Source organism: Pleurodeles waltl, chromosome 1_2, assembly GCF_031143425.1.
Source record: "Pleurodeles waltl isolate 20211129_DDA chromosome 1_2, aPleWal1.hap1.20221129, whole genome shotgun sequence".
NCBI lineage: Eukaryota > Metazoa > Chordata > Amphibia > Caudata > Salamandridae > Pleurodeles > Pleurodeles waltl.
In genome coordinates, this window is record NC_090437.1 from 160,130,024 (window position 1) to 160,202,112 (window position 72,089).

The window sequence follows — 72,089 nt, forward strand, 5'->3', positions numbered from 1 at the left end:
GCTTAAGAAAGCAGTACAGTGTGAAACTCTTGGGAAGTTCAGTTTGAAAACAGCATTGAATTCTACTTTGCAAGCTTATTGACACCGTACTTAAGCACAGCTGTGGCTTTGATGTTCAGAAGAGTAATGGCAACCAAGTTACCTCTATGGACCACCAGAAGAGATCAAAGTGAAACTATGGTTTGTACAAGGGACCTGGTTCGCAAACAGAAAATTGAAATTAATGCAGACAAGGAGGCGCCATACAAAAGATCTCTCATTCAGAAAAGGAGATCTGGTGAACGCTCTTCAGATACGCAAAAAAAAAACAGTTGCTCCTTAAGATGCTGAATCTTTCCAAGTATTGTCTGCTAACGGACATAGGGTGACTGCCCAGCACCCTGGGAGGTCTATTATCAGAGACCCTTCTCACTGCAGGCCTGTGTTTCATCGGTCCTCAATTTGAGATGGTAAAAGAAAGAGGGATACTGAAAGCTCAGCGACTGCTGCTGATTCCTTACCATCGTTAGCAATCTCTGACATTGAAGATGATAATTTACAGCTTCCAGTAACTGTATTGGGTTGATTGAGCGAATCACCAAGAAGATTAATTCAAGGGATATACTTGTACATGTTTGTTTCTATATTGTAGAAGGCTGGCCTGGTTTGTAGTGGTCTAAGGTACTTACACCTTATACCAGGTCCAGTTATCCCTTATTAGTGGAATGTAGGCAGTGTCTAGAAACCAGGCTGTCTAGAGGTAGATGTAGGCAGAGCAGCCTAGGCTGAACTAGGAGACATGCAAAGCTCTTGCAATACCACTTTAGTCACACAGTACTCACAAATAAGAAAGACAATACTCAGTGTTACCAAAAATAAAGGTACTTAATTTTAGTGACACAAGGCCAAAAATATCTTAGAGGCTAGACTCCCTTGGGAGGTAAGTATTATACACAAAATATACACTAGTAAACAAAATCAGGTAAGTACACAGTCATAAAATAGTGCAAACAGTGAAAATCACCATAGGCTAGAATGGGCCAAGGGGCAACACAAACCATATTCTAAAATACTGGAATGCGAAAGACGGTTTCCCACCTAGGCAATAGTAGTGTGTAGAGGGCGCTGGGAGTGTAAGAAAACACCAAAGGTAAGTAAAGTACCCCAGCCCAGAGCCCAGGAAAACAGGAGTAAAGTACAGCAAGTTTCCTCAGAACACACTAGGAGTTGTGATAAAACGTTATGCAAAAACCAAGTAAGACTGCAAGACACCAGCAATGGATTCCTGGACCTGAAGACCTGTGGAGAGAGGAGACTAAGTGCAAGAACAGATGAAGAGTCCAGAAAGAACAGGAGCCCCTGCTAATCCAGATGAAGGTGCAAAAGTGGATTCTCCGGTTGGAAGAAAAAGTCAGAAATGCACCAAAGAAGGCAGCTGCGGGTTCCTGCTTGGTGCAAGAGATGTCCCACATCGAGTTGTTGGAGGTATCCTGGTTTTCGTCATTGGATTCCGCCAACAAGCCTTGGCTCATGCAAATGTCACCGTTGGTGGGAAAAGGCGCTACTTGGGCCTAGGAGGGACTGAGGAGACAGAGGGGGCTCTCAGCACTTTAGAGAGCCTTCAGAAGACCAGGCAGCACCCACAGGAGTCCCAGGACATTGGGACAAAGGAGTTGCAAATCGCAGTCATCGCACCACTACACAAAGGGATCCCACGCCACCGGAGAATAACTCAGGGAGCTGAGCATCACAGGATAGAGTGCTGTGGACCTGGGCTACGCTGTGCACAAAGGATTTCTGGAAGATGCACACAGAAGCCCTAGGAGCTGCAAAGCACGCGGTGCACAGGGGTACTGTCTGGCTCAGAGAGGCAAGCCCTTACCTCCACCAAATTTGGACAGCTGGACCTTTGGACAGTCAGGATCACTTTGGTCCACCACCTGTGTTCCAGGAATCATGCTTGTTGACAGGAGAGGAGTCCCAGAGTGCCAGTTGTCGCTGCAGAGAGGTGCCTGCTGAAGCAGGGAAGTGACTCCATCACTCCATGGGAGATTCCTATGGTCCTTCTGGTGCAGGATGAAGACAGGAAGTCCTCAGAGCGTGCATAACCTGGAAACTGTTGCAGTTGCTGGCAGGAGCTGAAGTTACAGAGTTGCAGTAGCCTTCTTAGATACTCTGTTGCAGTTGTAGAGTTCCAGGAGCTGTTCTGCAGTTGATCTGATGGTAGAAGGTGAAGCAGAGGTTGCAGAGGAGTCCTGCTGGAGTCTTGCAAAACCGAATCTGAGGAAACACCCAGAGGAGAGACCCTAAATAACCCTGAGAGGGGGATTGGTCACCTAACCAGGTGAGCACCTATCAGGAGGGGTCTCTCACGTCACCTGCTGGCACTGGACAATCAGATGCTCCCAGAGTTCCCTGACCATCCTGAAAACAAGATGGCAGAACCCAGGGATGCTCTGGAGGAGCTCTGGGCACCACCCCTGGGGTGGTGATGGACAGAGGAGTGGTCACTCCCCTTTCCTTTGTCCAGTTTCGTGCCAGAGCAGGGACTGAAGGTCCCTGAACCGGTGTAGACTGGATTATGCTGGACTGGATTATGCAAGGAGGGCAACATTTGTGCCCTTCAAAGCACTTCCAGAGGCTCTTGGAGGATACCCCTCCCATGCCGGTAACACCTATTTCCAAAGGGAGAGGGTGTAACACCTATGTCACCTATGTCCCAAAGGAAATTATTTGTTCTGTCTTCCTTGGATTGAGGGCAGAAACCTGTCTGTGAGGTGGCAGCAGCTGGGGCTGCAGTGGAAGCCTCAGAGAGGTGGTTTGGCAGTACTGGGGGTCCATGGTGGAGACCCCAAGGTGCATGGAATTGCCCCCTAATACCAGAATCGGATTGGGGGTACAATTTCTCAATCTTAAACACCTCACATGGCCATATTCGGGGTTACCATTGTGAAGCTATATATATGTTTGACCTACATGTAGTGCACACTTATAATGGTGTCCCCGCACTCACGAAGTCCGGGAAATTGGTCCTGGACAATGTGGGGGCACCTCTGCTAGTGCAGGGGTGCCCACAAACAGAGTAACTATGCACCTAGCCTTCAGGAACTGAAGGTTAGACATATGGGTGACTTATACGTTACCTGGTGCAGTGGAAATGGCTGTGAAACAGTGCTTACACTATTTCACTCAGGCTGCAATGGCAGTCCTGAAGGAGTGTTTGTATGAGCTCCTTGTGGGTGGCAAAAGAAATGCTGCAGCTCATAAGGATCTCCTGGGACCCCAATGCCCTGGGTACCATATACTAGGGACTTTAAAGGGGGGTCCAGTGTGCCAATCTGGAGTGGAATATGAGGTCACTGGGCTGTAGTGACAATTTTAGAAAACAGAGAGAGCATGAGCACTGGAGTTCTGGTTAGCAGAACTCCAGTAAAACAGTCAAGCATACTGACAACACAGTAAAACATACTGACATATAGGCCACAAACTATGAGCACTGGGGTCCTGACTAGCAGGATCCCAATGAGACAGTAAAACACACTGACAAACAGGTAGAAATTGGGGTAACATGCCCAGAAAGATGGTACTTTCCTACACATATATCTAGATATTTGTGTATATCCAATGAATTTCTAAAACAAATTGTAATTTTTCATTTAACAGAGGGGGAGATGTAGGCCCAGTAGGCGCAGTTTTGCGTCAAACATTTTACCGCCGGCTAACGCCATTTCGATGCGCCATGCGGGCGTCAAATTTATACTTTGACGCACGGCGGCGCAACCAACAGGTGTGAGTCATTTTTTTTTACGCACATCGCGGCGTCAAGTCGTAAAGGAAAATGACGTTAACGCGACGTAAATGACTGTGGGTCGATTTACGACAGCGCAAACCGGAAAGCGCCGTTTTTTTTGATGCAATAGCGTCAAAAATACCCGCGAACACTGCCCTTTCAGCAGAGGAGAGCCAAAATGGATCCCAGATGCCACTACAGACCCCAGGAAGATGACAGCAGACCAGGAACCAGCCAGGATGATCCATACAGGAACCAGGACATATATAGAAAAAAAAGAAAGTGTCGCTTCAGTGCAGAGGAGCAGGAAATCCTGGTTAAAGAGGTGACGGAACACCAGCACCAACTGTTCATCACCTCTAAGTTGCCAATCAGCAGGAGAGAGGCCATATGGCAACAAATTGTTGACAAGATCAACAGTGTGGCTGAAGTATGCAGAACAGTCACCGAGTGTAAGAAACGCTGGCATGACTGCAAACGTAGGACAAAGGAAAAAATGGCCAGGAACAGGAAGGCAGCACTGCAGACTGGAGGGGGGAGTCCAGCACACCAGGAGGCCCTTGACCACATGGAGGAGATGGTCGCAGCCGTCATCCCTGAGGAGATCGTCACAGGGATTCAAGGACAGGACAGCACAGACTACCACGAGACAACGCACATGCAGGGTAAGTCGCATGGGGAATTATAATGCAATAATGTGGACTGTAAGTAGGGGGGAAATACCACTACACATTGCATGTAAGTCAGCATATATATGGAGTGGCATGGGTAAAGGGGCACGGCAGGGGGGCATGCCCTGCACAGACAGAAGCTGGGGCACGACATTACACAACACCAACAATAGTCCCATGGGGGCATCCTGTCATGACAAAAATGGAGCTAAGGGAAAGCCTCGACAGGTGGGAAGGCCACTACATCAAACTTACATCCTGGCACTCGTCAGCCAAAATATCCCCTACATCAACTAGGTCCCTATCAGTAATCCAGTAGCCAAAACAACAACTGCAATGTAACTGCAACAACAGTTGACACTAACACCTCTGATCTCTGTGCAGCTATAGTAGCCAATGGCAGTAACCTCCCCATGGAACATACATACCTAAATTAGGGGGTGAGGATGACATCTGCAACAATCTCCAGAAATAAGACAAAGGCACCAGTACACTCAAATGTCAATGCCCATAGTTGTCACATACATCAGCCAAAGTAAACAGCAATAGGAGCCACACAGCACTAAGGACACACACATGCTGCATATGTCAGGGTCCTTCACGTGCCTGGCTAACAAGGCAACATCACAAATGTGATACTGCTCAGACAACAACATTGAGGAGGGGACACATGCAACTGGTCACTGAAATACACCTGCACAGTCAGAGGACCAAATAGGACATTGATACTATAAACAGGGCAATCCAATTAAACACACATTACCCAACATCAGCTGGAAACATTTAACAATGTCTACATCCATATCACATCGTAACATTGCCATGCATAGGATATGCCACATGTCAATTACAATTAAGTCAATGTGAACAATGAGGGATTGGGGCAGGTCCTGAGAGGCAAGTGTGCTGCCAGGGCAATCACAACACCCACAGCCAGTGAATGGTCTCACCATAAGAATAGATATACACGGAGGGTCGAGTAGGACAAAAAGAGGGCTATTCCCTAATTGGTATAAAGCAACACCTAGAGGCTATTAGGCAGAAAGTCTGATAAATCTATATCATACATGTGACACACAGGTGGGCCATAGGCCTATAACAATGCCCATATGAAGAACAGCAGATACCAATACCAAACAAGATCACAAAGTAAATTCATCCAAAGGCTTGCATGTTACGGCAAAATTGTCACAACACAGACACACTAATTGTACCCTGTTTCATTGCAGAGGAACATGGATCTCCTGCTGATATGCCTGTCCCTGATTTCCCTGATGACATGGATGACGAGCCCATAAACATTCCCCAGGAGACCATCCAAAAGGTCCTTGAAACCCTCCAGACCCCACCTTCAGTCACAAGGAGGAGCACAGAACAAGCAGCCATCACAGAAGAACCACCCACCACCCCAATTGCAAGACCTGCCAGCTCCTACACAGCTGAGGACTCTGACGACACTGGCACCAGCTTTGAAAGAACTGTAGTTGGAGTACAGCGGGAGCTGGCCAAGGAGGTGCGGGTGTGGATGCAAACTATGGCAGCCAGCCTTGAGGGGGTGTGCTCGTGCATGATGTCATCTGCAGATCAGGCAGCAGCTATGCAAGCCCTAACATCCATACTGCAAGGACTACAAAAAACTATAAAGGAATTCACCACTGCAGTAAGAGAATTGCCACAACACCTCGCACCCCAAACTTTCCACTGCATGCACGAATGCAATCATGACTCCCTCAGGGCTGACCTGGCTGCCTACCATCGTGATGTAGCTGCTATTCTCAAAAACCAGCAGGCCCTCCTTGCTGCAGTTCTGCCCTTAAGAACTTCACAGGGAGCAGCCACCGGGATGTCTGACTCCATGTCTTCTAACACTGAGGTGTGTGTTGCCCCTTCACAACCAACAACAACAAGGACAAAGCAGGGCAACACACACATCAGAAGAAGAAGACATGGAACAGATCACATTCACACGGAAGAGTACCCGGAAGCACTAGTCCCTGCACCATGGCCTACTTTGACCAAGGTCCTACGTTTTGTCAATTGCCAGTCTCACTACAACTATACTCAATGACTGTTCTGCTAACCACTGTATGACTTGTCAGCATTGCCAGTGAATGTCTCTCTCCTACTAATCGGCAAATCCTGTCCCTCTGCACTGTCTGTTACATCACCCCAGCATGTCAGGAGCATCATCCACACCCCTTCTGTAGGATCACCATGTAAGAATGCACCAGAACGGACTCAGCAAACATGGACAATGTACATTTTGCACTACAGCACCTATCAATAAATAGCACTTGCACACCTAATATGTCTCTGTGTTATTTGACACATCAACTGTGCAGTAGATAACTCTAAAGTGCCTGTGTGACAACCATGTAGCTTGTCAATACAACTGTCCCGACATCATGTAGTCTGATATATCTGTGCAGTGGCCAGGATTGCATCATAGCCTGACCATCCTGAGGAGAATAACTGATGAAGGGACAAACCACACACAATTATGCTGTGTTGGACAGAATAATGCTCCTACTATAGCAATCCAAGTCAACTAATGGTGGCTGATAAATGTAGGCACCATGCAATACTAAAACATGAAATTATGCAGTATAATCTAAGCAAACACAACTAAACACAGCATCAGTCACCCTTTCTGAGTATACTTCCATGAAGGGAAGTCATGCTGAATTTTTGCACACATGATCTATGTCAGCAATGAAGACAACAAGACAAGTGTTAACAACACCTCATCTACAAAGATGTCCCTGAACATCACACTGCAGTCCGACCTAATAAATTACCCACAATACCAAGTCTGGAAGCACACTTTGTGATGTAGAACACCTACTCATCAACACAAATCCTTGGTGATCCATGTAAACTACTAATGGTGGGTCTATCAAATGGTGGATACTTACCAAGTTAGCACAGGGGTAGCTGCCATGTTAAACCTCTATTTTCTTTGGTGTGTAGCATAGGACTCAAATGTCATAGAAAAACAATCACCTACACTGTAGTCAAGGCCATGATCAAGTAGCAGTTAACACATAATGCAAAGGGTTAACTATATGTTTATTCATATGTATTCACACCAGAGGCAACTAAGGGAAAAGTCATACCTACACTAATCTAACCTGACTACTCCTAACCCACAACTGTCCCTAACTAACCTAAGCTAAACTTACTCTACACATATAATGAATCGATCTAAACATCAACCCCCCCACCCACCATTATGAGACAGGACACATGCAGGACAACACATACTAACCTACACACATACTATACTATCCTAAACAATCATATATTTTTTTGTATTTTTTTTTCTTTTTTTTTTCCTAAACAGAGAGGAATCCCAACATTGACACCCACCCACCCACCCACACAAAAATTACAAATAGAAAGAATAAGGACCCCCCACCCTCCTCCCTAACACTAACTAAGCTAACAACCTATACTAACCTAACACTAATCCCCAAAACCCAACTATCATGACAAAAAGGAAAGAGGAGAGAGGGGAGGGATAAATTTAAAATAATCAATTAAGTCCTAGAGGTTGGCCCTCCGTAGGGTCCGCCTGATGGACCTAACCCGCTTCTTAATGTACGCCACATCCTGGCTCAGCTTGTCCATTTTACGAATAAACTTGTCCATTTTCTTGTCTAAAGCCTGGAATGCCGCAGGGTCAATAGGAGGGGCTGCTGCTGTCTGTGTGCTGGCAGAGGTGCCCAGTGTGTGAGTTGTTGGTAGCCCACTGGACTGTCCTGCAGCTCTGAAATTGCTGGGTCCAGGTCATGCTGTAGAGGCAGGGTCAACTGTCCCCGCCGTTGCTGGTGCCACTTGGTGAGAACTGGTGGATGTGGTGGTGGTGGCTGTAGTGGGCAACGTTGGGCCACCCTGTGGTGAGGCCCACCATGCTCCGGAGGCACGATCCGCTTGGTATTTTCGGGCCATCCGTCGGAACCCCGACTGCACCTGCAGGATGTGCCGGTATCTCATTGCCCGCCTTTCAAAATCATGCCTCTGTGCGGCACTCATGTTTGCAGCTGTGAAGAGAAAGGGCAACTATTTACCATAGGAAATGCATTGGGTGGAATAGCACAATGGGTCAATTGGACATTACTTTTACTGTAGTTGTAACAGCTATTTTCACCACATAGATCATTGAAAGTCTCAGAGGAAGTACATGGGAAGCCTGCATACAAAAGGGCATCTCACACCTAGCATATCCATGTCTCTACATGATGGGTGACATCAGCCTAAACTTCTCATCCAAATAATTGGTAATGCAGCTGACATTATGGCTGCACCTCCTCTGCCTACTGCCTTCACTACATATGTCAGTCTATGTGATAACAATAAAAACTCTCAATAGCTGCCATTTGTAATTGTTTTTTGCTAGTATAGAACTCATGTGCCATAACCGAGTGTGTTCACTAGGTTCAAAACAAAGTTGCAAATGGTCATAAGTATGTGTAACATACTGGTTGCTACAGTCCTAGGTACCGTATTCCCAAACACATGGCAGTCTTTGAGGGTGGGGTGGGACGAACAACCAACAATCCCATATTCAATGCACACCCAGGAGTGTCTAGAAAGGTCAACAAGTATTTGCCTCCACACACAACACCAGTGAAGGCCTAGCAACAAATTGGAGTCAGCTAAACCTTGTCCTATCCAAGGTCCACACATGTCAAAATGTACTGACTTAGGCCAACATCACATACTACCAGTGAGGCATATTTTACCACACACACAGAGGAGCAAGAACACCCATGATCATGAGTAGAATGTACACCTAGGCCATTGCACTCTAGTCCCACACACTTCTAGTTCAGCTTGTGGAAGTACATGCCCCCGGAAGATCCAACCTACAGTGTACTCAGTCCATCGTTAACTAGGGAAGCAGCATATTTCAGACAAGCCTTTTGCAGAAGCTATCTGGGAGAATGTCAGTCTGAAATGCAGACTCAGTCTGAGACAAGTCCCAGAGCAACTCTTACATTAACCAGTGTATTCCACATGACTCACCCCATTCCCCATAGCGGGCCCTACTGGAATGGCCTACAGACCCAAATTCTGAGAAATGGATAAGCATAGGTCTACTCAAACTGAAGTGATATTTGAAATCCCACTAATGGAACAATACTAATGAATGGGCAGCGCATCAAACCTTGAATTCTGTTGAACACACAGTAGTCCATCATGCATCACCAGCCAACAATAAAAATAGCACACATGCAACACTCACTGTAGGTGTCGGGGTCCGCAAAATGAGCCACCTCTCCCATTGTGTACGGTGCAGGTCCACCTGCAAAGCATGGAAGGAAGAATATACTCAGAATCCGTGCACTGACAAACAATTGCAATTACAAAGACAATGTGAGAATATGACATGCGTAATGAAACACTTTCATACATGCTCATACTGCATGGAATAATTCTGAAGCAACATTTACATTGGATGAGTCTCCTGCTACAGATACACACCCTACTACACACCTGCAGTGGCCTGGACAGTCATGTGGTGTCAAAGATGCACCTCCATTAGTATGCCTCAACAATATAGGGGTGAATTCATCTCATCATGTGCATCCAAGAGAGACATCCAAAAGCTGGTTACTTGAGGACTGCATGACCCCTCAAACTCTAACAGCCTATGTGGTCATTTTTTCCACACACCAACCAGACACACATGTGACATATGTGTGGACAACATAGCTAACTTCAATTGACGTGAAGGCAGCACTCATTTATAGCATCATATTGGGTTTACAAATGTCAGTCTAGCTATGGCGTCTACATACGTAGATATGATGTTTCAACATCCATTTTTCACTGGCTATTGTGACCTGTAGAGTTCAAATTGAGTCATTAACGTGTTGCTTGTCTGACACAAAGGCAGCACTACATTACATACTGCTACAGGCAACCGGTATGTGTAGAAAACATGAGCTACCTGACTGCTAGCATTTGTCTTCCTTCACATTGTGCAACAATTACCCAGTAGGTTTCCCTAGCATTACACACAGTCAGCTACTTATCTGGCAGATTTGGTAACAATCATCACATGTCGCCACACAGCTTTCAATTGTGCACATGTAATTGATGTGTACTCACCAACATGGCCACCAATCCTGATTCCCAGGTGGTCCAGCAGATCTTGCTCCCTGGATATCAGATCAGCCCAGCGGTGCTTAAGTTTATGTTCATTCCTCAGGCTACCATAGACACGGACCAAGTGATGGCGCACCTTGCCCCACTGGACTTTACGGGCCTCCGTGTGATACCCCTGTATCACACGACCCCCAGCCTCCAGCATGAGTGGGAGGAAATGGCAAACAAGCCATATAAATCCCCCCAATTCCTCCTCACCCATCCTGGCAAGACGTGGCCTACCAGACATATCAGCACTGACAAAGTGGAAAAAGTTGCAGAAAAAGGAAAAGGGGGAAATGGGGAAAGGTAGAGTAGTGAAAAACAAAGAAAACTTAAGAAGAAGAGCACAACTAACCCCTAAATTACACTACCCACAACAGACTCCCACAGACAATAAAAGAAACACTGGACTTGACAAAATAATACAATACAGACTCAGACAGTATTCAACAACAAGACAATGATGACAAAAGCACAATTGAGAAGGTACACTGGACACAAAAGCACTAAAACACAGGACAACACTTTGCACACAGCCACACAGTCTAGAATAATCTGAGACTGCAAAGTGAAAGTGAAAGTACACCCACAGTACAGATTCTATAAACAGGATATCCTATTACATCACATCCTGCATAAAATGGCCGCCGTTTTTTCCCCGCTATGCGTCATTTTTTCATGCATACAAATTGTGCGTCATATTTTTTGACGCATAGGAGTGCACATAATGCAGAGTCAAAAAAATGTTCATCATTGTTCCCTTATATTTGTTTGAGGCTTATTTTACAGTTCTAGAGTTGAAAATTAAGCCGCTGGCAAATATGACATCCAAATATGAAAATTAATTTTGACTCTGCATTATCTGCACTCCTGTGCGTCAAAAATTATGACGCACAAGCTGTATGCGTGGAAATATGACGCATTATAGAAAAAAATGGTGGCCATGTAATGCTGTTTAGTAATATATTTATTTTAGATTTTTTTGACTCAGCATTATCTGCACTCCTGTACGTCAAAAATTATGATACACAAGCTGTATGCGTGGAAATATGACGCATTATGGATAAAAATGGAGGACATGTAATGCTGGATAGTATATCTATTTTTCGATTTTTTTTGACTCAGCATTATGTGCACTCCTATGCGTCAAAAATTATGACGCAGAAGCTGTATGCGTGGAAGTATGACTCATTATGACAAATATGTCTTTAATTTGTCAAATTGTGAAAATAATTTTGTCATGACCAAACGGTGCTAAGTGATACACATTTGGGGTTAGCTATGGCAAATGTCCCTTATAGGATGTATAGAAGGTATTCACAGTGCAATAGTAATGATTGCTCAGAATGGTTATTACTCATAATTGTACACATATGTGGGTAATTGCTGATGGCTAATTTCAAAATATGAATGGGATACCAGGATGTATTCCTTAGCAAAAATGTGTCCACATTTATCACGGTAATCAAATTTATATATAGGCCAAATAGGTAGTGCAATTGTCGCCTGCACTTTTTAAGGGGGTAACCATGTCCTAATTACGAGTTTATGTATCTTATATGTGTTTTACTTTTGACATGTAGGCCACACATGCGCCTTATGCATGTGTGTGCTTCACATGTACATATATAATGTATATTTGGGGGGCGGTAGAGGTGGACTTAGGCCCCCAGCACCCTAGGGTTTGCTCTTCCAGACTTGCTAATTTATCCAAGGGTTTCCCAAATTCATTAATGCTAAACCTGCAGCAGCAGGCTCATGGAAGCAAATAGGGTATGATTCACTGTTTGCCATTCTGTAATCCCATTTGCCCATTTGACGTTTGCCCTATTGATTCTTTGGAGAAATCTGACATACCATTTTGCATTGATATTTGTAGCTAAATCTCAACGTTCCTCATGTGCTGATGACAAATAGGTTGTTGATGTATGTGGCCCTTTATGCATTACCTGGTTTAGTGGCATGTTTCATTCTTCCTGCTAGGTTACAACTGGGACACTACTGTGATCGGCTGCTTGCAAATATTTTGTTGATTGGATGGTACATGTTTATGTGTGTGGTCCAATATTGATCCACTATCAACTGTCAGGGTGTATGTTGTCACTGTAACTTCCAGGTCTCCTCATGAGTTAGTGGTAGCTAATCTTGTTTTAATTGGGCATTGTTTGTAGCAAAAATGGAGAGAAGCCATTGAGGACATGGTCACCTACGCTTGGATGGTCCCACCCTGTCACTGAACACGTGTAATGAGACTTTCGAATGGGCAACCGTGGTGTGCTGTGTGTGAGAATGTCTCAGGTGTCTGGATCTGGCATGTGTCATTGCAACATTTCTACTCCAGTTGGCCTCTGTTGATGGTAATGTATCATGAAACATCATAGCCTCTGTGCAGAAGTAAATGGCTGGTATTCAACACACAACTCATCTTTATCATTTGAAAAAGTGTTACTCAGCGTTTTGAACAGTCAGGGTCCTCATAAGTGTAACCTTTTCATGGACATTATCTGAGGTTGCTGGCTTTGATGGAGGCCATTTACACCATCATACACTATGGACCTGGTCCACTATCACACTTTGTAGTTTAGGCATTAATGAAGGTCAGACAACGGAAGGGCCAAGATTTGGCTATTCATGGGCACTGTCACAAATCGGATGCAAATGACAGTCAGATGATGCACTACTATGTATTTGAGTATACATTGATGAGGCTAATGACAAATTAGTGTCTGAGGTACAAAAAATTTTGGACAGCACGTGTGGTCCATAGGTGGACCCCAGGTATCTGTAGAGTGACCCACGGACAGGTGCCAGTCAGGCTGACAGGATGCTGGGTCAATCAGGAGCAAGCTCTTTCAGTAATTACATGATCACGTGTTCTGACTAGGACTGGTCAGAGGGAGCATTAGACAGTTGAGATGTCACACTGCGTATGTCCTGTGTTGCTTTGAAGGTGACACATGAACCCTAATAAAGTTTTCAACGGCAACATTTGTGTCAAAGCTTAATGATGTAATAGCTCACATTCAAACATGTATGCAGTAGGAGGCATCTGCAGGGACGCGGCATGTACATTTGGGTGGTGTGCATGGAGTGGATCACAGGTGTGGCCTCCATCTGTGTCTCACTAGTCCTGTCAGATGGTATTTGCTGATAAATAGCCTACAGTACGTTTCACAGAAGAATCAATCTACAGGTGATGCCAGGCCTTATAAACTCCAAGGCAGTGTATTATATGAGCTGAGTTCCATGCAGTGAGATGGTAGTATGACAATGGTAGGCATAGTAAAGGGTGTGGCACACTGGATGACTCTTGTGAGTGTGTGTGTGTAGATAAGGGAATCTCAGTGTACACAAATCGGCATTCCAGGGACCTCTTCAGACAGGTGGGGTGTGAGCAGCTGCAAGTGTGTGTAATGTTTTTAGAAAAGGGCTGACATGTAGATGGGATGTGATGTGCTGGATGCTTGTCATAGGTGTAGCACTTGTGCTGTGTATGTTCTGCTTATGTGTAACTCTAGTGACAGATAGTCATTGCAATGATAGTAAGTAGTTGGAATTACTGTTGGCAAGAGTCTAGTACTACATTCCTGTTCCTGAAGCATTAGCATGTGAACTGCCTGATGTATGAGGCCTGTTTTCCCCTAGTTGAGTGACGGTGTTTTAGTTGTGTGCCATCTGCTGCGATGATCCATGTTTACTACATGTATGTGAGTCATATGTGTGGTCCTCAGCTATTGCCCTTCAAAGGTGAACTGTACAGGATGTCTGTCATTTACATGGTGTGTGTATTTGACCATTGTATGGTGGCCATTACATTTGTGGTGTATTTTTTAGTGTCATGATTGTTATATCATTATTGCTCAATGAGACGACATTCTTCTTCAGCTATTTCAAGCTAAAAGTGGGCAGAAAAGAATAGGCCAAACCATGATGTGGTGTTTGTTATCAGTGTTTATTTACAATAGTGCATTAAGTGGTGATAGTGATAATTATGAAAAGAAATTATTTACAATGTGTTGGCGCCTACGCACTCCAGCAGCCGTGTTTGGTTGTTCCACCTCCTGTTGCAGGCCAGCATCCTCCTCTTCGTCGTCTTCAGGCATGTATGGGTCTGGTTCCAGGAGGGGAATGTTCCTTTTTACACAAATGTTGTGCAATATGGCACAAGTGAGTATGATCCTACAGACCATCTCAGGGGAATATAGTAGGCTACCGCCAGTGATGTCAAGGCAGCGGAACCTTGACTTTAGGATCCCAAAGGTGCGCTCGACAATGCTGCGTGTCCCCTTATGGGCATCGTTGTATGCCCGCTCTGCAGCAGTAGTCGGGTTCCCAAATGGTGTCATTAGCCATGGCTGGATGCCATACCCCTGATCAGCTGAAAGAAAAACACAGAATGGGATCATGTAGATGTAGCTGGCACTGTTGAAAAGACCTTTAATGGCAGTAGTTGTCTTGTGTTGTCTGTGACTCTTTTGTGTACTAATGTGACATCCTATACTTGTAGGCTATACCATCTGCATTGTGTTTTTTCCTTGGCTGAGCAAGAGTTTGTCTGCTAACCGTTTGTCAGCAGTATGTTTTGGGATTTGCAGTAGAGTGTTCCCTCCCTAGCATTGTGACTTGTGATACAGGTGTCCGTGTGTCTTCACTGAGGGTGAGATGATAGTTCCATGCAGATTTAAATTTGGAAGTGTTGTTAACACGTTCATATCAAAGTACCCTGTACATCCCATCCCTTGAAACTTATGCAATGTATTAATGTAAAGGTTATTGTGACACTTACAATTTGCAAGGTGACATTTAGGCAACCACACTCATTAATGTCTTCACATTAGGCTGTACAGTAAATTCCAATGTGTGACAGGTTCAATGGTGACTTAAGAAACATGGCTAGTGATGTAAGGACCTCAGTGTGTTACTATCTAGATGTTGCTGTTGTGGTGTATGTGATGTGTGTCCTAGAGGGTTGCTGTGAAGTGTGTATATAAGTAGGTTTTTGTACTTACCAACAAGTAGTCCATTGCCATACCGTCCATCCTGGAAGTGTTGGTTGATGGTGCAGTGACGGAAGATGAATGAGTCATGTACACTCCCAGGATATTTAGCCACGATGTTGGTGATCAATCCCTGGCGATCGACTATGGCCTGCACGTTGATTGAATGTGTGTGCTTCCTGTTGCGGTAGAGGTGTTCAGTTGCAGCAGGTGGCACAAGGCGTACGTGTGTGCAGTCGATTGCACCAAGGACGTGTGGGAAGCCACTGATGGCATAGAACCCCTGTTTTGTTTCCTGCTGCTTCTGCAGTGCGTTAGGGAAGCAGATGTGGAGGGGTGTCAGGCGAATGATGGCATCCAGTACTTTTGGCAGAAATGCGGAGAATGATGGTTGTGATATTCCGCCAACCAGGGCACCAGTTGTTTCAAACGAGCCACTTGCCAGCAGGTGAAGTACGGCAAGCAGCTTTGTTTCTGTTGGGATAGTGCGGGGTGTCACTAAAGTGGGGGCCAACTGCGGTTCAATGTTTCGCAGCAGTTGCTGAATGGCCTGCCAGTTCAACCGGTACCTCTGGATGATGTTGTGTTCCCTGAGGACATGCAGGGTTGTTCTTGGGTGGAATATCCTCTCCTGCCTTCTGCGCTGCCTTTGGGGTCCCTGCTGGTGTTGTTTTAGCTGCTGTTGTTGCTGCTGGGCTCTGCGTCTACGTGCACGCTGGATAAAGATCACCTCCATGTCTCCCTGTTGCGGCTCTGCTGCTCTGCTGTTTATTCTGTGTGTTCTGATTAAATACAGGTGTGTTTTCCCCATTTTAACGCCTGCCCTGACCCAGGCGTTAAATTTTGACGCGAATCGGGCTTTGCGTAATTTTTTTGCTCCGCCTCCCGGCCGAGAGTCATTTTTGCCCGGAAGCATAAATACGACGCACGGCCGTGTGCGTCGTTTTTTGGACGGGAACGCCTACCCTGCATATCATTAACGCAGGGCGGGTTGCCGCATCCAGAAAATGACGCACACAGCGGATTTTTGTCGTCCGCGGACTCAGGCATCAGAGTTTAAATATGGGGCAACGTTTGCGCTGATTGTGCGTCAAATTTTTTGACGCACAATCGGCGCAAACGGAGTATAAATATGCCCCGTAGTGTCTTAAATGATTTAGAACTGAACCTTTCTAGCTCCCCAGGAACTATGTATCAGTGTGATAGTCACTGGAATAGAATGCAATGAAAGCTTAGCTTAGAATGTTGGAGTTCTCAGGTACTCGCAGAGGAATAAAGACATGTTTGTGTGACCTAGTAGATTTTCTACTGGAGCGGTAGCCTTCTGACTGCACATTGTTGCAACCTCCTGTGACTGCCCACCTTTGAGAAATCTTGCCGGGTGCCCTCCCAGCAACCGAAAATCGTGCAAGGAGATGCCAAATCTTGCTCACAGTTGCCAACTTACAGTTGGCAAGCCGCACGCAAGAAGAAAACTCTCGAACAAGGGGGGGGCAGAATTCGGCCAGAACTCTGTGTTACAAGCATAACGAGGAGTGGCCAAAACTCTGCCAACTCCACCAATGGAGCAGAGTATACCTTTCACCTCTAATCTCTAACATATATATGAATCTGAAGGATGATTTAGTGCACATTATAAATAGACTGCCATGTCTAGGGAAAAAGAGGATGTTGCCACTTTTCTTGGTTTGGTTGAATTATTTTCTAGATTCATTGTAGAGATTTTCCTAGTAAGACAGTTTGTATCCATGGTCTTCTTAAAAAGGGAGTGAAATTTGTCTGGTCTGTGCAGAGTGAGGATGAGTTTCTACACATAAAAATGTATTGACAATACTTCCACTTTACAAAACTTCACTCTACGTTTGAGATGTAGTGTGGTTACTGATGTGAGCATAACGGTGCTAGGAGCGGTTCTAAAACAGAGAAAGAAAGACAAATTGTGAGAATATTGTAACATTTGCTCTCAGCCCTTTAAGATACAGAAAAAGCACAATTCCATGACTGAAATGAGGCTTTTGCATTTTTTTGGTCTGTGAGGAAGTTTATAAAAATTAAATGAGTTGCTGACTTTCATATTCTTACTTATCATAGACCTGTAAGGGAGACTTTCTTGAAGACATTCTTTGATGTTACATCTTTCATGATATGTAAATGGATGGTTGCTTTGCAAGGGCATGTGTTTGACATCAAGAATAGCCCAGGCACAGGCCACAAAGATGTAGATTGTCTATCAAGACTAATTGAAGAGAAAATTAGAAGTAGGGAGGAGATAGATGACTTCTTTTCTGATGGGAAATTAAACATATTAATTGAAGTAATCCTCTTTGGCAGTTTAATACATTAATGGCTTTCTGATTACTACAATGAAGACACTTTTGTGAGCTCTGTGCAAGGTTAAATGCTGCGCGTATAACTATTTTGCAAAAAAGAAATTGAATTATCCTGCTGGTCCTTCATAAGATATTTAAGAAAAAAACTTTCTTGTTGGGAATAAGAGTTTCTGATGACTTTCTCATAGGATTTATAGGTAATGCTTTTCATGCTGAGATCAAGTTGTTTTCCCCTGATAGATGAACTAGAACAAAGTCTTAAATAGTGTTTTTTACAAAAGAGTTACCTATAACACAAGTTTGAGCTGGTTGGCTGCATGAAGTAGCCACACTACTCTCGGGAAGAGAAAATAGAAAGAGCCATCATCTTGATCTACTCAGAACAATCCTGATCGCTCCTGGGAAAGGGTTTGGTAAAGTACAACAACCTTTTAACAGTATCATATGCATACACACTACCTCCATTTATAGATCAATATGGTTATCAATAATGCATTGTAATGCTAAACATGTGGCCTACACATCTTTTAGAAATGGGTTCTCTAGTTGGCTGTGGTTTGTACTCTGACCAAGTAGGGATCCTCACTAAAGTCAAGGCAAGGGAGTCACATAGCTAAGGTAACCCCTGCTTGATATCTTGGCACGAGCAGTCAGGTTTATCTCAGAGTCAATGTGTAAAGTATTTGTACACACACACACACTCACAGTAACACAGTGAATACACCACAAAAGTACTCCACACCAGTTTAGAAAAATAGTCAATATTTATCTGAGTTAAACAAGACCACTACAACAAAAATCAAACATACACAAGCAATAATACGAATATTAAAAGATTGCATTTTAGTATAGGGCTAAAAAACACAATAGCTCCAACTGGGACTATCCCAATGTCTTGATGGAGCCCTTCCCAACAGGCTGACACCACTTGTGATGGAGTGTGAGCCGGTCACGAGGTCGCATGGATCCCAGGTACAGTACCTTGGAAAACGATGAGGAAACAAAGATGTTGCACGGAGTCAGGGCGGTGGGGCATTGCTTGAGCCAGTCCTGCATCAGTTCCTTACTGCTCCCGGGGAGGCAAACGTTTCTTACTACTAGGCAGGGGAGGTGAGGTGTCGGTTCCTTACAACTGAAGGGGAGGTGATGCGGCATCGGTGGTGAGGCGTTGGTTCCTTATGACAAGGCGGAATCGATGAATCCAGCAGGTCAGGACATGAGATGTTGACTTTGCGGTGTTGCGATCACACCACGAGCCCACAGGTGCTGCAGTAGAATCGGAGTCAGGTGTCATGGATGTCAGTGACACAGCACTCTGGACTTACACTGTGGCGGGACTTTGGAGACGTTGTGGTGGTGTTGGACCTGCAGTGTTAGTCACTGTCGTTGCACTCAAAGGGGATCAAGGCTCTGGTGCAGGCAGCTGCGTGGGGTCAGACAGTGGCATCAGTTCCAAAGTTGCTCTGGAGCTGATGTACTTGTTTCTTCTTGGGTATACCAGAACTCACTCCCAAGGGCCCAGGAACTGACTTTGGTACCACTTGGCAAGTCAGGACTCTCAGCAAGAGAACCCAGGTGCTGGCAGATGAAGTCTTTGATGTCCCTGAAACTTCTTAGCGGGAGGCAAGCTCAGTCAAGCCCTTGGAGAACTTTTGGAAGCAGAATGTAGTAAACAAAGTCCAGTCCTTTCGCTCTCAGGACAGAAGTAGCAAGCAGCAGGCCAGCACAGCAAAGCAACAGGCAGAGTGGCAGTCCCTCCTACAGCATCCAGCTCTTCTTCCTGGCAGAATGTCCTCCGTCCAAAAGGATTCCAACTCTGTGGTGTCAGAGGTCCAGTACGTATACCCCTTTCTGCCTTTGAAGCAGGCAAACTTCAAAGAGAAGTCTTTGTAATGCACAAGACCTTGCCTTTCCTGCCTTGGCCCCAGATACACTCCAGGGGGTTGGAGACTGCTTTGTGTAAGGACAGGCACAGCCCTATTCAGGTGTCAGCTTCTCCCAACACTCTAGCTCAGGAAGACCCATCAGGATATGAGTGGCACACCTCAGCTCCCTTTGTGTGACTGTCTGGAGTAAATTCACAAACATCCCAACTGTCATCCTGACCCAGACGTGTATTCCACAGGCAGGCAGAGGCACAGAATGGTTAGGCAAAAAAATGCCCACTTTCTAAAAGTGGTATTTTCAAGTTTACAATTTAAAAAACAACTTTACCAAAATATGTATTTTACATTGTGTGTTCAGAGACCCCAAACTCCAGATCTCTATTTGCTCCCAATGGGAAATTACACTTAAAAGATATCTGAAGGCACTCACCATGTTAAACCTATGGGAGGGACAGGCTTTGCAATAGTGAAAAACACATTTAGCAGTATTTCACTATCAGGACATGTATAACCACCAGTACATGTCCTGCCTTTTACATACACTGCGCCCTGATCATTGGGCTGCCTTGGGCCTACATTAGGAGTGACTTACGTTCAGTAAAAGGGGAGTTTTGGTCGTGGCAAGTGGGTGCACTTGCCAGGTCGAAATGGCACACACAGGCACTGCAATGGCAGACCTGAGACGCAATTGCAGGGCCACTAGTAGCATTTGATTTACACATATGGTGCACTATACTAGAGTCTTACTGGTAAATCAAATATGCCAATCATGGATAACCCAATGACCAATAATATTTAGACAGAGAGGACTAACACTTTAGCACTGGTCAGCAGTAGTAAAGTGCCCAGAGTTCTAAAGCCAGCAAAAATGAAATTGCGCACAGGATCAGAAACAGGAGGTCAGAAGCCAAAAGACAGGGTAAACCATGCTAAGAGCTGACAGGTCTAATAACATCTATTTCACAAACAGTCAACGTTTTAATAAAAACACACTAAGTACAAAAATAAATCAACATTGTCCTGATAAACAACTCCTCCTGGAGCCCATATGCACTTTAATACTGAAAAGGCACAGACATTTATTCATGCTTACTAATGTGCTGATCTACTATATGTTTAATTAAACATGTACACACAATATTTTTGCTTGGATTCAGGAAAGTGAGTGATTTGCATGATTTACACATGATTTATACTTGAGTTTTTTGCCCTTCCCATATGTTATTCTACATTATTTCATACATTGTTTGGTATATATATATATATATATATATATATATATATATATATATATATATTTAGCAAATTAAAGAAATCACATGTTTGGATTTAACTTTAGTTAGCCAAAGTACTTTTAAAGTTGACATGAGTGGGCCTAGATGCCTCACTTCATTTTGAAATAAATCTTCTTTATTTTTGCTCGTTGCTTATTCTGTTTCAGGCACAAGAGTCCCATTTAGAAATGTTATTCTTTGTTAGCTTACATTTTGAAGGCCGTAGTGTAGTCACTGACTGGTTTAGATTAGGGTCCCCAGCACCTACAAGTTGTAAGGAGAGGAGGTGAATACTCCTTTGTGAGATATTTTAAATGTCACAACAATGAAAGAAGCTGAAATTGTATTATCAGTGAGAAGGAGATTGATACCAACTACTAAGAGAATATTGGGTTTTGATTGGTTACCACCTGGTGGACAACCTGAAGACTGTATTATTTGAACGAAATGTTATGTTTTAACTGTGTGAAACTTGTTAGTTTAATAGATCATTTGCCCTGTCCACCTTTGCAGGTGGAGTCCTCTCTTGAGACCAATGCTCTTTATTTCCCTGTTTGTAGAGATATTCTTGAGAGTGAGTACATTGTAACCCATTCTAATTGGAACCTTTATCTGGTTCTTGTTTTGGTTTCATATTGGCTGACACCTGCTGCTTCTGAATTTCTCTAACCTGCCCACAAGCTTTTCTTTATGGACATGATATACCTGCATTACTAATGGAAATGCTTGGATTATATTCATTTATGCTGTATTCAGATGAATATAAACTTTTGTCTAATTGAATGTAACTTTACTAATCTGTTAATTAACCTGTATGGTTTCGAAATCTACTCCTCTCTGTCATGACCATGGGCCAAAATCTGCTTCACTGTCAATGAAAATGTAATTTATTGTGTTTTCAGCCTCAGTTCTAGATAAAGATCCCATCTTTGCTGAACGTAGAGGAGCTCCCAGATTATGTGGCATCGCACCATCCTTATCTAATCGGCTATCAATACAGATCGATGCAATTTCAAAGTTGCTGACAATTCAGTTCTGGATGTAACACTGTAAAACTTTCCAAGGAACTGAGGAACTCCACATTTTCCTGGGTATGTCACCTTAGGAAAACACTTTGTTTAGCTCGCAAGCGACCTCACTAGGTCTCTGCAGTTCACTCCTCTCCCTGAAAATTTCCTCTCACATTTGAGTCTGAAAAATATTTATCGTAAAAATGAATAGCCTTTGAGCCACATAGTAAACTGACAAGGGGTTCCACCTATACCAGTAATGGAAAAAAAGCTTCCCAAGAAAAGCGAAGATGGACATTTATGCCCTATCCCAAGAGCTTCTTGCATCAATCACTAGGCCAAATCATTATCGGAAATAGAAGCATGTGCGTAATTGAGCTCATGAGGGAGTTTCTATATGGACTTCACAATTAACAACAGTGTACATGGTTTTGGCTGAGCAAGCTAGATTTTCAAAATTCAGACTCCAGGTGTCAAGGAACATCGGGCCAGATGTAGCAAAGTTTTGCGAGTCGCAAATGGCCCGAATCGCTATTTGCAACTGTGCAAAATCGGAAATGGGATGCAAAAACCCCATTTCCGACTTGCAAAAAGCGATGTGAGCCGTTTGCGACTCGCAAAATTTGCGACCCCATTTTGCGACCCGCAACCCATATGCAATTGCAACTCGCAAATTTCGACTAGTCGCAAAAAGCCCAGTTTGCACTTGCAATTTACCACTAACTCAGAGCAGGTGGTAACCAGTACCAAAGTATAAAAGGAGACCCAGAAGCCATCTGGGTTACTCAAGATGGCAGAGATATACCTGATAGCAGTGAGGAGGAGAGTCCACGCGGCGCAGCAGAGGAGGAGGAGGGGCCACAGACAGGAGAAGATTTATAGAACAAGGCAGACTCTTTTTCAGCAAACTGAGGATGAGATCTATGACAAATATCGCCTTAGCAGCGCTGCCATACTAGAATTAATTGATTTACTTAAACCACAGCTAGAACACCAGACTCTGCGTGGCTGCGCCATCCCTACGCATGTGCAAGTGCTATGCTCACTTCACCTCTTGGCCTCAGGGAGCTGTCAGGGAGTCATTGCTGTGGCAGGTGGGGTATCTCAAAGTGCAGTGTCAAGGTTCCTCAGGGCCTTCCTAGATGCCTTACTCACACACATGTCTCACTTCATATACCTACCAACGAATGAGGCAGAAATAAATAGCACCAAGCTGGACTTTTACTGCATTGCCAACTTTCCCCATGTCATTGGATGTGTAGATGGGACACATATTCAAATATGCCCCCTGCAAACCTGGAACATCTTTTCCGCAACAGAAAGTGTACCCACTCACTCAATATTCAGGTTGTTTGTGACACCCATTATGTCATCACTGACATTGTAGCTAAGTTTCCAGGCAGTACCCATGACTCCTACCTTTTTAGGCATAGTGGGATACATCAACGCCTGGAACGTGGGGAGTTTGGAGACGGATACCTCCTAGGTAGAGCTACATACACCTTGCAGACATACACACAGGTCACTGTGCACACCAACCAGGACTTTCTAACAGTGTACTTTTTGTGCCCAACAGGTGACAGTGCATATGCTCTAAGGCCATGGATTATGACTCCGTTTTTAACACCCAGCAATGAATGTGAGAGGCGATACAACAATGCACATAAGAGGACCAGGAATCTGATAGAGCGCACCTTTGGGCTCCTGAAAGCAAGATTCAGATGCCTCCACCGCAGTGGAGGTGCCCTCCAGTATACCCCCATTACAGCATTCAAAATTGTGGTCGCATGCGCCATCCTCCACAGCATAGCCACCCGACGTGGGCTACCTCTCACCCCTGCAGACCCAGATCCTGATGATGAAGAGCAAGAGCAACCACATCGCCATCATGGGGATCGGAGTATAGCTAATCAAGGCAGACTGAGACAGGTACACATCGCAACACAATACTTTGGAAGGTACGTGTCAACTCCAACCATACTCACCTATTGACCAAAAACACCATTTGTTAAGTGGAACAAAAAAACTATTTAATTAGTGCAGAAATAGAACTATATACAAGTAATGACTGTTCATGGGCATGTAAATGCCAACCATGCATGGGGCACATTGATGTCATGTGCCACATCAACAGGGCCAGGGTAATGTCTATGTCCTTCTGCGGCTCCTGCCAGCCTGGCTGGTCCCTGGTGCTTCTGCTGTGCTCTGCCTGGTACTCCGGAGCACCCTAGTGTCAGTGGCAGAGACACTGCTCACTGTAGAGCCCTCCTCGCTGTCCTAGGGTGTTTCCCCTGTGCCCCTGGACAGATGCTGTGCCTCCATTAAGTCTATGACGTGTGTGAGACGTCCCAGGCCCCTAGCCACATCTCCAGCAAAATGGCCCATTTCGACCTGGAGGCCAACTGTCCTCCTCGACAGGCCTGTGGTGTTCATAGCCAGCCTGCCGATGGATGTGGCCATCCTATCTAGTCTTTGCAGGAGCTGACGGTCCCTGCTCCGCCCACCCTCGGCCTGGGCCAGTAGTCCTGCCGCCAGATCCCTCATGGCCAGGGCAAGGTCCCCAGTGTTTGTGGCTATCATGTCGATTCTGGAGTTAAGTTGCTGCATGCTGGCCTCGTTATTGCGGACAAAGCGGTGCAGCACACCACTAATCCTCCCTAATATGTTATTTTGTAGGCGCTGACCACGCAGCAGCTGTGCCTCACTGTTGCTGGGAGGTTGATGGCCGGACGCAGACTGCAGCCCTGATCTCCTGGACCTGCGTCGCCTGCGCAGCGGTGGCTGCCCTGTGTGTTCCACTGTCTCACTCCTGCCTGTTGCTGGCGCAGCCTCTTAGGACACAGTTGCAGCAGGTGTGGATATTGCAGGGATGATGTTGGCCATGCAGGTGGGAGTGCTGGCGGGTCCTGAGCTGTCCTCATGGGGCTGGCTGCTGTGAGTTGTGGTGGTGTCTTGTGGGAGACCTGTGGGACATGGGGAATAGACTGTCAGTGTCTACTATCTGTTGCACACTTCCTAATAAACATTTGCCTATGTACTGTCTACTTGACTACATTTCCCATAATGCATCACTCTGGTGTTTGCTACCCTGAAATGGAGCTATCTTGGTTGAGCATGCCCCTGTGTACATGGTGGGTGGGGGTATGGCATTGATAGGGGTACAGGCATGTCACATGGTACTCACCGATTTATGTGGTGGGCTCTGAGGTGTCCAGGTCCCCAAATCCTGATACTGCCTACTGCTCCAGGGTTTCCTCCACCCTTTCTTCCAGGGGTGTGGGTGGTGGTACTGACGATGGTCCCCCTCCCGTGCCTCTCATCTCCCGGAGCCGTGCAGCCACCCTCTCCTTGGTCCGGGAGCGGAGGTCATACCACCTTTTTTTTATTTCATCAACACTCACCCCCAGGGAGTTGATTTTTTCCTGGATGTCCTGCCACAGCTGTCTTTTGGTGGCTTCTGGCACATTGAGGGCTGCCTTCCCAAATAATTTGTCATAGTGCTGACAGCATTCATCTGTCAGCACCTCCAGCTTCTTCTCTGAGAACTTCAGTTTTCTCTTCCTTGGAGTTCCTTCCATTGCAGCTGCTGTTTCTCCTGTGTGCAGTTCAGCAGATAAAAAAGGGTGTGGTCCTCCCTCCTCCCAGGTGTATTTGTAAACTTCCTGGCTGTGATGTCATCATCATGTGCCAGGAAGTGTTTCCAGAGTGTTCTGGAGTGGTTTCTGGAGTGTTCTGCAGCACCTGTAAGCAATTTACATGCAACTCGCAATTTGCGACACCCACTAGCAAATTGCGAGTTCGTTTTTTGCACGGTCGCAAAAAGCGACCTCGCAATCGGCGGACTCGCTCACTGCGTTGCGACTCCGGGTGCGAGTCGCTATTTCAGCACTGTTATTTTACCTGCATTTCGATTTGCGACTTGCATTTTGCGAGTCGCACCAACTCGCAAATTGTGAGTCGCAAATTATTTGTTTCTACTTCTGGCCCATCATGTTTTATTTTGGAGACAGGAACATCCAAAGAGCTCAGTCAACATAAAATCATGGTGGTTACAAGTCATTATGGTAAGCACTTAACTTTTAATTTCATACTCTACTTTACAAGACATTGACACCCATCCCCCTAAGCCTTTCCTCCCAGAGCGTCCAGCCTGGGAATCTGAAGAACAGAGAGGTTGAAGGCATTTTCCCATGGCACCTAAGGTAGCAGATTGAACACATTAGTTTCTCACACACTACCATTACAGAGAGCTATAATTGGAATGATCCTTCAAGTTTCAAACTCCAACAGCATCCCAGGCAAAAGCGGCATGCTGTCCTTTTACATGACAGCAAGGAGGGATACAATTATGTGTTGTAGCACTTTCTAAGACCATCAACTAATACTCATCCTCTACTTATGGGTGATTCTCTCATTTTTGGTCAAGAATAAAGCTGTGTAAAACAAAAGTTGCCCTGTGATACGAGATGTCTGAATGTTTTTGTTATGTAATGTGTCAGAGGGACATACAGGAATCTCACAAACATAAAATCAAAGTACACTATCCAACATTACTATCATTACGTTTTCACTTGGTGACAGGTGAACGAAAGCATTGCATTGCACACAGCACTAGCACTCAAACAGTAACTTGAATGCAGTTCATTGTGGTGTGTTAAGGGCCACAGGATGAAGTGCAATGTATTTGCTTACTGCTCATAGAATGCAGTGCAATTTGCTGTGATGGATGAGAATCCCTAAGATGCAGCACAATGTGAAGGCTGAGTGTCCATATGATGCATCCTACTGGTGAGCGATAATGTCCCCACAATGCAGTTTAGAGTATGGTTTGGTGGGCAAGTTCCCAAAGGTTGAAGCCCAGTGTGATACGTTAGAATACTTAGCCTCCAGTGTTTTGGGTTAACATTCCTATGATGCAGGGTGTTGTGGTGGGTTAGCGTTTTGAAGACACACTGCAGTGTTGTGTATTAGCATTTGTAAAATGCAGTGAAATATGAGAAGGTAGTGCTTGTACGGTGCAGCACAATGTGGTGCATTAGTGCCCATTATATCCCATCATGTGGTTGGTTATATCCCTAGAATATAGTTGAGATTGGTGGGTTAGTATCCCTAAAATACAATGCATGTCAAGTTGCTAGGGTCCCTAGCATCCTAGAGCATTATTTTGTGTTAGTGTCTCAAGGGTGCAATGAGTTGTGCTGGAAGTGCTCATATGAGTGCAATGTGGTGAGTTGGTGTTTCTTACATGGAGTGCAGAGTAGAATGTTGTCATCGAAGAGTGTTGTGTGGTGAGTCAGTTTCTCTAGGATTCAGGGCAATGTGGCTGGTTACTTGCTCTATGGTAAAGTGCAATGTGGTGTATTCCTGTCCGTAGGATTCATTATGGTGAGGTAGTGTCCTTAGGATGCAGAGAAGTGTATTCTGTTCTGCCTGTGTCCTGTGGATGTGGTAATGTGCTAGTGTCCCTAAGTTGAAGTCTGGAGAGAACTTTCTCTATGGAGAAGTTCAATGTAGTTGGCTATCGTCCATTGGATGCAGTATGGTGTATTTGGCCAGCATCCTTAGAAAATAATGTAGCAGCGTGGCGGCTTAGAAGCAATCTGATGTAGTGTGCGGAGTTAGGGGCCGTGCAGCACAGTGTGGTAAGTTAGTGCCTCTAGGATGCAATTTCATTCGATGTATTGGTATCCCTGCGGTACAGTGTTTGGGTTCATTTGGTGAAGTGGAACCTTGTCCATTGTATTTAGAAGAATGTGGTGTGCTGACTTTCTTAGTGTATGATGTAGTGGGTTAGTGTTCCTTGAATGGAGTGCAGCAAGGTCTGTTGGCTTTCTAGGGTGCATTGTGTCAGTTACTGTTTCTACTGGGCAGTGCAGTATGGGGCATCCATGTCTCTAGGACACAGTGCAGTGACCCTTGGATATATGGTGGTGTAGCAGACCAACACTGAGAGGATTGTTTGCAGTGTGGAGGGGTAGTGTCCCAAACATGAAGTGTAGTGCCCCGAGGCAGATTAGTTTTTATAGGATGCAGTAAACTGTGGTGGGTTAATATCCCAATGACATAGTTCAACAAAGAAAATTAGTGTCTCTAGGGTGCAGTTCAGTTTGGTGTGCTGCCATCCCTAGGGTTCATTGTTTTCCCTGGTTGTGCAGTCCATGCAGTTGGTTGGTGTCCATAGGATACACATAATGCAAGGGTATTGCCCCTGTGATTCAGTGCATGTGTTTACTGTTTTCCAGGATGAATTGTAGTGCAGTGTAAAAGAATAGTTACCCAATGCACAGTGCAGTGAAGTATCTTAGAAGTCTACAATACAGTGCAACGTGGTGTGTTGATGTGCTTATGATGCAGTGAAATGTACCCATAAGAAGCAGATTATTTAGTAAATGAATGTTCCTAGCATACAGTGCTTTGTCATGTGACGGTGTTCCTAGGTTGCACTACAGTATAGTTAATTAGGGTTACTAGGATGCTGGTGAGTTGGCCTTCATTTGTAGTCCAAAAGGTGAGTCAATGTATTTAGGAAGCAGTGCAGTGTTTGGGTTTGTGTGGAGCAGTCAGGTACCACTTTTTTATGTACTTCAGTGTGACACTCTAAGTGGGATGGATATGTCCAGACGTGGGTCAGGTACCACTGGAAATAAGCTATACCTGACAAATGAGCAAGAATAAGGGCAGACCCGGTATTGTGTTGCTTGTGTTACAGTTAAGGGAGGACTTGGCCTGACAGTTTGGGCTGGACTGTTCCGACTGGAGTAATGTCAAGATTGATTTGCATATACTTGAGTCCATACTAAGGTGGCATGATGTGCAGAATAACAATGGTCTGGGATGCAGCCCAATTAATTTCCAGCAGCTCAGATTAATTCAAGCATTCCAACCATCAGTTTTTGTATACTTCAGTGTGATGCCCTAAGTAGGACAAGTATGCCCAGATGTATCATAGTAAGTAAGTTATGCCCAAATGATGAGCCCTAATAAATGTGAAACTGGTCTTAGGTTACTTCTGTTCTGCTTCAGAGAGAACCTGGTGTACAAGATGGTGCAGAGTCAATACTGATTTGCTTATGGCTGAGTCCAAAGGGAGGTGGCATGGTGTGCAGAATAATGATGTACTGGGATGCAACCGCAGCAATTACCAGTGGTTGTTATTAATTAAAGCATCCAATCCATCAGTTTTTGATATTGTTAATATTGGATTATTCAATGTTGATGCACACAGCAATACATTTATATACACTAATGAAATCGCATCACCATTATTAGATACCCCCATTGTGAACTCTTTGTCAACCCCTGCATGTAGGTACGTGGTCAAGCAGGCTCTGAGACCTAAACCTGAGGTTAATAATTGACAGGTCACAGGTGGGGTAACACTTAGCTGGCAGGAAAATGCGCAAACAGGAAAACTTAGATCAGATCCCACAGATAGGCACAGCAACACCACAATGGTCCCTGAATACTGGCCCCAATAAAACACACATGGCCAGAGGGATGTGTGCATTACCAAAGTACCATAAAGTTAGATGCTGCATGTGGTTAGGAGCACTTAGCAAATCAGAACACAGCACCTGCAGCAACCACATGCCACCCCCACTCCCCCAGGCCGGACATCTCGACACACTAGCTGGCCTGCATTGTGTCCGCGCCAGGTCGAAGCCCACCTGCATTGACTATCTGAAATTATATTTGTGACTCCATGACTATTGTTCACATTTTTACCAAGAAATAAATGTGTTTTATCATTTTATTGAACTCAGAGAAATCTATAAAAACCTGCTCTAATCCAATGTACGTTGAGACAGTCCTCAGACCCTGGTTCTGTAACTTCTCTCCCGGCTGTAATGTTTATTCAAACGAACTGTCTGTTTTGTCAGATGTCTCTTGTCTTTTGTTTTGTAAGGTAAATTCTCATTCGAGCAACATTTTGGTGAGCCAGCCAGGAGCTGATTAGTACCTCGGACCCAATTTTGACCAAAGGAAGGAGACCCCGCCCGGACGGATTCACATCTGTGCAACAAGAATGGTGAGCAGATGCAAAATTGATTTAAAATTCTGCTGAATCCACAGGGTGGTGGTCCACCCTGAAGCCACTGTCGGAAGGGTAAGAGACTACATTAGAGCTTTACTCCTAGCATTTGGTGTGTGGCAAGCTAGGAAAAAGCATATCCACATAACTCGTGAAGTCACTTTTGTTGATCATCAGTGCCAGTGAAGGTAAATTTTGTTATTTTTTTAGTTTGTTATTTTGGGTTGCTGATCCCTTGGACCGATGGGCGTGACACAGATGGTACACATAAGGCTCTGGGTGTTATATAGGGTCAAACCTATGTTGTAAGAGGTGTCTTTCTCTTGGACAACTGGCCGTGACACAGATGATATGTATAGACTCTGGGTGTGATATAGGGCCCACCCTTCGATTTTACTAAGCTAAAGAGGTTTTCTCAGTGCTTCAGGTTTCTTAACACTCCTAGTATCTGAAAGAAGTGAGAGGTGTGTTCGCTTGGACCACTGTACATGACACAGATGGTATGCAGTACCCCTGGGTGTGACAGAGGGTGTAATTCAGAAGTTAGGGAACTAGTACGATTGGGGTCCAGAAGATTAGGCATAGCTTTTATTTAGCCAATAAGGACCTGAGGCTATTGAAGTTATTCCTTTCTTTCTCCATATAAATTGTTGTAATCCTCACCCTGGAGCTGATATCAACAAGATTATCAGGATCAATTAGTCCTGAGCACTGCGCAGAGTTTCCCCTGTTCACAGGATAACATGTGCTAGGAGCGGGCTAAGGTATTTCCGACCAGCTTCTACCTTTAATTTTTTTTACATTATCAGCTTTTCTTCATACCAGTTGAAAGGGTGTCTTATTGATATTGTAACGCTAATAAATAATATGACTGTGGTTTGTCTTGAGTATTGTGTTTGTTGGTGACGCAATGTGCTGTACCGGTAAATTCATGTAATTGTGTTTTGTGTTGAGAATATTTTTTTGTCAATGAATGTGCTGTGAAGACATTGTTGATTATTAAAATTGTTATTTGATGCCAAAGTAAGGCTTGCTATTTTGATGCCAAATTTCAAACTGTTTTGAGTCAACAATTGCACTTTCCCCTAGGATGATTCTTCATATGCATTGATTTTTGTGTTTGTTAAATGTTTTTCTTGATGCATCTGTGACTAACGTTGAGCTCGTTAGATCTAGTAACCACCATGTATGTATTTTCCACTACCAGATTAGATCTAGTACTCCCTGTGTACATATTTCCCCGCCACCAGAGTAAAGACTTAAAATTCTCTAAAAAACAGAAAAACTAGATGCTTATAATTTAAAGTCCCCTAAAAACATAAAAGCTAGTAGTAACTATCCCCTAAAACGTACCCAAATTTATTATGGATACGCCTCTCAAGCATATGCAGAATAAATTCCCGACATAGGCTGAAAAACTTGACAAGTTCTGCCATGAATGGCACGCACACACCAAGGCACACGCGTTCCCCTGGCCAAAACAGGGAACCTTTGATGTCAATATAATTGAACACACAAGAACACACATACAAACAAAATACACTGGGCAAAAGAAGGACAAGAGGGAAGCATTACTGGAATTATGGTCCGTCTTTGAGGAAGTCCAGGCCAATCATATCGGCCCGCAATCAGCTAACAAGGCGCATGCACCTCCCCCACCCTATGCAGGAATGGAGGTGCTCTCCCTGATGCCTGCTATCCCCGCATTAGGATACACCAATTTACCAGTTGAAGGAGCCCAAGGGGCCCCTACCGAACAACTGACTGTTAGGTCTAGGCATGGTGGATCAAGAGGCCACCAGTCCCAGACACTCCCTGCACCACCCCTTCTCAGCACTAGAGCTCCCCAAAGCACAGCCCGACCCCCGTTCAAGCCACCAAACCGAAGTGGCTCAGAAAGCACTCTATCCCGCTGGTTCCAGGGAAAGCACCCAAGGAACAGGGAGATTCACAGTAGTTCTGGACAATTAGACAACTAGTGAGGGCGAGGAAAGAGGTCACAGCCCTCCGAGATCTGGAGGGAAGGAGGGAGCCACAGGGTGTGTTCAGGTAGCCAAGGAAACCAGGGAAATCTAGCTTGAGGGTAGGTCCCGATTAGAACAGCGCCTAGCTCCGCGCGAAGGAGGCAATCTAAAGGGAAGTCAGAGGAAAGGCGTGAACTAAGAAGGGGGAGAGGGAGAGCTTGCACCCTGGAAGCCCAATGAAAGAGTAGAGCAGTACACCCTCCACCTACGGAGAACAGTCACTGAAGAATCCAAGGTAGAATCAGAAGGGAAGGTTTCGACTGGGCTCAATGCCTCACCAGAGCACCAGGGAATGAGAGGAGCTGACTGGGAAATTAGGGACCAAGGCATCCTGATAGACTAGGAGAAGTGATCAATATGATAGGCCTGGCTGGAGGAGGAATCCTTCAAACCAGACGGCATAGTGATTGCAGAAGACGGCATCCAGCACCAAGAGGAAGATCCCAAGCAGAACTTCCCTTACATGCAGAAGTGTCTGAGGAGCTGGGAGTGCTATGTCGAAGGGAAACTCGTGGAGCTGGCAAAAACGAGAACATGTCCGCTACTGAAGAAGGGCCCGTCAGGACCATCTATGAGCCATGGGCTCAGATGGACAAGAAAGGGCTAAGAGCCAATCTGCCACGGTTGTTGGATGGGGCCGGTAAATGGATTTTGTGCTTTGAGAAGAATACCACGGGAATAACTCTAGCGATACATGATTATAAAAGTCTGCTAAGTAGCAGACTAACATGAAGCTCACCCGAGCCTGCATCCCAACAGTCATGTGGATCAACATGAAGCATGACAGGGCCGCATTCAATTCATACAGGTAAATGTTCCCTGACAGCCCAGATGTAGGAGGGTTGATGGCAGAAACCATGAAACCTGGGGAGACCATAAAGGAGTTTTGAGACAGGATGAGTGACAGTGAGGACAAGAGATAGGACAGCAATGGACCGATACAGGCCCTCAGGTTGTCTTCTTTTACAATATCTTCAAGAAGGGTCTGCCCACCAAAATACAGAGTTGTTTTGACAGCGTACTAGGGCTAGACAACTAACCTGGTAGGAGATACAATCAATCAATCAATGGATTTATAGAGTGTGGCTTCTCACCCCTATGGGTATCCAGGAGCTATGGGTTGCTGCTGCGGGCTAGAGGATTCTCATCGAAGAGCCATGTCTTGAGCTTTTTCCAGAAGTTGGGGAGAGTGAGAGTGGTGCACAGGTGGAGAGAGATGTCGTTCCAGGTTTTGGCAGCGAGGTAAGAGAAGGATCGTCCACCGCTGCATCTGCAGCAAACTCTCGGGATTTGAGGGAGGGTGAGGGTTGTGGAACGGAGCTCCCTGGTTGGCCGGTGGAAGAAGAGTCTGTGGTTGATGAGTTTGGGTCTGATGTTATGTAGGGCTTTGTATGCGAGGCATCAGAACCTTGAATTTGCATTTTTTGTGCACAGGCAGCGAGTGGAGATCTCTGGTTTGGAGGTGGCAGATGAGCTGGGCAGGAAGTACAACATAAAGGGCATTCCCGTAGTCCAGTCTGCTGGTGATGATGGCCTGTGTTACTGTCTTTCTCGTTTCGATGGGAAGCCATCTGAAAATCTTCTGAAGCATGCAGAGTTTGTGGAAACAGGAAGAGGCCACTGCATGTATCTGTCATTTGAAGGTGAGTTTGCAGTCAATGATGATGGCGAGTTTGCGGGCATGGTCCGTCAGGGTTTGTCTGAGAGTGGAGGGCCACAATGAGTCTCCAAGGGGGAGGTGTTATTTCCAAGAATAATCACTTCGGTCTTGTCTGTGTTCAGTTTTAGGCAGTTGGATCTCATCCATTCGGCTACAAGGGTCATGGCATTGCTGAAGTTGGCTTTGGGGGAGGCATGGTTTTCAGAGAGGGAGAGTATCATTTGAGGCTCATCAGTGTATGAGATGATGTTGAGCCCGTGGGAACGAACAATCTCAGCTAAGGGTAGGGCTGAGTGAGAATTCCTGGGGGGTGCAGCATATGATGCTCTTTTGGTTCTAGGGTAATGGAAGGGAGGCAGACTCTCTGGGTGCATCCTGTGAGAAAGGCGTAGATCCATTTGAGGACGTTGCTTCAGATCACGATGTGGTGGAGTTTGGCATTGAGGGTGTGGTGGGAGATGGTATCAAACGTGGCAGAGTGTGCACATATTGCATTTTCCCAAAAGAAAACAGGAAAAGGATAAGGAAAAACAGGAGCAGGCCCAGAGGGACACCGCTAATCTGATCCAACACAAGCTGAGGAAGACCGCCCTCAAGAGGGCCACGTTGGTCGCAAGCATGCACTGGCACCAGTCCTGAAGGGAGCTCCACTGCAGGACCCATGAGGGTTCCAATATAGCTGTAATGATAGAAACCAGGGAGGTTAGCAGCAGGCAAACCCCATACAATGCTTCCATTGCCACAGAATCGGCCACATGGCTGACAGGTGCTGACTAAAGGCACACCACGAGCAGAAGTCAATGGGCCAGGGCCAGCCCTTGCAAAATTCCCAGTCCAGGGAAACTTGAATGCACCTTATATTCTGTTGCAGGGAAGTCAGTCCACTGCCACAACACCGCAACGGGGACCACGTAGTTGGACCAAAGCATGGCATCAGCAACTACAGGCAGGCAACCCAGTCCAACAAGGACCAGGGCCACACCCGCGGCAAGGGGGGATAGCTGTTTGGGGAAGCAATGCCTTCTCGCAGACGTAAAACATTGGTGTGCAGTAAACCTTAATATTCCCAAAACAAAACATCCATTTCACACACACCTTAAAATTTACTGCAGTAACACTCAAAAGCAAGGCAAAAAAGACAGCATTAGAGATTAAACCTTTACTTGCATCAGGGAAAAACTCAGGGTTGCTGTGTGGCAGTCGACCGAGTATCCTCACTAGAGTCTGTCATTTAGGGTTGCTGTGTGGCTGTTGATCGGATATCCTCGCTAGAGTTTGCCATTCCGGGTGCATGCTGGAGCCTGGGCTTCACCCTGCTGCTGATCCCTCAGGACAGAGTTGATTGGCTGCACCCCAGAGGGGGGCAGTCTGACAAAGGGGGGGCAAGGCGGCTCTCCAACAGGTGATTAAAAAGCTGCACCCCAGGTTCTCACAACCAGAAACAAATTGGGGCGGGTTCCTATAACAAGGACTAAAGGTCCCCATTCTTGGGCTCCCTGTCAGGACAAAGTAGTCCCAGCAGCAATAGTGCCTCCGGAGCCTCCAGCCAAATAGGAGCCCTCTTTTCGTTCCAAAATGAAGCTGTCCTTCAGTGCTGGAAGCCAGGCTTCCTGTGTGCTTGGGGTAGCAAAGATGCCATAACCCTCACAGCAGATGCATGATTCCCAAAGGATTGCGGAGAACCACAGGGCATCTAGTAGGTAGAGGTGGTTTGCCAGGACATCAAGCCATCCCGGTCTATTCCCATAACTCGGGCTAACGTCAATGAGCTCTTGGCCTTTCTCCAGACTCTTCATGCGGCAATAATTTTTGCCTCCTTCTTTCCCCCAGAGCTTCCCAATAGCAGCCAAGAACTGTAGGCCCAAAGAGATATGACCAGTGGGAGAGGGGGTGCCAGGGAAAGGAGTCCAAAAGCACCCATCACAGCTCCGAGCAGAGCAGAACACACAAATGTGCACACCCCACAGCAGTGATAACAATCAGGCAACAAGCAAAGCTTCACACACCCTTTGAAGGGAGCAACAATCCCAATTCCAAACTCCACACATCAGAGGCATACGAGGGCCATGGAACAGCCTTTTGATCTCCTCCTGTTCATGACAGTAAAGATCAGAGGTCTAGGGAAACACCCAAAAACCAAATAAAGAAGCCCAAAGCTAGCCCAAAGGAAGACTCTTGAAAATGGCGTAGCCAATACACTTTGCTCCACTTGGGAGGGTCACGTTACACATCACATGAGAAGACTAGAGAGGTACACACTAGACCTCAGGGCACGTTGTGATTGCCGACCAACACCCAGCACAACATGCCTCCTCTTTCACATCCTCATACACTTGTATGGCAGAAACACTGCCCACACCGACGGCACCCCATGCGCACACAAGAGTACTGGAGGGCTAGCGACACCAACAGAGCACCAGCCAAGAGTTAAAATTATCCACATTCACAAGAATCAACCTATAAAACATATCATTCAGATGTACACTTAGTCAGGCACAGAGAGGGGGGAGACCCAACACCCCATAAAAAATTTAGCCTAAACAATACCCAATTATTTCCAAACCAGGTATCCTGAGTGGGGCCACCTTCCAGTGCCTTTCCTAAATCACAGAAACACAGGAATTAATAATTGGCGACATGCAAAGTTCTTTCTTTTATAACAACGAAACGTAGTTCTTGGCCAGCAGGTCTGTAGTCGAGCTGCTAAGTACTCCACCTCTACAGCAGACCACCGCCTTCTCAGCTGCTGCACAAATACCCCCAGAAGGCTCAAGAGCCACAAACAGCTCTAAAAAACGTTTCACATCCAAAAGGATCAAGAGCCACAACACACCCCAAGGATTTTCCCAACCATTCCACCAGTGGGATCCCGAACCACACCTTGCTTTAAAGACTTTTTTCGAACTGTTTTCAACCAAGAAACTCCCATCACCGAGAAGACCACAGACATCTCCACCGGAAACTTTCAAGGCTTACAATGTTTCATAATTTATGTGCTCTTATGCATTTAAACTTTCTGTGTTTACTAGGTATGCTACAACATCCTTGCATTTCCAAAGAACAATGTAGTCTAATGGAGTCTATTCAGAGATCACCACAGCGCTTGCATAGGGACCTCTCCCACATCATCTAGAATTACACCTCACCCAACACTAGCATTTCACAAGGACTACACAGCACTTTTTTTACACAACACGTGGTATCAGCACATGACCGCTGTGTGCTTCAGGACATCATTCGGGTTATGTTACGTCTGTTTGATGATACCACATGCAGTAGGTGCAGATAGGCTTTACTTATCCAAAGAAAGAGCCACTGCATAAGATTAGGGCCAAAATACAATGTAATAGAGTAGAGTAGAGCCCCACAGAGTAGTAGTAAAGCTACCCACTACAAGACCAATCCTACAGAACTGTACCTTGTCACCGAGCCTAGCAATATTCAAACTGAGCTAGACAGAATGCACAGGAATGGAGCTTTAGGGGAGGACACTGTTTGGCCCCAAGACTTTCCTGAGAAGAGATTCTTGGAGGTAGCTTGACCACTTCCCCAGTGCAAAAACACACCGCTCCCGCTTCCATCCATGGTACCAGGGTGGCTCTTAGTTTGTCCGGGGCTGTCTTCGTTGGCAACTAGTGGATCCTAGACATGTAGTTTCAGTGCAGGGCCATCCATCTCAAAGATGCGAAGGGAAATGGGTCTCATAGGAGAGGGTTGAACAACGGCATAGATGCCCTGTGCAGAAGATCTGGGACACTGAGATAGATTGGTACACATTGATAGAAGGGAAAGGGAAACCCCAATTTTACGAAAACTCACACTGTATTCCTTGTGTTTCAGAGGCAAAGGAACCATTCCGTTGGGTATGAACGAAAACTGTGGCACAATACTGCACACTCCGGACATGCAATGGGGCACCTCCATGCTGATGGGCACCTATTGGCAATGCAGCAAGTTTGCTTACATCCAGCTTGTCCCAGGATGGCTTGGCCTTCAACCCCTTGTCACCATACACACCCCAACCCTGGTCATTCCTGGAGAAAATCTGTCTGAACAGTACCATCACTCACTGAGGAAGAAAACAACACTGTTGCATCAGGTTCAAAAGAAAAGAACTACTGATTATTTTGACTGGGTTCAGTACAAGGACATTCCTGAGAAGTTTAGACTGTACACCAAAGCCCAAGTAGCGGCAGGAGGGTCCATACCCTTCTACACCTGGCAGACAAAAGCAAATGGCTGCTGGATGCAAATGACCTGTTGGGAAATGCTCAAAATGATGAACAGTACCGAGCTCGGCCTTAATGCAATCAATGACAAATGGAGAGCCATCTGCCTCATGGTGATGCAACATTGGTATGTGTTAGATTTGACCGCAATGGAGGATGGGGTAGGATGTGCGCAAAGATCAATACATCTTGCTGCACATTTATCCCTGGCGATGACATAGACAGTGGAACTCTGACACTTGCCATTCAAGCATTGCACCGACTGCAGAAAGACATGCATGAAGAAGGAGGTGCCTCTGAGGAGGAGTGGTTCATAAACTGGTTCGCCTGGCTCCCCCCGGTGGCTGGCTGGTCTGTGCAAGACATTGTTGCCCATTTTCATCATATTACTGTTTTTGTTTGTTTCCTGCAACTGGGGGTTTGCATGAAACTGAGGGTAGTTGAAAAGCTAGAGGGGGGAATATTCATATTGGATTAATCAATGTCAATTCACACAGTGATATATTTATATAGATGAACAAAGACACAACACCATTATAAGATTTCCCCCATTGTGAACTCTTCGTCAGCCCTGGCACAGAGGTTAGTGGTCCAGCAGGCTCTGAGACCTAAGCCTGAGGTTAATAACTGACAGGTCACAGATGTGGGTAACAGTTAGCCAGCAGGCAAATGTACAAACAGGAAACCTAGATCAGATCCCACAGATAGGCACAGCAACACCACAATGGTCCCTGGAGGTTGGCCCCAGTGAAAGACACATGGCCATAGGGTTGCATGCATTCCTAAAACACTATAAAGTTAGATGCTGCATAAGTTGGAACACTTAGCCAATCAGAACACAGCACATGTGCCAAACTTAGTAGCTGAGATTCCTTCAAGCATTCCATCCATTGCCTTCCGGTATACTTCAATGCTCCAAATAATCGCTGTATGTGTCAGATAAATAGTCCAGACTCATCAAAGTTTCATCTGAGTCAGTTATATATAACAAAATGTCATCCATGAAAAGCAACTCTCTTTCTTTTCATTCAGGTTCTTATATGTGGGGCACGTACTTCATTAGTCAGCAGTGCCTTGCATTCATCTTTTCTACCCTGACGCTATCTAAGATTTAGAGTTTCCAGATTATATACATAGCCTTGCTCTAACCCAAGTACCTTAGTATCCAGTCGAAAAATTGCTCTTGCCTATTCTGGTACCTCCTCATGGCCCCAGATATCATGTGCCATCTAATCACTTGTTTATTTCCCTCCTTACATTTTTGTTCTGATGTTAACCTCAATTTGTCCACCATCACAGTCTGCCCAATACCATGTATCTAAGCACCACTCAAGTCTATTTTTCCTCCTCTCACCATGCATCACTGTCAAAAGAGGAGAGTGACTTCATACCAGGGACGTAGCTCTTGGAGGAGGGAGGTAAACACCCCCCAATACATGTCTTCTTTAGTAAATAGCTGGGTACAGGAGCTTTCAGTTGGGTATGGTAAGGTGTCTGTCAGATTTCATCTGGGATTTTTAAGTACTCACTCTGACAAAAATACACACATATACACTCTCATCTCTGCTCTGTAGGTCTTAAAACATGGTTATTTTGCAACATGCTGTGTTTTCAGTACCCTTCACACTCTTTTTCCTTTCCTCTGGCCCCTAAGCCCCCCTCATGCTCTGATTCTTCTATAGTGATTAACATGATATGCCAGTGTGATTGTCAGAAAATGCTAATCTCCCCACTCAGTCTTACTGACCAAGCTACACCCCAGCTTCATACCCCTCCCTATCCCCTCAGACCAATATAAAACATCAATAAATTTGTAGGTATATGCCTGATAGACAAAGATTTAACCTTTTCTAGAACAGAAGCTGTGTAGCTCCACGTAAAAATACTAGTTGCAGTTACCACCTTTGACTTTACTTTTGTATGCGAGGATTTACTTGTGAGTTTAATGTGAGACCTATCTGGGTTTTCACCCATTAGAAGGCTAACGTCACCTCCATGTTTTACCTATGCTCGGGGAGCACCATGAGCAGTGAGCTTAATAGGCATGGCGTGTCGCCCTGTAGTTTGAGATGTAGGTAGACATTGACCAACATTTTCCTTTTGCACTTCCATGCCCCTCACTGTAACAAATTGGGGTATTAGTTCAGGGGTTGAGTGCCAACCTTAAGTAATAACTAAAAAACCTTGCCAAAGTGAACCCTCAAAGTCACTAAATTAACTTGAGGTTCAACCCCCTTGTAGCTGTGTCACAGAGCAGGCAGGCTTACCTTAGCGACAATGTGTAAAGTAGTTATGCAGTACTGAAACCCCAATAAAGCCAAAATGCTAAACAATAATAAAAAATAAAAAAATTAGAAAACTAGAGTAAAATGTAATAAATCAAATTACACCAAAATGACAAAAATCCATTAGGGGCAACTAGAGATATGATTTGTTAAAAGTTTAAGTAGAAATTGTGCCAAAGAGCACATCATGCAAATGATTGTCAATGGTGGAGGTAGAACAGGACCTAGGCACAATCTGACTCTGATCACAATTGAGTGTGGTTTGAATACATTAATCAAGTTTGTCCCAGTCAAAGTCATTTAAGTCCTATTCCACCACAAGAGTATATTTCTGAAGCCCCTAAATCCTTAAGGGAAGTGCTTCTGGACTCTCAGGGTGGCAGGCAGAATTCAGTCCAGTTCGAGTTGCCATTGGTCAACTGGGCAGTTGCAGGAAAGGCCCCTTTGAGCTCATTATATCCCTATAGCTTGAACAGGTGGTCAGCATTTTGAGCATTGGAGTCCATGGATATAGAAGAGAGAGAGAGCAGGTTCAGTCCTCCAGAGCTCTTTTCACGTTGCAAACATTAGGTTCAGTCCTAGCATCTCCAGCCACCCACTTCGGAACACTTTTGGACCTGAGTAAAAGAGTTCCGAAGTGGGTGGCTGGAGATGCTACATTTCTGCCTGACATAAGCTTGTGGGTGGGAATGAGCACTGTGAACACCTAAACCACCTAACTATCTAACATAACCAATTGGGTATAGGTTCCTGGGGCTCACCCTACCCACATTGTATATTTTGAGGATAGGTCCTCTGTCACACTGCACCTGAGCTCTGAACCCTGGAGGTGTGTGTGGGGAGTGTACTATGGTAATCCTAGAGTCCCCACACATCTAACACTAAACTGCAGTTTTAGGCACCCCCTGTGTCTCCAACTAACTCAAAGGCGGATATCTGGTAGAAATAAAGCTGAATTAATCAGCAACCAGACAGTAGATACCCAGAAATTGTTTTGGCATTCTGTTTCCCTTCTTTGAAGTGCATCCCCAATGTTATATATAAACCCAGCAGCCCTGTCAAAAAGACTGCAACACTGTAACGTCAAAAAGAGATGCACCATGATTGAGGTATGAATGCTATGGTAGGATGAAAGAAAGGGCCTGCTCAAGTGTTGGTTAATATCTACTTGTAAAATGTGAGGCATCTGTGAAGTGTGCCCCAAGGGTCAAAGGAAAAATACTGGCAGACCTGTCAATCAGGATGTGATATTCAATTAAGACTTTACATTTTAATGCCAAAAATATTCCCTAAGCCCACCTGCATATTCTCAGATTCAGATGACTCATCTCTGGCCATTCAGGTCAGCCTATTGTTTGCTCCTGGGAGCAAGTTCACATATCATTGACACCCATTCAGATGCTAATTACTGGCTGGCAGAAGATGGAAAGCAAAATGCAGATTTAGCTTCCAGAGACTTCAGGCAGGGAACAGGTAACTTTCTAGAAGTTACTTTTCCATAATATTTAGAAAGAATCTGACTTCACAGTTGAATTGGACTTTTAATAACTATTAGAAATAGCTGTTTAATTGTTTTTCTAGCTAGTCCTATTCCTGGGATACTGAATTCGTTTTTAATATTGCATCCCAGGTCTTTCCCATGGAAACCCCACTGTGCTACTGTGAAAAAAAGCTTTGAGGGGCTAGTCACCGTAAGGACATTTTTACATATCATGAACTCTTCCTTATAGTCAATAAAGACTATTTAGGAGTGGCATAAAAATTAAAAGGAAGGCTAAGGTCTGTTAAATGGGGTTATTTTGACTGGTTAAACGTGCAGTTAAAACCTAGTGGTGGTAAACCTGCACTTATGTTTGCATTGTCACTGTGCTGGATGGGACAATGGGTGCTGCAATCCACTTGTGACTTGTACCTTACAGACCCTAGGTACATTTTTGTACCATATACTGGGGACTTATAAGTAAGTTAAATATGGCAATACTGATTTGACCATGTTGAAAGGAGAAGCACAAGCATTTTACCACTGATTAGTAGGCGTAAAGTGAAGAGAATTCTATAGCCAACATGTTAGACCTGACAGCCTTAGGGTGGTCATCCTCCAACTTTTTGCTTGCCTCCCTCCACTTTTCTGATACTGTTTTTGCTGGTTTTAGGACTCTGCGAACTTTACCACCGCTAAAACGCATATGCCCTCTCCCTTAAACATGGTAACATTGGTTGATACCCAATTGGCATATTTGGTCTACTTGTAAGTCCCTAGTAAAGTGCACCACAGATGTGCAGGGCCTATAGATTGAAAGCTACTAGTTGGCCTGCAGCACTTATTGTGCCACTCACATAAGTAGCCCCTTAACGATGTCTCAGGCCTGCCATTGCAAGGCCTGTCTGTGCAGTTTCACTGTCACTTCGACTTGGCATTTAAAAGTACTTGCCACGCCCTAAACTCCCCTTTTTCTACATATAAGTCACCCCTAAGGTAGGCCCTAGGTAACCCATAGGGCAGGGTGCTATGTAGTTAAAAGGCAGGACATGAGGGTATTTTGGGTTTTGCACTGGGCTGGCGGGCGACCGCCAAAAGGCCGCCCGCCAGCCCAGTGCAAAACACCTTCCCACGAGGACGCCGGCTCAGAATTGAGCCGGCGGAGTGGGAAGGTGCGACGGGTGCAGTGGCACCCGTCGCGTATTTCAGTGTCTGCAAAGCAGACACTGAAATACAAAGTGGGGCCCTCTTAGGGGGGCCCCTGCAGTGCCCATGCCATTGGCATGGGCACTGCAGGGGCCCCCAGGGGCCCCACGACAACCCATACCGCCATCCTGTTCCTGGCGGGCGAACCGCCAGGAACAGGATGGCGGTATGGGCTGTCAGAATCCCCATGGCGGCGCAGCGAGCTGCGCCGCCATGGAGGATTCTTAAGGGCAGCGGAAAACCGGCGGGAGACCGCCGGTTTTCCACTTCTGACTGTGGCAAAACCGCTGTGGTCAGAATGCCCTGCGGGGCACCGCCAGCCTGTTGGCGGTGCTCCCGCCAACCCTGGCCCCGGCGGTCCATGACCGCCGGGGTCAGAATGACCCCCTTAGTCACACCTGCACTCTTCTGAATACTGGGCGGGGAGAGTGGACAGCCTGACACATTTCAAAGGCTAGTGGCCTGCCCTCACACAATAGACTGCCTAACCCCCTACTTAGACCCTGGCAGACATACCTGTACTGAAAGGGGACCCTGTGCACTCAAAAACCACTCTTTGAAGTCTCCCACACTTCAAAGGCATTTTTGGATATATAAACTGGGTCTCTGACCCCAACAAATCAGACACTTCTGGACCTGAACCTGCAACCTCTCAAGATGAACTACCTGGCTGCCCAGAGCACTCATCTGGACTGCTTTGCTGTGAAGGACTTCTGCCCTGCTGTTGCCTTGCTGCCCTCAGACTTTGTTGAGAAGTGTTCTCTAAGGGCTTGGATTGGGCTTGCCTCCTGTTATCGGAAGTCTCAGGGCCAAAAAGACTTAGGCGGCATTACAACATTGGCGGTAAAAGCCGCTTACCGCCGTGCATAAGACCGCCAACACACCGCCGCGGCCGTGGAATTCCGCCACAGCTATTATGACCCTCATTTCGGAATCTGCCAAAATTCAGACACCCACACAAGTCCGCCACACCAAAGGTCAGTGATAAACTGGCGAAAACAAAACCTCTACCGTCACGCCAACAGAAATACGCCCACACTATCACGACACACGAATCCACGTGGCGGTCTTTCACCGCGGTATTCCATTGGCGGTACACACCGCTGCGCTCAAAATACACACACATTTACAAAACACAACCACATTGGACAATTTTAAATACACACACCTGATATACATACACACACCACTCCCACACACCCAATACAATATAAAACACACACCCACAACACCCACAAACCCCCATGACAAAAAATTCTGAAAGAAGGCCAGAGAGAGAGCACCAGCAAGAACAACAGCATCCACAGGCACACAACACCATCACCCACAGACTTCCACGCACCTCACACAACACACCACTACATATCAGCACACATATCACCACACACTCCACCCCACACATCACCGACACCACCCCGTGGCACGGCAAAGACACCCCAGGTTCTCGGAGGAGGAGCTCAGGCTCATGGTGGAGGAAATCGTCCGGGTAGAGCCACAGCTATTCGGAGCACAGGTCCAGCACACCTCCATTGCAAGGAAGATGGAGCTATGGTGAAGAATAGTGGACAGGGTCAACGCAGTGGGACAGCACCCAAGAAATCGGGAGGACATCCGGAAGCGGTGGAAGGACCTACGGGGGAAGGTGCGTTCCGTGGTCTCAAGACACCACCTGGCGGTTCAGCGGACTGGCGGCGGACCCCCACCTCCTCCCCCACAACTAACAACATGGGAGGAGCAGGTCTTGGAGATTTTGCATCCTGAGGGCCTCGCAGGAGTAGGTGGAGGAATGGACTCTAGTAAGTCAAATCTTAACTATTACAACCCCCACCTTACCTGCATGCTATCACATACCCCCACCCTCACCCTCACCCCCAGCACCCCAACTCCTCACATATGTCCCAACATCACAAACCACCCATCCCAACACCAAGCCCTGCATGCAACAACAAAGCATGGACACCCATCACTAAAGCATGCCCACTGCACATATCCATACAACCCCCTAAACTATCCTCACACAAGGTCTCACACAGGAATGCAAGCACTGGGGTACACGGTCACCCACCCATTGCACACCATGACACACACAGATGTAATACCCATCCTTTTATACCCCTGCAGGACCCCTACCCAACGTCACCGGACAGGAGGGTCCACACATGTCCACACCACCAACAGAAGAGGCCCACAGTGATGACAGTACCTCTGTCCAACTGGATCTAGATGACCAGCCCGGCCCATCGGGGACCTCGGGACAGTTGGTTCCCATCACCCAGTCACAGGCCACTACCGACCTTCCACCCTCTGGAAACACCAGCACAGCACCCACCCAGCGGGCCCATACCTCCGTCCCCCGGACACGTCAATCAGCAGTGTGTCCACCACTACAGGGAACCCAGGATAACCCACCACCCCAACAACAACAGGGACCTGGAGGCAGTGGTAGTGGGCACATGGTCCAGGGGACGGAGGCCCAGGAACACAGGGGAACTGGGAGGGCTGCTGTTGACAGGGGGCAGACAGGCCAAGGGAACCCACTCTCCACGAGGCCCTCTCCTCCATCATGGGAGCCTACCACCACTCCCAGGAGACGATGGCAACGGTACTGGCCAAGTTTTAGGAGACCCAGCGCCTGTAGGAGGAACAGTATATGGGCTTCAGGGAGGAACTCAGAACCATCATCTCCACCCTGGGCACCATCGTAGGGGTGCTGAAGGAAGTACTCAACACCAGGAGGGACACTGTGGCACTACAAGGGGCCCCTGACACTAGCATGGACGATGAACTGCCCACCACCTCCGCCGGCGCTAGTGGACAGGACGTCCCGCCACAGGACCACCACACCAGCACCCCACCCCCTGCAGAGGGAGAACCACCCTGCAAACGGTCCCTGAGATCCAGGACAAAGACAGAGCACGATGCCAAGACCCCTGCCAAGAAATGAGATCCTACTGTCCCACTTTGTCACCCTGTCCATACTGAAACTGCCCCAGTTCCACTTCCTATGCCCATATGGGCAATGCACCTGTGAGACTAATAAACTGGACTCTGCCTTGGACATTCCTCCGCCATCACCCCTCACCATTTCACTACCCCCTCCAATATTGAGCACTTAAATAAACACACTTAAAGCACAAAACAATCCGGAGTCTGTCTGTGATTTCAAAATAGTGTATTAGCAATTACAGTGACAAAATGCTCTTTCAAGTTTAATGTCAACATACCTATGTCACACAGCTTCAGTCCATGAGGAATCTAAGCAGATGTCACACAGTGGGACCCACATCTGTGAAATCGTAAGGGAAAGTGACAACTCAGTGACCATACACTGGGTGAAAATGACACACAGTAGAGAGGTAGTAGTGTTAAAGTACATGTAGTAGGCAGGTTTGTATTCTTACCTGTGTCTCACTGGAAATATTGCTGGATCACTGAGTCCCTGTTGTGCATGTCTTCTTCCCCTGCTTCCTCGCCTTCACTGTCCACAGGCTCCACAGCTGCAACAACACCGCCATCTGGACCATCCTCCTGCAGAAAAGGCCCCTGTCGTCGCAAAGCCAAGTTATGAAGCATACAGCAGGCCACGATGATCTGGCACACCTTCTTTGGTGAGTAGAATAGGGATCCACCTGTCATATGGAGGCACCTGAACCTGGCCTTCCACCGCTCGATCACCCTCCTAGTTCGACCATGGGCCTCATTGTAGCGTTCCTCTGCCCTTGTCCTGGGATTCCTCACTGGGGTCTGTAGCCATGACAGGTTGGGGTAACCAGAGTCACCTGCAAATGGTAAGGGACAACTGATAGACACACACTAACCTGGAGGGATATCCCCAGACCCAGACAACCATTCCCACTGACTTGCTTCCAGGTGCTCACCTAATAGCCACACACAGTGCCTCTGGAGTTGACCCATCACATAAGGGATGCTGCTATTCCGCAGGATGTAGGCGTCATGCACTGAGCCAGGGAACTTGGCATTCACATGGGAGATGTACTGGTCTGCCAAACATACCATCTGTACATTCATCGAATGATAACTCTTCCGGTTTCTGTACACCTGTTCACTCCTGTGGGGGGATACCAAAGCCACATGTGTCCCATCAATGGCACCTATGATGTTGGGGATGTGTCCCAGGGCATAGAAATCCCCTTTCACTGTAGGCAAATCCTCCACCTGAGGGAAAACAATGTAGCTCCGCATGTGTTTCAGAAGGGCAGACAACACTCTGGACAATACGTTGGAAAACATAGGCTGGGACATCCCTGATGCCATGGCCACTGTTGTCTGAAAGGAACCACTTGCAAGGAAATGGAGCACTGACAGCACCTGCACTTGTGGGGGGATTCCTGTGGGATGGCGGATTGCTGACATCAGGTCTGGCTCCAACTGGGTACACAGTTCCTGGACTGTGGCACGGTCAAGCCTGTATGTGATAATCAAATGTCGCTCCTCCATTGTCGACAGGTCCACCAATGGTCGGTACACCGGAGGATGCCGCCATCTCCTCACATGTCCCAGCGGACGGTGCCTTTGAAAGGACAACAGCGAGCACAGAGTCAAACAACTCAGAGGTACGTACCCACAGTTTACACAGAACACCTATCATACACAAAAGGTGTCCTGTATGTGTGTTGAGTCTAGGCCTAGGTATGAGTGAGGCAGTTGGAGATGAAGCCATGTGGGCCCCTGAAATGGCGGCTGCCTGACCTGTAAAGTGGGACAATGGGATGTGAGGTAACTGCGCTGGTGTTGTACACCGTCGCGGTAGGCGTCCGAGGACCGCGGTGCAATGCTGCATTGGTTAACATTGGACACTATGGGTCCCAGGAGCCAATGGCGATGCACCGCCACGGACGTGACTGCCATTTTCTATCACTTCAATCACTCGATACCTGATCTTCGACAGGAGAGGACCTACACTGCAAGTGCTGCTGTGACCTCGGTCTGGAAGAGACAATGGCTCGAGTGTCTGGGGAAAGGGCCCCTGCCTTTACATCAGAGGAGTTGGAGAAACTCGTGGATGGGGTCCTCCCCAGTACACGCTACTCTACGGTCCTCCAGACAAACAGGTAAGTACACAGGGAGCATGTTGTGTGGGCTATGCCTGTGTGGAGAGGGCTGGATGTAAGAAGGAAGGGGGGAGAGTGCTGCGTGCATGAAAGACGGTGAATGCATGTGCCACATGGCAAGGGTAGGGATGGGGGCCAATCACTTCGACAGTGCAGTTGGTAATAACATCTCTTTTTCCCCTGTACATTTCATGTAGGTCAGCGCCCACCAGAAGAAAGATATTTGGCGTGCGGTCGCCAAGGACGTCCGGACCCTGGGGGTCTACCACAGACGGAGCACCCACTGCCAGAAACGATGGGAGGACATTCGCCGCTGGAGTAAGAAGACGGCAGGGGCTCAGCTGGGGATGGCCTCCCAACGTGGGAGGGGTGCCCCTCGCACCATGACCCCCCTGATGTTCAGGATCCTGCCGGTGGCCTACCCGGAGTTGGATGGGTGCTTGAGGGCATCACAGCAGCCACAAGGGGGTGAGTACACTCTCATTCTGCTGACTTTGCGCGCAGTGGAGGTGTCTGGGTGGGGGAGGAGGGCTGTGGGTTTCCCTAGGCCAGGGCGAGTTCCGTAGGCAAGGCCCCTCTGTATGTCAGGCCATGTGCCACCCCAGCCCACCTCTGTAGAGTGCCAAGTACAGCTAGTCATGCCCCTGTGTCATCTATGTGTGCAGATGTCGTCCATAGCCTTATAGGTCATTTCCCAGAAATTGAACAGTGGAGCCCAAGAGAGTGGCGTAGTGCAGGGGGCTTCTGTGTCTGTCGTGTCCACCAACAGTAGCGGTAATGCATGCACTCAACATGTCTTTCTTCTGTCTTCCCCTCACTTTTTGTGGTCTCCCTGTTCTTATGTGCATTAGCATCATCAGGCGGAGGAGCAGTGGCAACGGAGCACGAGGGAGCTGCATCCCACCTGTCCCTGGAGGGCGACACTACGGAGTTTGATTCACCAGTGGGACGGAGGGTGAGGGGAGCTCCACGGCGGGGACAGGAGCTGACACCAGTGACACGGACTCGTCCTCTGATGGGAGCTCCCTTGCAGTGGCGGCAACGTCTGTGCCCCCCGCATCTACAGGTACAGCCGCTACCCCCCTACCAGCACCGCCCTCCCAGCAGCCCCTCAGCCTTTGCCCCGTGCCCGCTCACCCAGGAGGGTGGGCATCACCTTCGCCCCAGGAACCTCAGGCCCTGCCCCAGTCACCCCTGCTGCCCTTAGTGAGAAGGCCGTTGACCTCCTCAGGTCCCTCACTGTTGGGCAGTCTACCATTTTGAATGCCTTCAATGGTGTAGAGAGGCAGTTGCAACAAACAAATGCATTCCTGGAAGGCATTCATTCTGGTCAGGCGGCCTTTCACCGAGTTTTTCAGACTCTGGCCTCAGCACTGATGGCAGCCATTGTCCCCGTCTCTAGCCTCCCCCCTCCAACTTCCTCAACCCCGACCCAATCCCCTGTACCTCAGCCTATCCCAAGCACACCTACAGACCAACATGCACACACGTCAACACCCAAGGGAAGCTCAGGCAAACATAAGCACCACACATCCCACAGGCACTCACGCAAGCATCACACCCATGCAGACACACCAACATCCACTGCCTCCACTGTGTCCCCCTCCTCCTTGTCTCCCTCCTCCCTCCCAGTCTCGTCTACACTCACACCTGCATGCACTACCTCTACAGCCACTACATCCCTCTCCAGCACACCCACCACCACACCCCACTCACTTGCAGTCACCAACCCCACTACCATTCACACGTCCCCTGTGTCCTCTCCCAGTGTGACACCCCCTCCCAAGATACACAAACGCAGGCACACACCCACCCAACAGTCATCCACCTCATGACAGCCTCCAGCGCATGCACCTTCACCCAAAGTCACGAAACGTACACCTCCTACAACCACCACCTCTTCCTCCACTCCCAAACCCCCTCCAGCTACCCGTCCCAGTGTGTCCCAAAAACTTTTCCTGTCCAACCTTGACCTCTTTCCCACACGTCCCCCACCCCGTCCGTCTCATAGGTCCCGAACTAGCACCTCAGCCACAACATCTCCGGGACCAGTGGTGCCTGTAGTCACCGGAATGTGGAGTGCACCGGCCACCAGGGCAGCCAGTGTGGCACGGAGACACAGCACAGACAGTCCCCCACCTGTGAAGCATCAAAAGTTGGCCAGTGCCTGGCGGGAGAGGGGGAAGACTCCAGCCACCAAAGCCACTCCCAGGGGTCCCGTTGGGAGTGTAGAGTCAGCTGTGACACCTTCCAAGGTGGGGAAGGGCCACAAGAAACCCAGCAAGTCTGGGAAGAGCTGCACGGCGGAGAAGACCGCCATCATCCCTGCTGCCCAGGAGGCCACCGCCAGCACCAGCCCAGCTGCCCAGGAGGCCACCGCCAGCACCAGCCCAGCTGCCCATGAGGCCACCACCAGCACCAGCCCAGCTGCCCAGAAGGCCACCGCCAGCACCAGCCCAGTTGCCCAGGAGGCCACCGCCAGCACAAGCCCAGCTGGGCCATGAAGGACCGCCAGCAAAAGGCCAGTTGGGCCATGAAGGACCGCCATCCCCGCTGGGCCATGAAGGACCGCCAGCAGCTGAGACCCTGCAATGGAGACCGCCATCAGAAGCACCGCTGAACAGGGCACCGCCATCTCAAGCACCGCTGAACAGGGCACCGCCACCTCAAGCACCACTGAACAGGGCACTGCCATCTCAAGGACCGCTAGCCCATGAGCGGCAGGGGCACTGACGCAACTGAGTCCGTCACGGGGTGAATGATGCACTCTGGGCACCATGCCCCCTCCAGAACCAGTGGAGACAGTCATCCACTGCCTCTGTCCTTAACAGGATGAAGCACTCTGGGCACCATGCCCCTCCAGAACCAGTGGAGAATGACATCCACTACCTCTGTCCTTAACAGGAGGAAGCACTCTGGGCACCATGCCCACTCCAGAACCAGTGGAGACTGACATCCACTACCTCTGTCCTTAAGAGGATGAAGCACTCTGGGCACCATGCCCCCTCCAGAACCAGTGGAGACTGACATCCACTACCTCTGTCCTTAACAGGATGTAGCACTCTGGGCACCATGCCCCCTCCAGAACCAGTGGAGACTGTCATCCACTTGTGAGACTGTGGCTTTGCACTCCCCAGGATTGAACAGTGGGCAGACCACCCACTGTAGAGACTTGAGAGACTGTGGCTTTGCACTCCCCAGGATTGAACAGTGGGCAGACCACCCACTGTAGAGACTTGAGGGACTGTGGCTTTGCACTCCCCAGGATTGAACAGTGGGCAGACCACCCACTGTAGAGACTTGAGAGACTTTGGCTTTGCACTCCCCAGGATTGAACAGTGGGCAGACCACCCACTGTAGAGACTTGAGAGACTGTGGCTTTGCATTCCCCAGGATTGAACAGTGGGCAGACCACCCACTGTAGAGACTTGTGAGACTGTGGCTTTGCACTTCCCAGGATGTAACAATGGGCATGTGGCCCCCTCGTGGATTTGTCGTCGTGCACTCAAGCAGCTGAGGTGCCCCCCCTTTCCCTCCCCCTGAGGTGCCTGTTTCTTGGTATCTGATGCCCCTGCAGTGTTCTCTCCGTCATGGTCTGGGATCTTGTGTGGGCCTCGCCCACTGTGTGGTCCCAGTGTTCCACGGACTATCTTAGTGCACTACCTGGACTACTATGCTTGGTATATATTTTGTACATGGTGTATATATATATATTTCTGCCTACTTGCTTTTAATAAATTACAATGGTTACAATAATTTTCTATTGTCTTTGCATTCTTCCAGGGGGTTTGGGGGGGTGTAACTGTGATGTATTGATATGCATTTGTGTGTGTTGTAGTGGGTGAGGATGGGGGTGTTGCGTGTGTGTGTCCCTGTTTTTTCCCTCCCCCCTCCCCTGTGTCGTAGGTGCAGTACTCACCGTGGGCTTTGCCGCTGGCGTTCGTGCTTCTGGTAGAGGAGCAGGAAGACTATCGCAGGGAGAATTTGGATTTCCGGGTCCATGGTGTCCTTGTTCCTTGTGGGGTGTGTAGAGGTGAGCGTTTTCCCTTCGGGATTCCTGTTTCCGCCGTGTTTTTATCCGCGGTGAATCCGCCCCGGAAAAGGTGGCGGATTGGCCTGTCATAATAGTGTGGGCGGTACATTGTCTCCCGCCTGTCTGTTGGCGGTGACCGCCGCGCTGTTTGTTTGTATCGCCGTGGCGGTCGGAGTGTTAAAGTGGCTGTCTTTGTTGGCGGTTTCCACCACGGACGTAATTGCAATTTTTTTACCGCCGGCCTGTTGGCGGTTTTACTGCCGCTTTAACACCGTCTGCCAGGGTTGTAATGACCACCTTAATCTCTTCAAGAAAACTCCTTTTGTGCCAAAAATCAACGCACAGCCTGCCGTAAACAATGCACACCCTGCCCTGAAACGAGAAAATTGCCACACAGCTGAACTGAATGACGCAGCCAGACTTCCCGAACGAAGATCAATGCAACGTCTGCATTGCGACTGGAAATTCGACACACAGCCATACCGGATCGACGCACAGCCGAGCCAGAATGGCACAGCTCAACTTCCTGACTGAAGAATCGATGCAGCGCCTGCCGTGCGACAGAAAATTTGACGCATCGCTATACCGGGTCCGAGCAACTACTGTGACTCTGTCCTGCACGCTCAGGGTTTCGACACATCGTCCCTGGGTATCAAAGAGAAACTCGCATCGCATTGAGGAACCAAGATTGCGTGTCGGAAATCAACACAAAGCCCCTGCAGCTTGGAAAGAAACAACGCATCATCTGTGCAGCGTCAGAAATTCTGACGCACACCTTATTTTTCCACCCATCCCCTCCTCTGTGGTCTCAGTGCGTGTAATTTTTTAGGCAAACCAGGTACTTTGTGAAACCACAAGGCAACGGTTGACTTCTAAGATTTAAGACTCTTTTTAATATTGCAAAAGTGATATCTCAACTTGTGTTTATTGAATTTTTATTGTTTTGACCTTAATTTGATCAGATAAATATCGTACATTTTTCTAAACCTGTGTGGTGTATTTTTGTGGGGTTCTCACTGTGTTACTGTATGGTTTATTGCTCAAATACTTTACACATTGCCTTCTAAGTTCAGCCTGACTGCTCAGTGCCAAGCTACAAGAGGGTGGGCACAGGATAGTTTGGATTGTGTGTGTCTTACCCTGACTAGGAATGTGGTCCATATTTGGACAAAGGTGAATACCTCTGCCACCTTGAGACCCCATTTCTAACACAACACAAATAGTGTAGTGCAAAAAGGCAAAAAATCTGGGGTGACTCTGCAGAAGGGCCAAATTTCCAACACACATGCTGTTGCATAACAAATTGAGTCATCAGTTCCGGCTTGTTCCAAATAAAACATCACAGAATTATCCACCAGTATTGCACTTCCCCTGGAAACAGTGGTGTACTGAGGATGACACATAGCCTTGTACCTCCCCTCTCTCATGAAATGGCACTGGGTATACCAGATCTGCCCTTTGAATGGACAGTATCTTCCGCTCTATTCTCTCTTAGCTTTGTTTCCAAGCCTGTTGACATGCCACTTCACACATGTGAGTGTCTGTACCATGTAGTGACTGTATATATGATCATTTTCTGCCTCCCTTCCCTCCTGCAAAACCACATATACCCTTCAGTGGTATACAATATCTGTCATTTGAGAACATTAAACATGTTGCAGTTAAAGAACCACATCTTTCCCCCCACCCCTGCAGCATCACTCTGTGGACTTAAAACCAGTGCTTAATTTGAGCTGTTGGTTTCCGGTGCTCGGCACGGCATTTAATTGCCAACACCTGCACTTATGGCAGTCTGTCACATGGTGGCTCTGTTTGTCTAATTTAAAGATTAGCAGAGCAGCAGTTGCTTATTAATTCAATATGCATTACAAATAACTAATACCTGCCTACCCAAGACGTTCTTATAGCTTTGGGTGCCTAGAATAGTCTGGACTATCACACTCATAGGAGTGTGATGGTTATTGGTTGTGTTTGTACTGGCACTGGCACCACTGGCATGAGTAATGGATGGTGCAAGCTGCAGTGGCCTCCTGATGAGGGCCCTGCACTTATTTTGTTACAAATTAAGCACTGCTTAAAATATTACACATTCCCAACTCACAATCTGTTCTTCACTCCAACTTTAACATATATAAACCCAGGGAAAAGTCTTACACATTGATATAAGCAGCGTGTTCACTAAATTATCTTCACTAATATTGTTTGTTGTGTGGGGATGTGACTCTTCTTGTCAGTCCCTTTTCTTCCTAGTCAGTGCTAGTACTAAACTTGTGGTTATAGTTCTTTTACTCCTCCCATCAGCAGTTTATCAGGGTGCAATTACTTCATTTACCTCATCCATTTCAGGTGTTAGTGCTCTGCTGCTCAGGTTTAATGTCACACTGAGATGTGTAATGCTTTCAGAGCGTTGACCCTTACCCTGTCACAGTCAGTGGCACTGGCTCAGTTAGACCATCAAGAAAGTTGAGGGATCACCTCTTTGTACATGGTTCCTGGGGATGGTCATTTTGCTCATCTGGTCCAGGTTTATCTCTAGGTCGCCCTGCCTGAGCAACCTGCCAAGCTTCATAACAGGCAAGACCATTCTGAATCTATATTTTCTATCGCTTGAAGCTCTGAGTTATTGTGTGTGCATGGTTGGGCCACCTCGTAAGCCCTGAGAACTCCTTTTGCTCTCCATCCCCTGCTGTCCCTTACTTAAGCTTCCTTTCTGATCGAAGTGGTGATTTTGCATCCTTTGAGACAGTCCTAAACAGCCTCAGGATTAGGAAATGACATGATAACCCTTTGGGGATTCTGTCCGGGTGAAGTATGGGAATCATTGGGCCATGCTTTCTGGATCTATGAAGAATCACATCCCCATCTTAGTTGAAGAGTCTGGCTTTTATGGCCCTCAGGGGGGTTTGGCCTTCCCTGTCCGCCTGCTCCACAGAGACAAAGTTATATAGGCCCATTGGCTGAAGGACCTTTGTCATCCAGTCCCCTACAAACAGGTCAACACACAGACCTTCCACTCTCTCCAGAATTCCCACCAGTTTGATATTGTTATGGCATGACCTCCCGTCTCAATTTTCAAGGAGGGCTTATATAAGTTTGATTTCTGTTTGCAGCTTCTCCACAGTGTTGTTAAAGGATTTTACTTCTGTGATAGATCCCAGTAGATTGCATTGGTGTATTTTACCCCTTTACTCATTTTCCAGAAATCAGTGCATAGGAGGTTAACCCTGATATTCATTGTGTCAATTTTGGACTCTAAGGTGGATTTAGAGTCTCTACCAGCCATCAATACCTCCATTAGAGTTGTTGCAGTTCCCATTGTGATGTCTCTGTCATTGGGATCTCCCATACTTGGGCTTGTCCTGTATCTTGTGACTTATTCCCTAGGTATGGATATTCGTCCTGGTGTTGTTGAGGGAGGGGGAGTGAGACTTGGTACCCCTCTGATGCCCCCGAGGCTATGGACAATGTCTTCAAGCCCCCTACTTGATTGTCTCTGCGTTATGCACTGTAGTCCAAGCACAGGTTGAGATGTGTTCATTGGCTTGTCTAAAAAGACATATGGCTCCAGTCAGGGCAGGCATATCATATTCCTCTTGTGGGGCCAAGTAGTGTTGTTGGCAGTACCCGCCACCGTCTGCCTGCAGAGTCTCCAAGTTCACATCCAGCATAAGGATTTCTATGAAGTGGATTGTAATAAGTCTCTGTGGTGGGTTGCTAAGTTTCTCACATCTCCCCTGAATCTGACCTCCAGGCCACAGGCATGATGAGGGACAGTCCACATTTAAGTGCATTCGGCCTAATAAGTATGTTTAATGTCGGATGGGGGGATTCCACCACACTAGCCAACTTCTCCTCCTGCTTCCTTTGGTTTGCGACCTCATCTATTTGGCCTTTGATCACTGGTGAGGTGTTCCACCTCCCATATTTATTCAAGGCATCCATTTCCCTCTTCAACACTAGTCCATCATCAAAGTACCAAACACAGCTCCTGGAAAAAGGCATGCCTATTGTGAGGTCCACCAGGCTTGTACAGGCTGCATTAAATGCATGGAGAACCTAGTAGAGGCAGCCGGCATGCTCCTGAGTGCGCCCATGGTGTATGTCAGTAGCGGTTTTTGGGGCGCTGCAAGTCTCTGGTGGCTCTGTGGGTAGAGCAGGGCTAATCCCTACTACTGGAGTCACTGTCAGTTTCACCAACAAGCGGATCATTTGAGCTGTTCGTTGCCTGTGGGCCCACCCTCATTTTTGGGTACCGCCATTTATTTTACCTAATCGGATATTGACCGTAGTAAGAGAAAGGGAGAAAGCTGGGACCTGCAAGAGTGAGATGAAGAGGCAGCAGTCTGGGAGTGGATAAAAGAGGCCTGAGGTGCATTCAACACTACGTGGTCTTGGTATTTGGTGCACCAATTTTGATGGGCTCTGCCGAAGCGGAGCTCTAGGCAATTGGACTCATTCTTTTACAAATTAAGCACTGGGCCACCCACTAGGTCCACAAGGACAGTTCCCTCTACACGGATTGTGAAGTAAGAGACAGCGGTTCCACTCCTGATTGCTTCTGCAGTTCACGTCAGTGCCAGATTTTGAAGAGCAGTGAACTGCTTGTAGTTCTCCAAGCGAGCAGTGTTTTTTTAATAAAATTTGGCTGCATTTACTGCCAGGATGCATGTGGAAAAAGGAGTAAGAGTGCCAAGCTCAATCAGGCCGAGGCCATCTTAGCTGATGGCTGGTCACACCCCTTACTTTCCTCACTTTTAATGTTCATTTGTGATATTTGGCATGCCAAATCCAGGAGTTGTGAAATATAAATTTGGGAGCAATCACCCTCTAAGGAACGCAAATCCCCTCCCTGTCGAGGAGAGGGGCTGAGCTGCATCCTCTATAATGTTTAAGCTCATACAAGGTCTCTGGAAAGAACGGAGTTGGTAAGATGACACCTGGTTACATTCATGGTCAGTGGATATATCAAAGCTTGCTTGAGACTCCAACAGCCATTCAAATTTGACCAGCAAGAACCCCACTTCCAATAATGATTTCTATGTAATATGTGTTGTACAGAATCCTTTATTCAACTTACATATAAGCATGTGCCTTTAAGCATATTAGTATATCACTGCCAATAAACTTTCATGCCATCTTATATGATGCTGATGGAATATGAAGATAGGTGATGATGACTGGCACAGGTCATAGTATTCTGCATGGAAACTCACTACTCTGCTAAAGAACTAGAATTGGATCAATATTTTCTGTAGAAGCAACCATAAGGCTTGTATCATTAGAGGAATCCTTGACATCCCACTCACTGGTTCTGCAGGAAGAAGAGTATATAGAACCCTGTCCCCAATCTAAGAGATGATTCTCTGTGACCCACAAAAATATTCACAATTATTATTGCTCTGGACAGCAACTTAGTTTTGTGCACCCAGCCCCCTCCTAATTTTGTCCAAACTCTATGGCTCTCAAGAAACTCAGTGTACACAATGCCAGTTTCCACACCTTGTATGAGAATATCTCAGCACAATGGCTTGATGACATCCTTAGAAAAATCTCCAGCTTGAGTCACTTTTTAAAATCTTCAAAGCACTGAGGTTAGCTAACCACTTAGCTGCTGGGCCTACACTACCTCCTCCCTCAGCGCTGAGCTTTTGGGGGGATGGTTCGCTCATAGGGATCCATAACTTTATTTCCACATAACGTATCCAAGTCACATTCATGTCCTTTTTTCCCCATCATCCTCAGGATTCTAAAAGTATCCAGGGTTTGTGGATTCCCCTGAAGGAGACCAAGAAAGTAAATAGGCAAAATATAGCTGAATTTTGAAGTTTTTGAGAAAAGTAGAAAAAAGTGCTCTGAATAAAAGTGTCTGTTTTTTTTCTTCTAAACATTGCATCAATAAATGATTAGCTGTGCTAAAGTCATCATCGTCCAAGCATTCAGGAACATGCAGAGCTGAATAAAAAAACACAAATTGTTTAACCACAGTTTTGGCATTTTTCGAAGAGGTAGTCTATTTGTCCTATTTTTGTTGTGCTGTCAACCTACTTCCAGTTTGTGGTAGAAACCAGTGTAAAACTCATGGGTGATCCAGAAAAGCTACAGATTTCTGAAAAGTAGATACAATTCTGAATTCAGCAAGGGATCATATATGTAGATCCATCAAGGTTTTCTCAAAGAAACGAACTTTTGAAATAAAGAAATACTAAAAAGGAGTGGGAAAAAACAGCCATTCGTGACAACGTTTTCATCTGTGGCTTTTTGTCACAATGGCCAGTTTACAAAAGCCACAAACCATTACATCTACTCAGCTGTTCTGGTTGCCATTGTAGGTTTCCCAAGAACCCAAGGTACCCAGAGCCAACAACTGAGCAGCACCGTACAATGGTTTTTCATTGTGTATCAAGTATAGACCAGTCCATGTGTTGAAATATGTAGAGTAGAAAATGGCTATCATGGAACGTATGTATTTATAAAATGGGCACAAGATATGGAGCTTAGGATCAGTGGTTATCTGTACATCTCTGAATTTGGCGGTACCTGTACAAGCATATGATTTAGAGAGTATTTTCAAAAAGTGTTATTTCTCACACACTAACTCACTTTTGGAAGGCACTAATCCAGTGAAATTCAATTGGTAATAACAAATATCCTACTATTCTATGCTCCCACATGTCTTCTGATAAAAATGGTACCTCACTTGCGTGAGTATGCCTAGTGCCTGCAACTAGAAACAGCCCAAAACTCAACATGGATACATTACATTTTTCCACTCAAAAGTGACCTGTTTTTTGGAAAGTAGGTAGCTGTGGATTTTGGACCCTAGATCAGCCAGCACCTAGGAAAACATAGCAAACCTGTACATTGTTTAAAACTAGACACCTAGGGGAATTCAGGATGAAGTGGCTTGTGTGGCTCTCACTAGGTTGTTTTACCCAGAACCCCTTGCAAACAGCAAACTTTGACTAAACAGCTCATTTTCCTCACATTTATGTGATAGTAATTTCAGGAATCTGCAGTGAGCCACATATTTCTTTATACCTAGCATTCCCCTCAGTATTCTGATTAAAATGGCACTTCACTTATGTGGGTGGACCTGGTGCCTGTGATAGTAAACAGCCCAAAATGCAACATCACAATTTTCAACTCAAAACTGACCTGTTTTTTGCAAAGTGGTAGCTTTGGATTTTGGGCCCCAGCACAGCTGGCAGCTAGGGAAACCTAGAAAACCTGTGCATTTTTGAAAATTAGACACTAGGAAAATCCAGGATGCTGTGGGTGACATTTGGATTCAATTAGGTTTTTGACCCACAATGCCCTGCATCCCTCAATCTTTGCTTGAAATCACACATTTTCCCTATGCTTCTGTGATGCAAACCTCTGGAATCCGCAGGAATCCACAAACTTCCTACCACCCACCATTAACTCACCTGTGCCGATAAAAACGCATCCCCACTTGTGTGGCTGGGCCTAGTGCCCGCGACAGGAATGAATCAAATCATGGTCAATGGGAGACCTTGCTTGGAGTAGGTGGGGTAGAAAGACTGCATTATAAGAAATAGCAAGAGGGGGTACAAGCCTTTGCCCCCCTTCTTGGTGTCTATTGGGTGGATCCCTACTTGGGGATCACCCCCTCCAACGATCCCTAAGCAGGGATCCACTGGGCAGTGGTACCATTGGAAAGGAGAGATTCACCCCTTTTCAACACTACCTCTCCAATTAGAGTCAGTGCTTAGGGGGCTGATATAGCCCTGTGCACCTATTCAGTGGAAGCAAAATGGGCCCATCGGCTCGTTTACTTTCACTTTTACTGTAATGATGTCAGTGAGCCCCGTGAACCAATCGTTATTACAGTAAAAAAAAGAAAACAACTCAGGCTGCTCAGGAAGCTCTTCCCACGCAGCCTGATCTAGCAAACAGAATAAAGGACTCCCTCTGGATCAGAACACCAGAAGGGCCTTTACATACCTCCTCAGTGTCAATCAATGGCTGTCACTAGGGGGGTAGTGTGACACCTGCACCTATAGGGTTAAAACACTAGGCCTCCCCATTAAGAGAGGCCCACTAATTCCAATGGGATCGGAAATAGAAGTTGCCAAGTTCTTTAGAATTATGAATGAAGTGTGCTCTCTCCTGATCAATGGTATTCCATCCAGAGACTTTATCTCCTGCAAGTAGTCTCCTGGTGGAACACAAGAGAAACATGCAGAGATCAACAAGGTAAGCCTTAGTTTTGCATGCTATTCCTCAAAAACTTATGATTCCCATTATTTTCCCAGCTCTGAAATTACTGCCCCCCTCTCCCCCACCAACATAAATCCTAGGGATGGACATAAAGGAGATTTTAACCGGTCACCAGCAATGAGGCCTCAAAAATCATTCTCAGACTATTTGCTTTAGCCAGCTCCTGTTGCAACCACCAGTAAAACTGAGGCTTTCAAACAGTCATCACTTATTTTCCACGTGTGACAGTGCACAGTCACTCCCGCAGTGTTCACTCTCACCCACAGCCTGAGCCTTCAGAATCATGGCATTGTCTTCTAGGTTAAATCTCATGGCCCTTTAGTCAAGGAGGTTGTTCCCTGTGTCCCATATTTGAAACAAGTCCACACCTACTCCTGATCATTTTTATGCGAACAAATGTGGCTGATAATTCAGGCGTTTACTGTAAGAAATTAGGTTATTAGTTGAGAGGGTTGAAAGCCCTACTCAAATAAGAAACACAGTCCTAATCAGTGTGAGTTACAAATGTCACTAAATAAACTTGTGCTTAACCCTCGGGTAGTTTGGCACAAAAGCTGCCAGGCTTAACTTAGAGGCAATTTGTAAAGTATTTATGCAGCACTCAAAAAGTAATAAAGTGAAAACAACACACAAAAATCCAAAATCAATTTAGGAAAATAGAGTGAACTTGAATAAATTAATTGACACCAAAATGACAAAAATCCAATCAGTAGAACCAGAGATTTGAGTTTTTAAAGTTTTAACTGAAAATAGCGCCAAAAAGGCACAAAGTGCCACTGGTTGTCATCTGGTCACGCTGGACTGGGATAAAGTCACATGTTCATGCCGACCACGCTAGAGCACGGTTAAATACAGGGACCAGGTTAATTCTGCTGAAGAGTTGCATTCTTAAGTTTGCACGAGGATCTACTGTTCGCGTTGACAGGGCATGGTAGGAGGTCATTGTCTGTGTGAGGTACAGGTCGGGCATCACAGACATTGGCTTTTTTAGCAGGAAGAGCAGGTCATTGCTGAAGCTTTGTGTTGGTGGTGGACGCATGCTGACACTGTCGGCCCAAAGTACAGGTCTCATTGGAGCCTTGCGTTGTCGGTCATTGTGGATGGTTGCTGTGGGCAGGAATGCAGGTCTCACTGGAGCTTCACGTTAGCAGCTATCACTTGAAGTCATTTCCCAGCACAAAGACGTCCCTTCATGGCTGCAAGGAGACCAAAACATCTGTATCTTTATCTTGAGTTCAGGAGAATACCAATGCAAGCCAAGGGTCCAAGACTTAGGGGCACTTCTTGGGGACATGGACTCATTTCAGCAGATGCTAGCAGCAGGTCTCAGGCAGGTCCTGTTGGTGCTGGTTACCTGGGTGATTGTAGGGTGTCCTGTGGAAACCTGTTGTGTCCCTGTAACTCAAAGAAGAAGTCAGCCAACTGACTGTTGGAGTAACTTCTGAGAGCCTGAGTTCAAGGCAAGCAGGTCTAGTCTTCCTTCTCCAGACTCCAGGGCAGTCCTTCTTCTGTATCTTTCTCTGGTCCAGGAGTGTGCTAATGAGAGATTCTGAAAGTGCCACTTTTATAGAATGCAGCCTTTGTGTGGGGAAATCACTTGCGTACCTCCAAAACTGTTTCTAGTCAGTTCTTTCCTTTCCTCCAAAGTATATATGGTGACAAAAGCAAGGACAGGCCTGGTATCAGGTTACTTTCTGTGTGCTGCAGGTAGGGCCCTTTGAAATGTAAACAAGGCAGGGTAGTGTACAGCTACTCCAAGCCATGCTGTCAGGAAGACCCACACCCCTCACAAACAGATGTTTTTGTCCCAGTGTCTGGAAAGAATACACAACCACACAGGAAAGCAATTTACAGTCATGTGACCCAGGACACTGGCAGAAAGACACAGTTGTTTTGTACACAAAAATATAAACTTTCTAAAGATGGCATTTTCAAAAGCGTAGCTCAAAATTGGAATTTACCATTGAAGAGGATTTTAAATTACAAATCATTTGAGAGGAAGAAGCATTTCTCTATCTGTTCCCAAACTGACATTATCACTTACTACGTGACATAAGGTAACCCAGTCCAGGGGAGAGATAGTTGTTCAACCATGAAAAATGACTATAGGATTTTTTAACTGCCAGGGCATGTAAAACGTAAGTACACATGTCCTACGTTTTAAATGACATGCACCCTGCTCTATGAGCTTTTAAGGCCTACCTTAGGAGTGACTTAGGAGTATTTAAAAAGAAGGTCTAGGCCTGCCAAAAGGTTAGTTTGTCAGATGGAAATAGGAGTTTAAAATTGCACTACAGGCTGCAGTGGTGGGTCTGACACGTATTACAGCGCTACTTTAGTGGGTGGCACAATCTGTGCAGCAGCCCACTTGAGACGTTTAATTTACACGCCCTGGGAATATGTAGTAACATTTACTAGAGACTTATAAGTAAAATAAATGTGGCAATTGGGTGTATGCCAATTTATCATGTTTTAGGGAGGGAACTCAAGCACTTTACCTCTGGTTAGCAAGGGTAAAGTGCAAATAGTCCTAATGCCAAAAAATGAGTTCTGTTAAAATAAGGTGTAAAGACAAAAGGTCTGGGGGAATACACACCAAGGATGTCAGGTCTAAGTACATCTCACCAGGGTCTTTATTGTCTGTGTAGCTGTATAACGTGTATAAGATTGAGTGTTGTTGCAGAGAATGTTCCAGTGCCAGTCAGAGCTGAAGTGTCCTGTGATGTCATCACTGAAATGCTGCTGTTGGTGCTGAGGTGAAGGAGAATGTGAGTCAGCTGGGAGATGGAGGTCAGCCTGACAGGAATTATGAGTCATTAGAGAGAAAGGACGGACCTCAGGGTCTAGCCTTAGGAGTTAGAAGAGAGATGAATTTGAGTAAAAAACTTTGCTAAGATTGTCAAGGACTCTAAATATATCCTAATGCAGGTAGCCCCTGCGTTTTACTTCCTAGAGCACTATCTAGGACCTCTCTAGTTCTACGTTTTCTGAAACCACATGCTGTTTCCCCGAACCACCGGCTCTTCCTCGGTTATGCGTTGCAGGTTGAACGAGGAGCTGTTAGGATCCCATATTATGCAGCACTGAGGAAATTGAAATATTTCCCTTCCTTTTGTGGCTGTATAGGCAACAGGCAGATAAGGCTGAAAGGGTAAAGGATGTACGAACTGTACAGAAGGTGAGTCGAGAGCAGCCAGGTAACTGTGCAAGCATTATCAGGGAATACAAATAAGAAAGACACAGAACATTAAAAGTGAAACTAGTTCCCACAAATAGGACATTTTCAGCTAAGTATTAACTTATGTATATTGAAAAAAATAATACAATAAATTGAAGTGTGAGACACACAGATGTAATCAACTACTAATATGGTGGCAACTAGTAAGACCTTATCAATGCACTATAAATAATATTTATTTCCCCATGGGTTTTTAAGTTAGACACTAATGCCGACTCAGATGTTCTCGTGAAATGTCGGATACAACATAAGCATGACCACGCTGGAGGTGTAAAACTTAGCAGAAAAGGAAATAATAAAGTAACAGTTCAAGCAAAGACTTACATTTTGACAGTTTAAAAGTGTAAGTAACGGAAGGCTTGACACCCAACTGCAGAGTGGACCGTGTTTTGTCATGACTTGACCATGACTACCATCTGCAATGCCCCCAGTAATTGCCATGGTTGGTGTTCCAGTCATTTCAACTTCCTTGAGCCATCCCATCCACGTGCCTTTCTCACCAGAATAGCACTGTGGAGTTTCAGAGGCCCCGCCTTCCCTCCTTCCACTGCTGCTTGCAATAATCCTGGGCCGGGTCTTTTCTACATTCTAAACGCGAGTTTAGCTTCTTTGATAAAATCTAATCCTCAGAAGACACAAGAACTGGCTCGTTCTTCTTTTGGCTGATTGTATTTAAAATTACATTTTCACTCATCATTAAAGTATTTTCCATTTCACCAGAAGCACTGCAGACCACTGTGTGTCGACCCGGCTGCATATGAGAACCAGACTGAGACATGTCCGTATTTTTGAGATCCATGATCTGCTGCAGATTTCGAGATCATGTGTCACATCCCAGAACCACAGGCGTTGTGTCACGGTGATCAGTCTGATATAGACTTGGTCCAAATGATTTGGTCCAAATCTAAATCAGATTGATCGCGGTGACACAACGTCTGTGGTTAAATGACAATCTCAAAGGACAGGGAACGCGCAACTGGTTCCTTTATGGTAAGAACTGCAAACCCAATGGCCAAACATAACTCTTCAGAGGTGGTTCAGTGGAATGTTTCCTCTCTTAGGAATCCACGCGTTTGGATTGGTTGAGGGGAATGTAAACATTGAGGACAATCAGAGCTCAGGGTAGCACAACAATGGACTCCGCAGTGGCATGTTCAGGGCCCAACTGTCTTTTCTTCCACCGCTCGGTGATGAAAATTAGCCCTCCTTTAGCCCAACTAAGATTTTTCAAATGGGAAATAGGGAAGATTCAATCGCAGAAAAAGAGGCACCCCAACCAAAGAAACCATGGAAACTGAAGAAAACAAAAATGAAGAAGCGACCCAACCGTAAGTAAACTCAAGAGCAATTGATGAGAAAAGTAAAAGCACAGACACGAAGCACATGGTTAAAAAAATACCTCAACTGCGCTGATTTTGTATTTTTGTGTTACGTGCGTCCTCTCATTCATATACCAATCTCATGTCGCTGCGGGCGGAATTTCTCTCTTCAGAAGTGACTGCAGTAGTTCTTCCACCGCAATAAAGGTGGGAGGTCCACTTTTGTGTTGTTCACCTTACTTAGCAGTGGAAGTTTCTCCATCAAAGAAAGGGCTTGCTTGACACGGTCATGGAAGGAGCCACTTTGGGGAGCAAACCTCTGGAAGGAATTCCACCAGGGCCCAAAGTGCATGGTGGACTATTAGTCAGCAATGTGGGAATTAGAAACGTGCCTGCAAGATGGGTAAACATTCTCATGCTGGGCTGCATTTCCAAGCAAGATGGTAGCACTATTCTTACTCTCGGTGTAACGTGTACGTGCAGCACTCTTTCTGTGACTGAATCTCATGAGGCCAAGTCCACCAGACAACGGACGGGCTCTGTAACAATGTTTAGTAGAACAGCCCCACACATTAGTTAACTAGATGTTTGAGACGGTGGTTTCTCCGCCAGTGTGGGTGTTTCAGCCCCTTGAGGTGCAGTCAGTTTATTAGCAGAAGCACCCTTAAGACCCTTCTCTGAGTGGGACAATTTGTCTTTCCAGCCAATATCTGTACGGTGCAAGGAAGATGTCCAAGGCCTGATTGAGTAGACAGCACTCAGACCCATGCCAGGCCTCTCTGCTCAGCTCACCATCTCGTCCCCTCTGCACTTAACTCTTCACCATCATCGTAGCCGTCTTTCTTGCCATGAACCTTTGGTTTAATTTTCTGGGCTCTCTTTTTAGTCATTCTTGATAGGTACATTACTTATTATCCAATGCACAGGTCGACCTCTAAGCGTTGTGGTTGTATCCAGATGTGGGCGAAACTGCAGTCTATTTTCTTTGCGTGAGGTGTCATTTATGTTAAAATAATGTAGTGTCAAATACGTTTCCGGGTTACTTGCATTAAAATTACAGGCGAAAATGAGACAAAAAAGCATAACCAGGAGTAAAGCAATACAGTACATGAGATTTTGCTTGCGTAAAAATCAGAAATCACCTGAGTTTAGTGATTTCCTACTCCAGAATTTCCAAATGGAGGTTTAGGCTGCATAATGCGTAAAGTGGCATATTGAAGTGCACAGGAGCAATGGATTGCTTCCCTACCAGACTATGAGGCACCCACGCTGCTATTTACTTCCGAGTGATGTCCAAACTTCTGCTACATGCTCGCGTTTGTGTACGATCTTGCAACAACTCAGTATGTGAAAATGTTCTTACCTATTGGTAGTTTAATTAGTAGCAGAAGCTTCCTTTCCACAAGAACGTTTTAATTGGAGATACAACCAGTCAGACCTTTTCTAGTAAAAGTAGTATCTTTATTGTTTAAAATACGGTTTAAAATCAATACTCATTAACAGCAGTTAAACAAATATACAAGTATAAGTATAGAAAGGGTAGAAAGCGTAGAAGAATTACGTAGAATCCTCTAATAGTCAAGCATTGTCATTGCTTTTCCACGACTGACGTGAATTTAATCTCTCTGCCGTTCAATTGAAGATTTTCCCCTATTAAAAAATATATTAAAGCTTGGTGAAAGGTGAAAACGTTCATTCGTTTAAAAAGAGGCTTTAGCAGGTTTCTTTGTTTGGCAGTAAAGCCTGGACAAACACACAGTGAAAGCTTGATTCTGATTGACAGCTGAAAAATCTACACCTTTCATCGCGATATTTAGTTATCCTAGGTGGGACCTGATGTTTTGTTGGAAAAATAACACATTTGTACTAGATGAATTGATGTTGGGCGAGTAACTTTGCCGAACATATTTATGACTTTTGACACTGCTATAGCAAATATTCACCCATGCATGACAGGAGTGGCCGAAGAGACATTTGTCTTCAATAAATGAAGTGTACCTTGCATTTTTAGTTTCCACTTTTTAAAATAAACTGTGGCTAATCCTTTCCTACCATAGATTTTCTAGTTTTAGATTTTCTAGAGATGTATTCAAGAATTTTTTCCATTGATGTTTATACCTCAGTTTGTTCCCTGTTGTGTCTGACCATATATGGTGCCTTAACGTATGTTCCTTCAACATCGTTATCTCATGCACACTTTCGAAATAAAAGCTAAATGTCGTGCTAATGCCTGCTCAAACAAGCCTACTTCCAACGTTGAGAAGCATTTGGAGGGAGTCAAAATATATGCTTATACACATCACAAGCCTTGTTATCCAAAACGTTGTGAAGGATTCTAAAAGAGTCATATGTTAAAGATTGTAACAGCTTGCTTACAACTTTAATTTAGTACTTTAGTATTTAAGTAGGTTGCACCATTTTAGCTTGCAGTGTTTTTAAAGTATAGCCTAAAGAGTTAGCCTTTGTTTTAATAGATAATTTATTGTTGTTAAAAGTTTCTTGTTCATAATATATAGGCCCTCATTACAACCCTGGCGGTTGGTGATAAAGCGGCAGTAACACAGCCAACAAGCCGGCGGTAAAAAAAATGGAATTATGACCACGGCGGAAACCGCTCACAAAGACAGCCACTTTAACACACCGACGGCCACGGCGGTAGCAACAAGCACCGCAACGGTAACCGCTAGCAGCCAGGCGGAAGACAATGTACTGCCCACCGTATTACAACAGGCCTATCCGCCACCTTTTCCGGGGTGGTACCAACGACATCAAAAGCACTGCAGAAACAGAAAACAGAAGGGAAACGACCACACTCAGGGAAGAACCATGCCGCCATGGAGCGTGAACTGCAGGTGTTACCCATGCTGGTCTACTTCCTCGTAAACCATGAATACCAACACCGGTGAAGATGACCACGGTGAGTACTGCCGCCTAGCACAGAAGGGAGTGGGGAGGAAAAAGAGAGTGACACACACACGCAACACCCCCACCCCCTACACCATACACACAACCAGATGCAGTAACATTACATATTCACCCGTACCCTTCAGGAATAATGCAAGGACAAAAGGAAGTGATTAAAGTGAGTGTAATAAGACAAAATACTAGAAATACGTCCTCAAAAATCAAAACAGTATATACATATATACAAATGGAGGGACACTGCCCAGTCCATAATGTCCGTGGGCCACGGGGCTACATCACATAGGATAAGTCCCACTTGACTCCTGCATCAACACAGAGAGAAAACTGCAAGGGCATCAGTTCGAAAATACACAGGCACCTCAGGGGGACTGGGAACGGGGGCACCTCAGCTGGAAGATGGTTCAACACCACTGATCCTGGAGGGGGCAACATGCCCTGTGCGATGTCCTGGGGAGTGCAAAGCCACAGTCTCTTAAGTGGGTGGTGTGCCCACTGCTTGGTCCTGGGGAGTGCAAGGCTACAGTCTCTCTAGTGGGTGGTTTGCCCACTGCTTGGTCCTGGGGAGAGCAAAGCCACAGTCTCTCAAGTAGGTGGTTTGTCCACTGCTTGGTCCTGGGGAGTGCAAGGTCACAGTCTCTCGAGTGGATGTCTTCTCCACTGGCTCTGGAGGGAGCTTTGTGCCCAGTGTGCTTCATCCTGGCAAGGAGGGGGTGAGTGGATGCCTTCTTCCACTGGTTCTAGGGGGGGCTTTGTGCCCAGTGGGCTTCATCCTGGCAAGGAGGGGGTGAGTGGATGCCTTCTTCCACTGTTTCTTGAGGGGGCTTTGTGCCCAGTGTGCTTCATCCTGGCAAGGAGGGGGTGAGTGGATGCCTTCTTCCACTGGTTCTAGAGGGGGCTTTGTGCCCAGTGTGCTTCATCCTGGAAAGGAGGGGGTGAGTGGATGCCTTCTTCTACTGGTTCTGGAGGGGGCTTTGTGCCCTGTGATGCAGATCTTGGGGAGTTCAAGGTCACAGTCTCTCACCTGGGTGTCACACCCACACGATTTGCAGGTGTGAGGATGCATTACAGTCCATGGAGTCAGGACTACACACTGCCCGGCGGCGGTGACAGCTGCTCAGTTGTGGCAGTGGCGGTGCAGGTGTCGGTGCTGGCAGGTGTGGGGGGAGGCTCCAGCCCATCCCCTGCAGCCTCGGACGGCTGCCCACTGAGGCTGCTGCTGCTGTCAGCGGTGCTGGTGGCGGTGCTGGCAGTGGTGGGGGGAGGCTCCAGCCCTTCCCCTGCATCCTCCGATGGCTGCCCGCTGGGGCTGCTGCTGCTGGCAGTGGTGCTGGTGGCGGTGCAGGTGGCGGTGCTGGGAGTGGTGATGCCAGTGGTGGGGGGAGGCACTAGCCCTTCCCCTGCAGCCTCGGACGGCTGCCCACTGGGGCTCCTGCTGCTGGCAGCAGTGCTGGTGGCGGTGCAGGTGTCGGTGCAGGTGGCGGTGCTGGTGGCGGTGATGCCAGTGGTGGGGGGAGGCTCCAGCCCATCTCTTGCAGCCTCAGATGGCTGAACCACCATGGTTGGTGTTGGGGGCTCAGAATCAGTCCCATCACCAGGCCTCCTGTCCTTCCTGCCTGCAGGTGCAGGCCCTTTGTCCTTGTCCTTGTAAGCTGGTGGTGCCTCCTTGCCAGCTGGTGGTGCCTCCTTGCTTTTCCCCTTGGCAGCTGGTGGTGCATCCTTGTCTTTCCCCTTGGCAGCTGGTGCAGGCACACTGCCATTGCTGATGGGTGGTTATTTGGAGCCTCTCACACCTGCAGTAGCTGCCAACATTACCGTGGCCGTGGCCTGGGTGGCTGAGGTGCTAGCTTGGGTTCTGACCACCCTAGCCTGATGTGAAGGACGAGGGGGGGTTGGGGTAGGGAAGAGGTCAAAGGCGGAGAGGAAAAGCTTCTTAGGGACACTGGGGCAGGAGGAGTGTGAAGGTTTGGGAGTGGAGCAAGAGGGAGTGGTTGTTGGAGCTGTCTGTCTGCTGTGTTTGGATGCAGGTGAATGGGCTGGATGATGTTGTAAGGTGGGTGGCTGTTGGGTGTCTGAGTGCTTGTGTTTGTGTACTTTGGGAGGAGGGGGCACAGACACAGTGGGAGAGGACACAGGGGACGTGTGCATGGATGTGGGGGTGGTGACTACCAATGAGGGGTGTGCAGTGATATGCGTGATGGTGATGGAGGCAGTGGATGAGGATGTAGTGGATGCAGGTGTGAATGGAGATGCTACTGGGATGGAGGTGGACGAGGAGGAGGAGGGGGACACAGTGGAGGCAGTGGATGTTGGTGTGTCTGCATCTGGATGGTGTTTATGTGTGTGCCTCTGGGATGATGTGTGTTGTCTTGGGTGCATGCTGGTCTGAATGTGTGCTTGGGATAGGTTGGGGTTCAGGGGCATGGGACTGGGCAGAGGAAGTTGGGGGGGAGGCTAGAGACAGGAACAATGGCTGCCATCAGGGAGGAGGCCAGACACCTGGATTGATCTCTGTTGGGCCGCCATGCCAGAGTGAATGCCCTCCAGGAATGCATTTGTTTGTTGCAAATGGCCTGCCAGCCCCTGGATGGCATTCACTATGGTTGACTGCCCAACAGAGATGGATCACAGGAGGTCAATTGCCTCCTCACTCAGGGCAGCAGGGCTAACTGGGGCAGGGCCTGAGGTGCCTTGGGCGAAAGAGATGCCCACACTCCTGGGTGAGCGGGCACGGGAAACTAGCTGAGAGGCTGATGGGAGGGCGGTGCTAGTATGGGTGGTGGCAGCTATACCTGTAGATGGGGTGGCCACAGAGGTGTCTGCCACCACTAGGGAGCTTCCATCGGAGGAAGTATCACTGTCAGAACTGTCCCCTCCCATCTCTGCCGTGGTGCTCCCCTCGCCCTCCGTCCCACTGGTGCCCTCACCGTCGATGGATTTGGCCTCATAGACCCTGTGGAATGCAGCTCCCTCCCTCGTCTGTGCCTCTGCTCCTCTGCCAGATGATGCTAATGCAGAAGGACAGGGTGACAAAACAAAAAGGGGGGGAGACAGAGGATACACTTGGTCAATGGCAGCAACAACACCACCGTTGGCGTACACGACACACACACACACACTCAGGGAACCTCCCTACACAGTAGGCAATGCACTACCAGTCACAATGCTAGTCACCAGGCCATGGACAGGAATACCTAACGCCAACTGCAGCATACCTGAGACCCACAGAGCCCTGCCCAGTAGTGGATGCCTACTAGCTTGGTTGGAGGTGGTGTTCATCAGCCCTTGCCCAACATGGAACCTATCCTGCAATATCCGGCCTGGCCTAGGGGCACCAACAGGCCCACATCCCCCACCCAAAGACCACTCCACCACGCACAAGTAGTATAATGTGAAACTGTACTCACCCCCTTGTGGCTGCTGTGATGCCCTCAAGCGCCCATCCAGCTTCGGATAGGCCACCGCCAGTATGCGGAACATCAGGGGGGTCAGGGTTCGACGGGCACCCCTTCCTCGTTGGGAGGCCATCCCCAGCTTGACCTCCGCCGACTTCCTTGCCCAGCGTCTCTAGTCCTTCCACCGTTTGCGACAGTGGGTGCTTCGCCTGCCGTAGACCCCCAGGGTCCGCACATCCTTGGCGATGGCACGCCATATACCCTTTTTCTGATGGGCGCTGACCTGCAGAGAAATAAACATATTAAAAAGGTATCAGTCACACCGTACGGCCTGTTACACTCATGGCCCACCATATCCCTCCTATCCCCTTACACACAGACATTGCACAACATACATGCAGCACGCTGCCCAGGACCCTTCAAACACGCCCCCCCTTACACGACGCCCTCACATACAGCACTCCATGCATTCATGCCTCATGCATCGTGCTCACAGTGTACTCATCTGTTGGTCTGGAGGCCCATACAGCATTTGGTACTGGCGTAGGACCCCATCCACCAGTCTCTCCAACTCACAGTGGAGAAGGCAGGGGCCCTTTACCCAGTGACATGAGCCATGGTTGGTGTTAGACACAGGTCACAGCAGCACTTGCAGTGTAGGTCCTCTCCTGTTGAAGGTCAGATAGCAAGTGAGTGAACAGATAGAAAATGGCAATCACTTCTGTGGCAGTGCGTACCGTCACCGCCGGCGTACAACACCATTGGACATTGTAACCCGTAGGGCCCAATTACAACCAATGAGGAGTTGCACGGCGGTACTCGACCGCCTCCCGCAACGGCCCACAATGTCAGCGGTATTA